The sequence below is a fragment of the Triticum dicoccoides genome, chromosome 6A (assembly GCF_002162155.2).
Source record: "Triticum dicoccoides isolate Atlit2015 ecotype Zavitan chromosome 6A, WEW_v2.0, whole genome shotgun sequence".
In the NCBI taxonomy this organism is placed as follows: domain Eukaryota; kingdom Viridiplantae; phylum Streptophyta; class Magnoliopsida; order Poales; family Poaceae; genus Triticum; species Triticum dicoccoides.
This window is the reverse complement of record NC_041390.1, coordinates 628861539-628932963: the sequence shown is the minus strand read 5'-3', so window position 1 is coordinate 628932963 and position 71425 is coordinate 628861539. Positions and strand designations below refer to the sequence as shown.

The window sequence follows — 71425 nt, the reverse complement described above, 5'->3', positions numbered from 1 at the left end:
TCTGTTTGAGCAAAAATAGTGCTATAATAAGGCAACTAAGTATATGTCTGCACAAAACTTTGAAAACTTATGCCATGGCAAAAACATGAACACTTTTGAAACTTATAAGACAATGAATACTGACATCAATGTGGTTTATTGGAGCAACTTACAAATATAGGATTAAGCAAAAAAGCATAATGATGTCGAGGCAACTCTTGAAGAAACTAGAAAAAAGATTCCTCTTGGACATTTGTTTCCATTATTCCTCGGTTACGATAGTGAAAACACACTAGAAGAAATAAATGTAACTGAAATTGCAACTAAAAAACAAGAGACAGTTGCGTAGTACAATTTACCTTTGTTGTATCATATCCTTCACCATGATCCAAAAAAAGTTGGAAAAGTTGCCAGTATACAGTTGCAAAATTATTAGTATTTCATCCTGCAACAAAAGAAGGAAAAAGCCAACAAAAAAATCCATATACCAACAACTACCTCAACTGCGAAACATTACTTCAAAAGCATACTGAGCATAACCAAAGACACATAAACTTGCTGCTGTAAAAGATGAAACCTAAAAATGTCAACTTAAGTTCTTTCGAACACACAAACGTAAGTACTGAAAGCAGAAATAGTCTGAATATAAAAGAGCAATCATGCCCATAATTCTAGCTTAAGTTTTTCCTAACACTAAACATGCTCTGATCTTTCTGAATTGGGAGTGAATTCCATCCTGAAGACACTTCAAAGTAGCACTTCTATGGCGGTATGCTTGCTTCCCCAAAAATCAAATGTTGCCTGCATTTAAAGAAAAACAAAAAAAGAAAATATATTATGAAACACAAAAAACAAAAAGCCTATGTTATGTTTATATGTACAAACATGGTTCATTCAGGCAAGCTCTATGCATATCCTGCAAATAATATATTGCCTGACATATATAGTTTGACTTGCCTGATTATATGGTTTGGGTTGCCTGATAGTGCACTTTGAATTGCCTGGTTATGTTCAACTGCTATCTTGTGAATCTGGTGTGCTTGCGTTGTTGTGTTGTTTGCTTGCCTGATTTTAGTGTGGTACTAGCTTGCCTCAACAACGTAAAAATTGCTTTGGTTGGTGGGTGAGCTATCGGCTTGCCTGTATTTACTGTGCTACTTGCTTCCATCCCTCTGCTGACTTGCTTTACTTTTTCCCATATTCTCAATGAATAAAACAGGTTGACAATGATTGATCTGAATGAAGAACCAGCTGAAAATAATGATGATCCATTGTACTGTACACAACATGGTGCTGGAAATGCAGAATTTGTGGCGGAATCACCTAATCCCCCTATCATCCAAAGAGTCGATGGTGCTGCTACAGAAGCAATGGAGGCAGATGGGCAGTCAAGTCATGGGGGCCGTGCTCCGGGCAGTACACAAGTACCTACAGCTATAGCAACTGGGAGTGATGCTCATACCCTGGATGGCACAGGTGCTGCAGGTGATACCGGTGGCACTGTTGGTAATGGTTTGGGTGCTGAAAATGATGATGAAGCTTGGTCACAGCCCAAGGAGCCTTACGTGGGCATGAGGTTCGACACTTTGGAAGATGTCAAGGTGCATTACAATGCATATTCCTTGCAAATGGGGTTTTCAATCAAAATGAATAGTTCAAGGAAGGATCTCAAAACAGGGGAGTTGATAAAACAACAGTTTGTTTGCAACAAGTTTTGGAAGCCTGATGTTGATGACGGAGGGGCAGAAAAGATTCCCGTGCTAGATGACATTGTTGAGCAAGAAAAAAATGATAATGAAGATGAGGCTATTGTCTTTCTTGATGATGATAGTAAAGGCAAAAAGAGGAGCAAGAAACGAAAAAGAGATAAAATTATGCAAACTGGTTGCAAAGCTAAGATGATTGTGAAGGTAATAGATGGCAGATGGGAAGTGATCTACTTTGTTAGCGAGCACAACCACCCGTTGGTTGACAAGCCATGTTTGACTAAATATTTGCGATCACACCAAGGGATCCCGCCGGAAGAAAGGGCCTTCCTTACTCATCTTCATAACTGCAATTTAACTACAGGTATTGAACCACACCAACCTCCCCCCTATCTTCTAACTTTAAGAACCTGCACATGCCTACTGGTTGTGTGTTTCTTAGCCTATCAACAAGTGCCTGTTTTTGCTTGAACCATGTCACTGATTTGCTTCAAACAAATGCCTTAGTTGCTTGATAGTGCCACTAAATTGCTTACAACAGTAGAAAAAAGAAATAAATTGCCTGATTTGTTTCTGGATGCTGGAGTTGCCTAATGTTTACCTATTTGTTGCTCAATGCAAAGTTTCTTGCTTGCCTAGTTTTTTTATAAAACAAATTTGGTGTTGAATGTGAACTTGCCTATGGTTAGTCTCTTTGTAGCTAAAATGTACAATAATACTTGTTTCTGGATAGGGTCAACTTGCCTATGATTGAAATTTGTATTGCTCGCTAAATGCATAGTTACCCGCCTGGTTTGTTTTGTGTATTTTGCTCATGTGTTGCCTGGGGCATATGGTTGTAGTTGCTTGTATAGCTTCATGAATTGCCCAAACTTTGCATTTGAGTTGTCTTGCTGAAAACAGAAAAGAAACTATTTTTGGCACTGTTTTTGTGTAGAAGAAGGATTGACCATCATTGTGACTTCATGTCAACAGGTCGTATGATGCACATCGTGTCAGATTTCTATGGGACAGAACTCATTGTACCTCATGGCACTAAGCACATTACAAACTGAAGGAAATATGCCCTAGAGGCAATAATAAAGTTATTATTTATTTCCTTATAATCATGATAAATGTTTATTATTCATGCTAGAATTGTATTTTCCGGAAACATAATACATGTGTGAATACATAGACAAACAGAGTGTCACTAGTATGCCTCTACTTGACTAGCTCGTTAATCAAAGATGGTTATGTTTCCTAACCATGAACAATGAGTTGTTATTTAATTAACGAGGTCACATCATTAGTAGAATGATCTGATTGACATGACCCATTCCATTAGCTTAGCACCTGATCGTTTAGTATGTTGCTATTGCTTTCTTCATGACTTATACATGTTCCTACGACTATGAGATTATGCAACTCCCGTTTACCGGAGGAACACTTTGGGTACTACCAAACGTCACAACGTAAATGGGTGATTATAAAGGAGTACTACAGGTGTCTCCAATGGTCGATGTTGGGTTGGCGTATTTCGAGATTAGGATTTGTCACTCCGATTGTCGGAGAGGTATCTCTGGGCCCTCTCGGTAATACACATCACATAAGCCTTGCAAGCATTACAACTAATATGTTAGTTGTGAGATGATGTATTACGGAACGAGTAAAGAGACTTGCCGTTAACGAGATTGAACTAGGTATTGGATACCGACGGTCGAATCTCGGGCAAGTAACATACCGATGACAAAGGGAACAACGTATGTTGTTATGCGGTCTGACCGATAAAGATCTTCGTAGAATATGTAGGAGCCAATATGGGCATCCAGGTCCCGCTATTGGTTATTGACCAGAGACATGTCTCGGTCATGTCTACATTGTTCTCGAACCCGTAGGGTCCGCACGCTTAAGGTTACGATGACAGTTATATTATGAGTTTATGCATTTTGATGTACCGAAGGTTGTTCGGAGTCCCGGATGTGATCACGGACATGACGAGGAGTCTCGAAATGGTCGAGACGTAAAGATTGATATATTGGAAGCCTATGTTTGGACATCGGAAGTGTTCCGGGTGAAATCGGGATTTTACCGGGTTACCGGGAGGTTACCGGAACCCCCCGGGAGCCATATGGGCCAGCATGGGCCTTAGTGGAAAGGAGAAAGGGGCAGCCCAAGGTGGCTGCGCCTCTTTCCCCTCCCCTAGTCCTATTAGGACTAGGAGAAGGTGGCCGGCCCCCCTCTCTCCCTTCCCCTCCGAGGAATCCTAGTTGGACTAGGATTGGGGGGAGGAATCCTACTCCCAGAGGGAGTAGGACTCTCCTGCGCCTCCCTCTTTGGCCGGCCAGCCTCCCCTCCTCTCCTCCTTTATATATGGAGGCAGGGGCACCTCTAAACACACAAGTTGACACAAGTTGATCCACGTGATCGATTCCTTAGCCGTGTGCGGTGCCCCCTGCCACCATATTCCTCGATAATACTGTAGCGGAGTTTAGGCGAAGCCCTGCTGCTGTAGTTCATCAAGATCGTCACCACGCCGTCGTGCTGACGAAACTCTTCCCCGACACTTTGCTGGATCGGAGTCCGGGGATCGTCATCGAGCTGAACGTGTGCTCGAACTCGGAGGTGCCGTAGTTTCGGTGCTTGATCGGTTGGATCGTGAAGACGTACGACTACTTCCTCTACGTCGTGTCATTGCTTCCGCAGTCGGTCTGCGCTGGGTACGTAGACAACACTCTCCTCTCGTTGCTATGCATCACATGATCCTGTGTGCGCGTAGGAAAATTTTTGAAATTACTACGAAACCCAACACGACCCGCATCTCCATAACACTCGACCCAAAATAGGAAGAAGCGCTCATCCAGTTCCTCCGTGAGAACTGGGACATTTTTGCATGGAAGCCCGCTGACATGCCAGGTGTTCCCAGGGGACTGGCTGAGCATCGCCTAAGAGTCGACTCGTCTGCAAAACCAGTCAAAGAGCATCTTCGGCGGTCCGCCGTCCAGAAGAGAAAGGCCATCGGTGAAGAAGTGGCTCGACTGTTGGCGGCAGGATTTATCCGAGAGATATACCACTCCGAGTGGCTCGCTAATGTCGTCATGGTTCCTAAGAAGGACAAGTCGCTCCGAATGTGCATTGATTTCAAGCACATCAACCGGGCCTGCCCGAAAGATCACTTTCCTCTCCCTCGCATAGATCAAATTGTTGACTCGACCGCGGGATGCGAGAGGTTGTCTTTTTTAGATGCTTACTCCGGGTACCACCAGATCCGTCTGTACGGGCCCGATGAGGTAAAAACAGCTTTCATCACTCCATTCGGGTGCTTCTGCTATATCACCATGCCATTCGGCCTCAAGAATGCCGGAGCCACTTTTATGCGAATGATTCAGAAGTGTCTACTCACCCAAATCAGTCGGAATGTGGAAGCTTATATGGATGATATGAAGGAAATATGCCCTAGAGGCAATAATAAAGTTATTATTTATTTCCTTATAATCATGATAAATGTTTATTATTCATGCTAGAATTGTATTTTCCGGAAACATAATACATGTGTGAATACATAGACAAACAGAGTGTCACTAGTATGCCTCTACTTGACTAGCTCGTTAATCAAAGATGGTTATGTTTCCTAACCATGAACAATGAGTTGTTATTTGATTAACGAGGTCACATCATTAGTAGAATGATCTGATTGACATGACCCATTCCATTAGCTTAGCACCTGATCGTTTAGTATGTTGCTATTGCTTTCTTCATGACTTATACATGTTCCTACGACTATGAGATTATGCAACTCCCGTTTACCGGAGGAACACTTTGGGTACTACCAAACGTCACAACGTAAATGGGTGATTATAAAGGAGTACTACAGGTGTCTCCAATGGTCGATGTTGGGTTGGCGTATTTCGAGATTAGGATTTGTCACTCCTATTGTCGGAGAGGTATCTCTGGGCCCTCTCGGTAATACACATCACATAAGCCTTGCAAGCATTACAACTAATATGTTAGTTGTGAGATGATGTATTACGGAACGAGTAAAGAGACTTGCCGTTAACGAGATTGAACTAGGTATTGGATACCGACGATCGAATCTCGGGCAAGTAACATACCGATGACAAAGGGAACAACGTATGTTGTTATGCGGTCTGACCGATAAAGATCTTCGTAGAATATGTAGGAGCCAATATGGGCATCCAGGTCCCGCTATTGGTTATTGACCAGAGACATGTCTCGGTCATGTCTACATTGTTCTCGAACCCGTAGGGTCCGCACGCTTAAGGTTACGATGACAGTTATATTATGAGTTTATGCATTTTGATGTAACGAAGGTTGTTCGGAGTCCCGGATGTGATCACGGACATGACGAGGAGTCTCGAAATGGTCGAGACGTAAAGATTGATATATTGGAAGCCTATGTTTGGACATCGGAAGTGTTCCGGGTGAAATCGGGATTTTACCGGGTTACCGGGAGGTTACCGGAACCCCCCGGGAGCCATATGGGCCATCATGGGCCTTAGTGGAAAGGAGAAAGGGGCAGCCCAAGGTGGCTGCGCCTCTTTCCCCTCCCCTAGTCCTATTAGGACTAGGAGAAGGTGGCCGGCCCCCCTCTCTCCCTTCCCCTCCGAGGAATCCTAGTTGGACTAGGATTGGGGGAGGAATCCTACTCCCAGAGGGAGTAGGACTCTCCTGCGCCTCCCTCTTTGGCCGGCCAGCCTCCCCTCCTCTCCTCCTTTATATACGGAGGCAGGGGCACCTCTAAACACACAAGTTGACACAAGTTGATCCACGTGATCGATTCCTTAGCCGTGTGCGGTGCCCCCTGCCATCATATTCCTCGATAATACTGTAGCGGAGTTTAGGCGAAGCCCTGCTGCTGTAGTTCATCAAGATCGTCACCACGCTGTCGTGATGACGAAACTCTTCCCCGACACTTTGCTGGATCGGAGTCCGGGGATCGTCATCGAGCTGAACGTGTGCTCGAACTCGGAGGTGCCGTAGTTTCGGTGCTTGATCGGTTGGATCGTGAAGACGTACGACTACTTCCTCTACGTCGTGTCATTGCTTCCGCAGTCGGTCTGCGTTGGGTACGTAGACAACACTCTCCTCTCGTTGCTATGCATCACATGATCCTGTGTGCGCGTAGGAAATTTTTTGAAATTACTACGAAACCCAACAGTGGTATCAGAGCCTAGGTTAATGATGTTGATGTTATATGCACGAGTAGAACACAAGTGAGTTGTGGACGATACAAGTCATACTGCCTACCAGCATGTCATATTTTGGTTCAGCGGTATTGTTGGACGAGACGACCCGGACCAACCTTACGCGTACGCTTACGCGAGATCGGTTCCCTCGACGTGCTTTGCACAGAGATGGCTTGCGGGCGACTGCCTCTCCAACTTTAGTTGAACCAAGTATGGCTACGCCCGGTCCTTGCGAAGGTTAAAACGGAGTCTATTTGACAAACTATCGTTGTGGTTTTGATGCGTAGGTGAGATTGGTTCTTACTTAAGCCCGTAGCAGCCACGTAAAACATGCAACAACAAAGTAGAGGACGTCTAACTTGTTTTTGCAGGGCATGTTGTGATGTGATATGGTCAAGGCATGATGCTGAATTTTATTGTATGAGATGATCATGTTTTGTAACCAAGTTATCGGCAACTGGCAGGAGCCATATGGTTGTCGCTTTATTGTATGCAATGCAATCGCGATGTAATGCTTTACTTTATTACTAAACGGTAGTGATAGTCGTGGTAGCATAAGATTGGCGAGACGACAACGATGCTACGATGGAGATCAAGGTGTCGCGCCGGTGACGATGGTGATCATGACGGTGCTTCGGAGATGGAGATCACAAGCACAAGATGATGATGGCCATATCATATCACTTATATTGATTGCATGTGATGTTTATCTTTTTATGCATCTTATCTTGCTTTGATTGACGGTAGCATTATAAGATGATCTCTCACTAAATTATCAAGAAGTGTTCTCCCTGAGTATGCACCGTTGCAAAAGTTCTTCGTGCTGAGACACCACGTGATGATCGGGTGTGATAGGCTCTACGTTCAAATACAACGGGTGCAAAACAGTTGCGCACGCAGAATACTCAGGTTAAACTTGACGAGCCTAGCATATGCAGATATGGCCTCGGAACACGGAGACCGAAAGGTCGAGCGTGAATCATATAGTAGATATGATCAACATAATGATGTTCACCGATGAAACTACTCCATCTCACGTGATGATCGGACATGGTTTAGTTGATTTGGATCACGTGATCACTTAGAGGATTAGAGGGATGTCTATCTAAGTGGGAGTTCTTTAATAATATGATTAATTGAACTTAAAATTTATCATGAAATTAGTCCCTGATAGTATCTTGCTTGTTTATGTTGATTGTAGATAGATGGCTCGTGCTGTTGTTCCGTTAAATTTTAATGCGTTCCTTGAGAAAGCAAAGTTGAAAGATGATGGTAGCAATTACACGGACTGGGTCCGTAACTTGAGGATTATCCTCATTGCTGCACAGAAGAATTACGTCCTGGAAGCACCGCTGGGTGCCAGGCCTGCTGCTGGAGCAACGCCAGATGTTATGAACGTCTGGCAGAGCAAAGCTGATGACTACTCGATAGTTCAGTGTGCCATGCTTTACGGCTTAGAATCGGGACTTCAACGACGTTTTGAACGTCAGGGAGCATATGAGATGTTCCAGGAGTTGAAGTTAATATTTCAAGCAAATGCCCGGATTGAGAGATATGAAGTCTCCAATAAGTTCTATAGCTGCAAGATGGAAGAGAACAGTTCTGTCAGTGAGCATATACTCAAAATGTCTGGGTATAATAATCACTTGATTCAATTGGGAGTTAATCTTCCAGATGATTGCGTCATTGACAGAATTCTCCAATCACTGCCACCAAGCTACAAGAGCTTCGTGATGAACTATAATATGCAAGGGATGAACAAGACTATTCCCGAGCTCTTCGCAATGCTAAAAGCTGCGGAGGTAGAAATCAAGAAGGAGCATCAAGTGGTGATGGTTAACAAGACCACTAGTTTCAAGAAAAAGGGCAAAGGGAAGAAAAAGGGGAACTTCAAAAAGAACGGCAAGCAAGTTGCTGCTCAAGAGAAGAAACCCAAGTCTAGACCTAAGCCTGAAACTGAGTGCTTCTACTGCAAGCAGACTGGTCACTGGAAGCGGAACTGCCCCAAGTATTTGGCGGATAAGAAGGATGGCAAGGTGAACAAAGGTATATGTGATATACATGTTATTGATGTGTACCTTACCAATGCTCGCAGTAGCACCTGGGTATTTGATACTGGTTCTGTTGCTAATATTTGCAACTCGAAACAGGGACTACAGAATAAGCGGGCACTGGCAAAGGACGAGGTGACGATGCGCGTGGGAAACGGTTCCAAAGTCGATGTGATCGCGGTCGGCACGCTACCTCTACATCTACCTTCGTGATTAATATTAGACCTAAATAATTGTTATTTGGTGCCAGCGTTGAGCATGAACATTATATCTGGATCTTGTTTAATGCGAGACGGTTATTCATTTAAATCAGAGAATAATGGTTGTTCTATTTATATGAGTAATATCTTTTATGGTCATGCACCCTTGAAGAGTGGTCTATTCTTACTAAATCTCGATAGTAGTAATACACATATTCATAATGTTGAAACCAAAAGATACAGAGTTGATAATGAAAGTGCAACTTATTTGTGGCACTGTCGTTTAGGTCATATCGGTGTAAAACGCATGAAGAAACTCCATACTAATGGACTTTTGGAACCACTTGATTATGAATCACTTGGTACTTGCGAACCGTGCCTCATGGACAAGATGACTAAAACACCGTTCTCCGGTACTATGGAGAGAGCAACAGATTTGTTGGAAATCATACATACCGATGTATGTGGTCCGATGAATATTGAGGCTCGTGGCGGATATCGTTATTTTCTCACCTTCACAGATGATTTGAGCAGATATGGATATATCTACTTAATGAAGCATAAGTCTGAAACATTTGAAAAGTTCAAAGAATTTCAGAGTGAAGTTGAAAATCATCGTAACAAGAAAATAAAGTTTCTACGATCTGATCGTGGAGGAGAATATTTGAGTTACGAGTTTGGTGTACATTTGAAAAACTGTAGAATAGTTTCGCAACTCACGCCCCCCGGAACACCACAGCGTAATGGTGTGTCCGAACGTCGTAATCGTACTTTACTAGATATGGTGCGATCTATGATGTCTCTTACAGATTTACCGCTATCATTTTGGGGATATGCTTTAGAGACGGCCGCATTCACGTTAAATAGGGCACCATCAAAATCCGTTGAGACGACGCCTTATGAACTATGGTTTGGCAAGAAACCAAAGTTGTCGTTTCTTAAAGTTTGGGGCTGCGATGCTTATGTGAAAAAGCTTCAACCTGATAAGCTCGAACCCAAATCGGAGAAATGTGTATTCATAGGATACCCAAAGGAAACTGTTGGGTACACCTTCTATCACAGATCCGAAGGCAAAACATTTGTTGCTAAGAATGGATCATTTCTAGAGAAGGAGTTTCTCTCGAAAGAAGTGAGTGGGAGGAAAGTAGAACTTGACGAGGTAACTGTACCTGCTCCCTTACTGGAAAGTAGTTCATCACAGAAAACTGTTTCAGTGACACCTACACCAGTTAGTGAGGAAGCCTATGATAATGATCATGAAACTTCAGATCAAGATACTACTGAACTTCGTAGATCAACCAGAGTAAGATCCGCACCAGAGTGGTACGGTAATCCTGTTCTGGAGGTCATGCTACTAGATCATGATGAACCTACGAACTATGAAGAAGCGATGGTGAGCCCAGATTCCGCAAAGTGGCTAGAAGCCATGAAATCTGAGATGGGATCCATGTATGAGAACAAAGTATGGACTTTGGTTGACTTGCCCGATGATCGGCAAGCGATTGAGAATAAATGGATCTTTAAGAAGAAGACTGACGCTGATGGTAATGTTACTGTCTACAAAGCTCGACTTGTCGCAAAAAGGTTTTCGGCAAGTTCAAGGAATTGACTACGATGAGACCTTCTCACCCGTAGCGATGCTTAAGTCCGTCCGAATCATGTTAGCAATTGCCGCATTTTATGATTATGAAATTTGGCAAATGGATGTCAAAACTGCATTCCTGAATGGATTCCTGGAAGAAGAGTTGTATATGATGCAACCAGAAGGTTTTGTCGATCCAAAGGGAGCTAACAAAGTGTGCAAGCTCCAGCGATCCATTTATGGACTGGTGCAAGCCTCTCAGAGTTGGAATAAACGTTTTGATAGTGTGATCAAAGCATTTGGTTTTATACAGACTTTTGGAGAAGCCTGTATTTACAAGAAAGTGAGTGGGAGCTCTGTAGCATTTCTGATATTATATGTGAATGACATATTACTGATTGGAAATGATATAGAATTTCTGGATAGCATAAAGGGATACTTGAATAAAAGTTTTTCAATGAAAGACCTCGGTGAAGCTGCTTACATATTAGGCATTAAGATCTATAGAGACAGATCAAGACGCTTAATTGGACTTTCACAAAGCACATACCTTGACAAAATTTTGAAGAAATTCAAAATGGATCAAGCAAAGAAAGGGTTCTTGCCTGTGTTACAAGGTGTGAAATTGAGTAAGACTCAATGCCCGACCACTGCAGAAGATAGAGAGAATATGAAAGATGTTCCCTATGCATCAGCCATAGGCTCTATCATGTATGCAATGCTGTGTACCAGACCTGATGTGTGCCTTGCTATAAGTTTAGCAGGGAGGTACCAAAGTAATCCAGGAATGGATCACTGGACAGCGGTCAAGAACATCCTGAAATACCTAAAAAGGACTAAGGATATGTTTCTCGTATATGGAAGTGACAAAGAGCTCATCGTAAAAGGTTACGTTGATGCAAGCTTTGACACTGATCCGGACGATTCTAAATCCCAAACCGGATACGTGTTTACATTAAACGGTGGAGCTGTCAGTTGGTGCAGTTCTAAACAAAGCGTCGTAGCGGGATCTACATGTGAAGCGGAATACATAGCTGCTTCGGAAGCAGCAAATGAAGGAGTCTGGATGAAGGAGTTCATATCCGATCTAGGTGTCATACCTAGTGCATCGGGTCCAATGAAAATCTTTTGTGACAATACTGGTGCAATTGCCTTGGCAAAGGAATCCAGATTTCACAAAAGGACCAAACACATCAAGAGACGCTTCAACTCCATCCGGGATCTAGTCCAGGTGGGAGACATAGAGATTTGCAAGATACATACGGATCTGAATATTGCAGACCCATTGACTAAGCCTCTTCCACGAGCAAAACATGATCAGCACCAAAGCTCCATGGGTGTTAGATTCATTACAGTGTAATCTAGATTATTGACTCTAGTGCAAGTGGGAGACTGAAGGAAATATGCCCTAGAGGCAATAATAAAGTTATTATTTATTTCCTTATAATCATGATAAATGTTTATTATTCATGCTAGAATTGTATTTTCCGGAAACATAATACATGTGTGAATACATAGACAAACAGAGTGTCACTAGTATGCCTCTACTTGACTAGCTCGTTAATCAAAGATGGTTATGTTTCCTAACCATGAACAATGAGTTGTTATTTGATTAACGAGGTCACATCATTAGTAGAATGATCTGATTGACATGACCCATTCCATTAGCTTAGCACCTGATCGTTTAGTATGTTGCTATTGCTTTCTTCATGACTTATACATGTTCCTACGACTATGAGACTATGCAACTCCCGTTTACCGGAGGAACACTTTGGGTACTACCAAACGTCACAACGTAAATGGGTGATTATAAAGGAGTACTACAGGTGTCTCCAATGGTCGATGTTGGGTTGGCGTATTTCGAGATTAGGATTTGTCACTCCGATTGTCGGAGAGGTATCTCTGGGCCCTCTCGGTAATACACATCACATAAGCCTTGCAAGCATTACAACTAATATGTTAGTTGTGAGATGATGTATTACGGAACGAGTAAAGAGACTTGCCGTTAACGAGATTGAACTAGGTATTGGATACCGACGATCGAATCTCGGGCAAGTAACATGCCGATGACAAAGGGAACAACGTATGTTGTCATGCGGTCTGACCGATAAAGATCTTCGTAGAATATGTAGGAGCCAATATGGGCATCCAGGTCCCGCTATTGGTTATTGACCAGAGACATGTCTCGGTCATGTCTACATTGTTCTCGAACCCGTAGGGTCCGCACGCTTAAGGTTACGATGACAGTTATATTATGAGTTTATGCATTTTGATGTACCGAAGGTTGTTCGGAGTCCCGGATGTGATCACGGACATGACGAGGAGTCTCGAAATGGTCGAGACGTAAAGATTGATATATTGGAAGCCTATGTTTGGACATCGGAAGTGTTCCGGGTGAAATCGGGATTTTACCGGGTTACCGGGAGGTTACCGGAACCCCCCGGGAGCCATATGGGCCATCATGGGCCTTAGTGGAAAGGAGAAAGGGGCAGCCCAAGGTGGCTGCGCCTCTTTCCCCTCCCCTAGTCCTATTAGGACTAGGAGAAGGTGGCCGGCCCCCCTCTCTCCCTTCCCCTCCGAGGAATCCTAGTTGGACTAGGATTGGAGGGAGGAATCCTACTCCCAGAGGGAGTAGGACTCTCCTGCGCCTCCCTCTTTGGCCGACCAGCCTCCCCTCCTCTCCTCCTTTATATACGGAGGCAGGGGCACCTCTAAACACACAAGTTGACACAAGTTGATCCACGTGATCGATTCCTTAGCCGTGTGCGGTGCCCCCTGCCACCATATTCCTCGATAATACTGTAGCGGAGTTTAGGCGAAGCCCTGCTGCTGTAGTTCATCAAGATCGTCACCACGCTGTCGTGCTGACGAAACTCTTCCCCGACACTTTGCTGGATCGGAGTCCGGGGATCGTCATCGAGCTGAACGTGTGCTCGAACTCGGAGGTGCCGTAGTTTCGGTGCTTGATCGGTTGGATCGTGAAGACGTACGACTACTTCCTCTACGTCGTGTCATTGCTTCCGCAGTCGGTCTGCGTTGGGTACGTAGACAACACTCTCCTCTCGTTGCTATGCATCACATGATCCTGTGTGCGCGTAGGAAAATTTTTGAAATTACTACGAAACCCAACACAAACCTCAAGACGCTCTTGAACAAGGATGATACAAAAGAAGGGGATATGATAGAGACAGTTGCTTACTTTAAAGATCGGTAGAGAGAGGATCCAGATTTTTTTTACAAGATAAAATATGATGAGGAAGACAGGGTTGAGAATATTTTCTGGGTCGATGGTGCAGCAAGGAAGGCGTACGTGGAATCTTATCATGATTGTATCTCCTTTGACACAACGTATATGACTAACATGTACAACATGCCCTTTGCACCATTCATTGGGATTAACAGGCATGGGCAGTCGTTCATGTTGGGTTGTGGCTTTGTTAGGCAAGAGTTGGCATCGAGCTTTGATTGGCTATTCCAGACCTTCCTTGAGGCAATGCATAATGTAGCACCCACCAACATCATAACCGACCAAGACATCGCAATGGCACAGTCAATTAAAAAGATCTTTCCTACAAGTATGCACCACTGTTGCCGCTGGCATATTATGAAAAAAGCACAAGAAAAGCTTGGAGCATTGCTGGGGCGAAACCCTGGCTTGTCCAAAGATTTCAACAGCTGTGTTGACTTCAGCTTGACGCCGGAAGAATTTGAGGCAAGGTGGTGTGAGATGATGATGAAGTATGAGGCTATGACCGACTCCCACTTCGAGAATCTATACAAGTACAGAGAGACATGGGTGCCCTGCTACTTCAAGCACCAATTCTTCCCTTTCTTGCAGTCAACTCAACGCAGCGAGGGGTTCAACGCTGTCCTTAAGCGATATGTGAACCCACACAAGTCCATTTTGAACTTTGTGAAGCAATATCAGAAAATCCAAACACACATACTAGTCCGGGAGGGTTCAAAAGACTACAGCACAGGACATTTACAGACTGAAATGTGGTCATCTTACCCAATAGAGAAGCAGGCGTACGGTTCATATACTAGGGACTTGTACGAGAAGTTTCGTGATGAGTTTCAGTTGACTACAAGGTGCAATGTGCGACCACATGGTGAAAACTTGTATGAGGTTTACCCCAATCAAGAGTGGGTTGCCAAATATGGTTCTAGGGGCTATTTTGTCATGGTGGAAGCTAGTGCTGGAGACTACAGATGTGACTGCTGCAAGATTGAGAGGGACGGCATGCTTTGCTGCCATATCTTGAAAGTTTTCAACCACCTTGGTGTTGATGAAATCCCGGCGCAGTACATACTTAGAAGGTAGACACCTATGGCAATTCCCAACGCACCCCCTGCTGTCGAAGAGCAACCTGATGAGATGCCACCACAATCGAAAAAGGAACTCGGGCATGCAAATTTGATGATGGATTTTGGTAGTCTTGCCCGGGTTGCTAGTGCGTCAGATGCTGCGACGGATATTGTAAAGAAACATATGCATGGTGCGCGTCATGAAATCAAAAATCTCAACATGTCAAAGAAGAAGAAACCGGCAGCACCAACAAGTGGGCCCTTTGGTGGTCCTCCACCATCAGCTGATGGTTCTGCACCACAACCGAGTAACTCTCAGGCAACTGGTGGCCCTGCGGTGCGTCCTGGAGGGCCTTCACAAGCCCCTTCTGGACCTGGGCAGCAGAGACCTGCTTCTGCGCCACCACCAAGAAACACTCAGGCAACTAGTGGCCCTGCGGTGCGTCCTAATGAACATGCACAAACCTCTTCTGGACCTAGGCAGCAGCGACCTACTTCTGCAACGCAGAGAAAAAACGCACCAAACCTAACTGGCAACTCTATGAGTGAGGATAGACACTAACAGACAGCATTCGGGGGTGCAGCGATGCAAAAAAGGGTTGTACCACTACCCATGAGCCCTCCCACACAAGGCTGCTGGCCTGTACAGCAACTGTCAGGATATGTGCCACTGAACAGTGGAGCAGCGCCGCAACTTTCAAGGGGCTCAACAATGACAAGGCCTGTGCAAGCGCTAAGAGGAGCTGCGCCACAACTTTTGATGGATACGGCACTAGCAAGAGGGCCTGCGCGACCTCCTATGGGTCCTAGACCAGCAATTTGGCCTGCACCACAGACTATGGTGGCTATACAACTACCGCGGGGGCCTAACGCAGCAAACACAACCTATGTGGCTGGTCCTGGACTGGCACCATTGCCTGCATCAACAGCAACGCTGGATGGCTGGATTGGGCAGCATCCAGAGTCTTCAACAACACAGGAAGAAAATGCCAATGCAATTTCATCTCCTATTGCGCAAGCTCCTGGTGGATATGCGCACCAGCCGCTCAGTATGGCATCTCTACATGCAGCTGTTGCAGCCGCACAAGGTACTACGATGGTTGAACCACAGTTTGGAAGACCTGCTACCACACTTGGCCCTGCAATTCCTAGAGACCCTCCAAAATCAACAACAAAAGGGAGGGCAAAGTCAAAAAGAATTCAATCAGCACTTGAGCTGCATCCGAAAAGAAAGAACAAGTGCAGCTATTGTGGTTCTTTTAACCACAATGGTGCAAGCTGCCCGACCAGATTGGTGTAATGGTCACACAGTGACCAGATGGCTAAAAAAGATGTGTCGAATGGCATTGACGAGTTAAACTATTTGTGGGTCTGTATGTTTGAACATCCTAAACTATTATTTATGGTTTACGGTTTCTTGTGGCTGACTTGCCTGGTTATAAGTTTTGAGTTGCTTGTTGTGTGTTTTGAATTGCCCCGCAAACACCCTTGCCACCCCCCCCCATAATATTCGAAAACTTACATACATAAGATTCTGCAATTCTATAAAATGCAACAATTCCCTGGTTATGTAATGATCATACTATTTGTCTTTCATTTGTCTTTTATGGGTTCTTCTGAATAACTTGCCTCAAAATAAAGCTTAAATTGCCTGTTTATGCAATAGAATTGCCTGGTCCAAGTTGTTATACAGGCAACTCCTCCCCCGGCACTCCAAAATTCACAAAAGAGCAAAAAGAAACAACACATGCATTTTACATGGATGTAGCGCGCGTGGGGGGAGAAAAAACTGACCTATGCTAACTTGAGTATGGTTTTCCATGGAGCAGTGTTGTTGGCGTTGTCAACCCACATGTTAGTCAATTGTTTCCTGATGCTTGGAATGTCCTCGGCTGTGAAATTTGGAACAACCCTTGCCTCCCAACCGTTTGCTATCGTCAGAGCAAAAACACCACAGTCGAACCTAAACAAAAAATTGAAAAAAGAACTGGATGCTTACTCTATGTAGTATTGTGTCGCTTGTAAAAAACTGAACAAGACCATAGTTAATATGTGAAAAAGAAGTGGATGCTTACTCATTATTTTGTTTTGGAACGTCGATGTTGGTAAGCCCAAACTCATCCAGCGAGACGCGGGAACTGGCGTAATGCTCTTCCCATAGAGACTGAAAACTTGCAACCATCTTCCTTGCGCAAACATCTAAAGACTTGTTTTTGAGCGTCCTCCAAGAATCAAGAGTTTCAAAACGTCGATCCCTTATGTTCACATTAAAAATCCAGTAATGATTGCCTGTTTTAGGTTTTGTCTTGTCGATATTCTCTAACACTAGGAACATAATCTGTTAGAAAAAACAAAAATTGGGTTAGTAGAAAAAAATACAAATACTAGAAACTGGACTGAAGAAGCAAACAATGCACATGCTAGTTTTGTGCTAGTGTGAGTAACTTGACAAAAACAGAAAATGCATGATCTGCTTGTGTGAGCAACCAGCCAAAAATGCACAGGCAATTTGTGCAAAAAATGTAAGCAACTTGCCACATAAAAAAGCAATTAAGAAGATGCAAAAATGCACATGCCAGTTTTGTACTAGTGTGAGTAATTTGCCAAAAACAGAAGATGCATAGGCAACTTATCTACTTGGGTAAGCAAAACCAGCCAAAAATTCACAGGCAAGTTGTGCAAAAAATGTAAGCAACTTGGCACATAGAAGCAAATTTTCATGAGTGTAGTCAACTAGCCCACCACACAACACACCACCCACCCCCCCACCCCCACCCTAAGAAATATTTACATTTGTGTGAGCAAAAGGTTTAGCATAAAAAGTCATATATAAAAAATGCATTGGTAAAAAGTAAAGGAACCATTAACTTATCATGTCTTTACAGTCCAAGCGATTCGACTTCTTGAACCGGGAAATGAGCTCCTTGCCGTTCAATTCCATGTTTAGCATCTGAACCTGATGTAAAAAAAATACAGACATGAACATGACCTTTTATGAAAAAAAGAAAAAGAAAAAAACGCAAAACTACACTATTGGTTGCTTCGCGTTTTCTTACCGAGAACCTGACGGGCATCACGAGCTTCTTTGAGTCTGGTGGCAAGTTCATCATTATATTCTGTATACCAACTTCCATTACATGGCTCAAGACAAAACCTTCTTTCTTCATTGAGTTTGCGAGCTCCCTCACCGTAACAAAGTATTTGCCATATTCAATTACCCTTACGCTGCATGGGAAGAAAAAAAAGAGGCATTCATCTCACAAAAATCATTCCATGAATTGCCTACCACCATATCAACTCAGGGAAAACACATAGGGCATGGGCATATCAAAAGGATAAACTACTTCAAAAAATAAGAATTTCACACTAAGCCAAGTTGCCTGATTCTATAAATGGCTTGCTTGTAAACACAGTTTGAATTGCTTGGATAACATGACAGACCTTGCCTGGGGGAAAATGTGATATACTGTCATACCTGGTATCCACATCTGGTGACTCTTCTTCATTAATTCTTCCATGCAAAATAACTGATGCATACAATCTATTTGCTTCGGGTTTGGACATGTAGACTTTCTTCTCATTATAGTCAATGAAAGGTGACCTCTTGCAAGGAGGTGGCTTGATAATCCTTCTCTCGAATTGATGTGGATGCATCTCTCCTGAACTACTACTGCTGTAAACCTTGCTGCCTGACCCCACTTCTCCTTAGTTGCAACTTTTTTCAGGTGTTTGGTACGCATTTTCTTCTGCTTGAACACACGGTTCGTCCATGCCTTCAACCTCCAACAGATAATCATCATCGGTTATATCGATGATTGGCTGGTTATGTACTGGGAGTTCCTTGAACTCATGCTCTGTAAATGTGCTTGACCCAACATGTTGATGTGTTGTGTTGTCTGCAGATCTTGTGTGCAAATCATCTATGCCTAGATCGAAACTTGGTGTTGGGCAGTACTCTCTGAAAAAGTCATTTGATCTTTCGGTGTCCCTTTGCTCAAAATGTTGTTTATCTTTATTCACTGAGTTGTGATTTGTGGAGTTGGATTGGGCATTCTTGCTGTTTGGATCAACACACCTTGCAAACAGCTCACTCACATCTAGAACATTGATTTCTAGTGCATTGGTTGTCTTCCCACTAACACGCATGAATTCATGGTACATCTCTTCCACATGAGAGAAATGGGAAGTGTTCCCCTGGCCAGTTGCTTCTACTGCTTCTGGAACACTTGTGGCCTCAGGTTGGGCAAGTACAGTTGAGCAGACAGGCAATTTCTCTAGGGCTCTTAGCAACTTTTGTTCCGGACTTTTTCCCATGGTTACAGCTTCGGGCAGGTCTTGTATCCTATTCATCTCCGTACATGACACCGGAGGGATGTTCTCTTTCTCCTTTTTATTTCCTGCATGATTTAATGGAGCAGCCTTGGGTGATGCGTTGAAATCTTGCACCTTGGCCCTCTGGATATCATTGGCTGACTGCATCACATTCCCCCGAGACAGAGGAGGCACTTGACCATTTAAGTCACCTAGTGGTTGTGTTCTGCTGTTGTTTCCTGTGCTTACTAGCACTGTGGGTCCCTTCTTGAGTTCAACTGGCCTTACTTTTGTGGGGTCCAGTGTTTCCTCTGTAGAACTTGCCTGAAAAACAGCTGGCCTTGCTTTCTCCTTAGACTGAGTTGTCAGAATATGTGATCCACTTGCTTGACATTGGGAATGAAAATTACCCGACTGCTTTGAATCTACTCTTGTAGGTACTGCCTCATCTCCAACTTTGCTGCATGGGGGTGCTGCCGAGCTTGATGGTGTACTCTTTACCACCTGTGTTTTGGCATTCCCATGGATTGCCTCTTTTGTTTCAGAAAATGCCTCTTGTTGCTGCTGGGGAGGACCGGATTTTTTCATGGCTGACTGCCTTGACTTTCCCCCTTGGCCGTAACCAGGATTTTCAGCACGATATGCCTGCAGATGAATTGCTGTTTCATTCATCACAGATGGCTCCAATACAAAACTAACAGTTTTCTTCATCTTCTTTGATGGCGGGAGTGGTGGTAGTTGGTTTCGACAAGCAGTCTTCTGTTCTGTAGCTTCATTTAGAGCACCAAGTTCTCTCATTATTTTCTGCCGAGTCGCCTTTGGGCATATTTGCTTGGGATTGAATGTGAAGACCATATCCAAATCTTCCCCCCTCAACAACTCTTTGAACACCCTCCTCGCTTCGGTTGCCATGGATATGTCATCAATATCCAACATTTCTTTCACTTCAAAAACAGGGAAGCGTGGTTTTGGGGAAACAGCAGTTTTGAATTCTGTCATCACAAGGCCTCTGATAGATATCCTATCTGCCTCATCCAATCCTTTTGCCTTTCTGTCCCTCTTCTTTTCAATCAGAAATTGCAGCGTGCATTGTTCATCATCATCGCTGCTTGCATTTTCAGCTGCGGGATCCCCGTCCCGATCGGAGCCACCATTGGTACCTGAACCATCGTTGCCACCTCCGCTGTCATCCTCATCATCGTCATCCTGCTTCCCCTGCCCATCATCTTCCTTGTCTTTGTCATCCCCATCACCTTCTTCATCGTCATCGTCCTCCTTTCCTTCGTCACCTTATTTTTCGTCGTCCTCTTATTCTTCATCATCATCATTGTCCTCGTTCCCCTCAGTTCCGTCTTTACCTCCCATCTCAGCACTTGCCCCCTCGTGGTGATCAACCGTTTGTCGTGCTCCCTGGCTACTTGATTTCCCCTGAATTCCACTTGATCCATCATGACCGTCATCGCTGTCTGAACTGCCATCGGTGTCGCTTTCATCACTACCTTCATCCCTGCCATCTCCCTCACTTTCACTGTCGGCTGCCTCGCTGTCGTCGCTGTCAGAATTAAACGACTCCTCCTCACTTGGTAAGCTGTCTCTTCTGGCTGGTACTCGCTTGCCCCTTCTGTTAGACTGCCGCCTGCTTGTCTCCGCAGTAGTAGGATCTGCCTCCTTTGTCCCCCATTCATCATCATCTATCTTCCCAACCCCAGTCACGAGCTTCCCAACTGCATGTGAAATTACAGAACACATGTCGTGCACCAACCCTGTGAGCTTCTTTTGCTTCTGTAAAACATAAAAGTGGATGGTAGAGAACATGATAAGTACATATCTTCTATTGAAGATTCTGAAAAAATGGTTGAATGTACAAATGGCAATAAAAAGGGGAACAACAGTGAGAGGAAAAAACAAAGTGCTAGATAAACTTACTGATTTGTCATATGACTCGAGCAATCTTGCTGCAACAAATTTGGTGATGTGGTCCATACTGCCAAACAAGCTATCATCCGCACACCGGGAAAACTCCGTCTTGAGCTGGTGGTTTTATAGCCAAAAGAAGATTAAAAAAACTATGAGTGACAACAATTCTGGCACTCCCATACCAAAAAAGACCTGAGAAAAATGAAGGAAAATAGTACTACTAATAGTCTGAAAATTCCTGCAACCATTATGCCACTTCCCCCTGTTGCCTACTATTAGTTGATACTGTAATCAACAAAAAATGAGGAACTAGTATGCAAGTTGCCAGTTTCCAGAACATAAGTTGCTTGTGTTGTTGTGTAAATTTGCTACTTTTCAACATGTAAATTGCTCAGACAGAAAAAAGAGCTAAAAAATGTACTACAGAAGCTACTATTAAATACAAGAACAAAACAAATCCTTCCTGTGAACATTATCCAACTGTGTGCATGGCAAACGATAGAAAGTTTGATTAAGTCTGATAACTACTTGGGCATACTTGAAAAAATATGTATGTCGCTTGCCCAAAAAGATACATTGCCTTGCTTGCTCTTTGAAAGTGAATTGCCTACTCTAAAAAAATGGTAGTGTTTCCTAAAAACAATATGACAATGATATGTATACTAAAACAGAAAAATTCAGTTACCCGCAATTGGCCATATTCTCCTGGAGCCTTCCTGTCCTTCTTGATAACTCTGGAGATTAAATCTGAATTCCAAACCGAGACCCTTGGTACCAAGTTCGGGATTGGCTCATCAACATCCAGAGAGTCTAGGTACAACAGCTGCATAGAGACACGGAGAAAGATCAAAAAGTTTAAGTTAGCTAATGATTGCAAAAAGGAAGGAGAAGGTAACTAAACAAAAGGATGCTTGAAAAAACAAAACAGCTTGAAGCACTTACAACAAGGTGGAAAACACAACAACAAACAGCCTTCTTGTTGGCACGCCCCGAAGTGAACGCAAGCTTTAATTGATCAACAACAAACTGGCATATATTGGTTTCCGTTATTCCATTGACATCCATGACTGCCGGAAAGCTCTTTGGGGAAATACTCAAACTAGTTGAAGGGGCAAGGAAGCATGAAAAAACAAGAGCTAGCCAAGTGCGGACAAAATCATCATCATGAGATCCTCCCATGTCAACGATCATCTTGCACCATTCTGTGAGGGTTGGGGAGTTCTTGGATGTGATATTGTAAATAGTGTACATTGCCTTTGTGATTTCAGGCTGATTCTCGAAGCACACCTTCCTGCCCCTGTTGGGCAAACCCCATATCCTACGGACACTTGCAGCATCTACAGGAATCTTCCCCCTTTCTGGAATGACTATCTGCGAAATCTCCGGGTCGTAATGCTTCATTATCCACTGGCTGAGATCTCCGGGCATGCTACTCGCTGCAAGGTCCAGAATGCCACCAAATTCTTTTCCGATGATGACACCCTTTTGGTCAGGAACCAAGTCCTTGTTCAACTTGAAGAGCCTTGCAGGGATGCCCTGTTCCTACGACCCTATTGCGCATAAGGAAAAAACAGAAACAGGGGATTAGCAAAAAAAGAAAAAAGGTTCATCACAACATAGGCAACTTAGGCAGCATTGCTGGGCAACTGCTCAGTGAAACTAAGGCAACTATGCAAAATACCTCAGTTCCTCCCGTCTTCTGGCGTTTTGCTTTTGGAGGCTGTTCGACGTCTGCACCTTCAACATTTTTATTCCCAGCATCTGCAGCTTGGCTCTCATTACTATTCTCAGTACTAATGATATCATCAGGTCGCTTCCCCCGATGGACAACTGCCTTAGTTCTCATACGCTTGTGCCCAGTTATTGGTGCACTGCTCCGTGGCTGGGAGATGGAAACCACATAAATCAATAAAAAAATGAAAAACAAACAAACTCTGTTATGTACAGGAAGAACATAAAACTGCCTGAGCATGTGCACACCTGTGCTTGATGCTCTTCATTCCCATGAGATGCAAGGTCGTCATGACTTGATCCAGCAGGTCCATCCTATTTAGACTTATGACTTGTCCCAGCCATCTATTTTCTGCTGCATATTTAAAAGACAAAACAGTGAGACTCATCATAAAAAGCACATTAGAAAAATGATTCTGAAAGAACTCTATGTCATCCAACGAATTTCGTTTTACTAAATTCTTACTGAACTTAACAAACAGCAACTTACAAAAAGTGGGCAGTGAAAAGGGTTGTAAACTATCTAATTTTCACTATATTACAACTATCCTATAATTGGCCCTATTACCCTCCCTCTACATGTCCTACAAAATCTGAAACAAATAAAGGCGCATAGAACATAAAATCACAAAATGAATCCTCGTGAAATGCTTAAAACTGTCCTACAAATAGCCCTATTAACCTCCCTCTACTGGATTACTTCCTACCTCACACACACACACACAACAAAGTCACATGTGCATTTTCCATTGCTAAATCATTACTTTCCTGCACTGAAAATCAAAACACACCGTCAAACCCACCTTCGTAGGCAACACACGGTCCATATCAAGCAAGTCACTCACAAAAACAAGGGCAACATTAACATGAGAGAGGCATTGCTGTCCTATGCTAAATAAAAACACACTGTCAAAAACACCTGCGCAGGCAACATATCAACCATATCAGGCAAGTCACTCACAAAACAAAGGCAACATTGACATGAGAGAAGCATTATTCGCGTACACTAAATCAAAAACACTGTCAACACTCCTGCGCAGGCAACACATGAACCATATTCAGGCAAGTCAGTCGTTAATCAGGATCGACCTTCACATCTACAACACCAGAAAACTACAGCCCCAAGGCTTGCCTTCGAGACCTACGAATCCCAGTTCACCAGTAGCCTAGGAACACGAAATGCCCCGTGTCGTCGTCCATCTCCAAATTAACAAGTGCTCCAAACAATTTCTACCATCTGCTACTCAATTTCATCAACTTAGTGGAGGGGCGCGTCGACCCGCCGCGATTCGGCACCGTTCCTCCTCTGTCCGCGGCGGAGCGGCAGAGCGCATCGATTTGGTGTTCCTAAACGCGGATGACCGTAAGAGATCGATAGGCATACCAGGGATTCGCCGCGATTTTGCCCTTCTGCGCCAACAGAACAACGGCCGCGCACGCCGTTCCTCCTCTGCCGAGTCTCCGGTGCTGCTCCTTCTGACACGGCCTGCAGCGCGTCGTCTCTCCTTGGTCGCGTCTCCGCCGCTGCACCGCCTTCCTTCACGCCGTGCCCTCTGTCCCGCCCTAGCTCCGGCGGAAGACAAGCGCCGAATCGCCGACACGCCGCCGGCTGCTCTCGCGCTGGATTTGGGGGAGGAGTTGGGGGGATTGGAACGAGATCTGTCGCTGGGCTCGGGGCAGTTTCGAATGGGAGGGGGAGTGGAGAGGAACAGGAGAGGGGATGCGAGAAGCAACCGCACTCGAGAACCAACGGGTCTCGACCACCACGACCAGGGGACACCTGGCGCGCGCATCGACGGTTTCCCCTGAGCCCACTGAAAAACGCGCGTGACCGCAAAATCTCGATCGGACGTCGCACGAGCCCGAGTGTTCTATAAGACAAAGTAGCACTCGACCACTTTTTAGAATTTAGGTATGTTTTGTTCGTACACACGGAGCACAACTGCCACCGCCTCCTCCGCCCGCGCGGCCCTGGCGCGCTGGAGGGGCTCCCCGGGTTCCGGTTCGCCGCCATCCCGGACGGCCTGCCCCCGTCCAAGGCGGACGCGTCACAGGACATGGCTGCCCTGCTGTCCACCACGGAGGCCCTGGTCCCGCCCTTCAGGTGCCTCGTCTCCGGCCTCCTCCCACCAGCGTCCTGCGTCATCTCCGACATTGAGCACATCCTGTACGAGTCCAAGGAGATGGGTCTTCGCTGCGTCACCTTCTGGACGTCCAGCGTGTTCGCCTTCATGGAGTGCCAGCAGTGCCAGCGGCTTGTCGACATGGGCATTGTCCCCCTCAAAGGTATCTGCAGTTCTGCATGCATCAAGTTTTTTACCACACTTCAAGATTTATTCTCATCTTTACAGTTATACACATGCTTGCTATATTTGTACCGCCGCTACATTTTGATGTTACCAATTATTATTCTGCAGTGTATTCTCTAGATGCTTCAGTAGCAGATGATTATTTATGTGATTTTTCTATTCGTGAATGAGTTCAATGAAGATGACGCTGATGGTGATGGGCTTCGAATCACTACAAGGTCTCTCTTGAGGAGACAAGACAATTTTACTCCAATTGATGCTGAAGTAGAAGCCCAGAACATTAGAGTTGCTGCTTGCTGCTTCTGCTCACCCGGTACATCATCTCAAATTTGAACAATATTTTTATGCATATATACATCCCTTTTAATGAAGCCAAGAACATACGGTATTTATGCTGTACAGCATTTTTTCACAACAAGTTGTAGCATTATCCCTTGTTTGGCTTGTGTTGTGAACTGTGTGTGTTTGCACTGTGTGCATCTTCAATACGTCTTTAGTTTTTATTGATCGGCGAAATCCCCCCTTAACAAAAGTAACTCCCCAAACTTCTCTCAAACGCTCGGGGCGGACAGCTGACCGGTCAAAAAACACCGACTCAGATGAGCGCCTCAAGCCGGCCTCAAACGTCCGGGCTGACCGGCACCCCTCATATCTAGTCCAAATATGAGGCGAATATCGGATGGCCCAAATGTGCCCATGCGCGTCCGCCACATCGGACCCGGCCCACACTGGCCCATCCGACCCATATATATTCATCCCCATCCGCTCCCTGGACCAAACCCTTGCTACCCCTCCACTTCCCTCTAGTCCACCCCACAACCGAAGTTTCTGTCCGACAATCTTCTATCTTCTTCAGCATGGCGTGCAGTGGATCTGAGTCCTACACCTCCAGCTCCATTGACCCGGAGCTCGTCCCACATGGCCCCGTGGAGGAGATGACTGCCAATCTTGCGCTCCACCGCTGCCGGTAGGAGGCTGCCCGACGGCAGCACTTGGAGTCCTTCCGTCAGGAATCCATTGCGTCGGCCCAAATGGCACATGGATCTGACGCGAGGTGTGTTGTCTCTGCCTCACCGGAGGCTGTGCGGACCGTTTGGCGTCCAAACGGGGTGGCGGATGCGCAACCGGTGCATGTTGCATTTCATACTCTACCTCACCGGTGACCGGATTAACAATTAAAGGGGCACAGCCTGCCGCCGGACATAAGCACGGCGGAGCTAGACGAGCTCCATTTAGATTATGTTTCACGTTGCATGTAAGAGATTATTTGAGACGTGACCGGTCACTACTGTCAGCGAATGCACGTTCGCGTTCGTTTGAGGGGTCGGATTTGCTATATCCGGATGTAGATGCTCTAAGTGAATGGATGCATGCTGGAGTAGTTGGGTCTTGATGGTCGTGGCAACCGCAATCTTGAGAACGTTCTCCGTCCTCTTTTGGCCGATGCGTGCCTTCCACTCCTTTTCTGCACAATGACGATAGGCTGCACACGACTGGCACTCGGATACCAGCCACAACTCGCGTACGCGTGGTCAGAAAGACAAGCCAAGTCAAGTGCAGCGTCAGGTACGCGTGTGGCTGGCCAATACACACACACCGCACCACACACGCATAGATAACTCCCATCCTCTCCTTGCGGCCCTGCAGTTTGCGTACCCGTTTTGGTGAAGGGGATTACCACACACCGGATCCCTCCACCCCACTCTCATGCTACTGCTCTGCTCTGCCCGCGCGCCCTCGTCTCTCGGTGTCCGAGCTTCACCCCTACTCCTCGATCGCCGGCATGGTGCCCGGGTTACGACGCGGCTAGCCGTCTACTGCTGCAGATAGAATCCCGCCAGGTACGGCCGGCATGGGCTTACTTGGATTAGCGAATCCTCTTTTCAGTGTGTACGTTTAGGTTGGCTACGCTAATTTTCCTCTTCACTGCTCATGAATTCGGTGGCTTCAACGCAGAATTATCGACAGATCAAGCAGGGAGGCCGCGGGTCCGGTGAGAGTGGCGACGGATCCAGCTGCAACCGCACTGCTCCGAGTTGCAACTGGTGAAGAAATTCCAGAGCCCGCTAGGCTAGGTACTCCCTCATATGCCTCTTACAAAAGTGAAGAAAAAAAAAAAGAGCTCCCTCGTATATATGCTTGCTCCCACGTACGCTGTCGATTTGTAACCTCTTCAGCCTCGGGGTGAGTAGCTTAAGTATGACTAATCCATCCTCTTTTCAGGGTCTAGACTTGGCGCAAACTTTCCTGTTCGATCACTGGCCGTGCATTCGAGCTTTTAGGCCATGGAGGCGGCTCTGGTGACTGTGGCCACGGGGGTCCTCAAACCTGTCCTGGGGAAGCTGGCCACCCTGCTCGGCGACGAGTACAAGCGTTTTAAGGGTGTGCGCAAGGAGATCAGGTCTCTCACTCATGAACTCGCCGCCATGGAGGCTTTTCTCCTCAAGATGTCGGAGGAGGAGGAGGATCTCAATGTGCAGGATAAAGTTTGGATGAATGAGGTGCGGGAATTGTCCTATGACATGGAGGATGCCATCGATGACTTTATGCAAAGCGTTGGTGACAAAGAAGAAAAGCCGGATGGCTTCATTGACAAGATCAAGAGCTCGCTAGGAAAGTTGGGAAATATGAAGGCTCGTCATCGAATTGGCAAGGAGATACAGGATCTGAAGAAACAGATCATTGAGGTGGGCGACAGGAATGCAAGGTACAAGGGACGTGAGATCTTCTCCAAGGCCGTTAATGTGACCGTTGACCCTAGAGCTCTTGCTATCTTTGAGCATGCCTCAAAGCTCGTCGGAATTGATGAGCCCAAGGCTGAGCTGATCAAGTTGTTAACTGACGAGGATGGAGTTGCATCAACACAACAACAAGTGAAGATGGTCTCCATTGTTGGATCGGGAGGAATGGGCAAAACAACTCTTGCAAACCAAGTGTATCAAGAGCTGAAAGAGAAATTCAAGTGTAAGGCTTTCATTTCAGTGTCACGAAATCCAGATATGACAAATATCTTGAGAACCCTCCTTAGTGAAGTTGGGTGTCAAGATTATGCTGACACTGAAGCAGGGAGCATACAACAACTAATAAGAAAGATTACCGACTACCTAGCAGAAAAAAGGTACTATTATATTTCTTTAAATTTACTTCTCACCCATAGAAAGTTACATCAAGAATTCTCACATAGAAAAATACACTCCTAATTAAGAATCAAAATAAGTAATTATATACTTTTTAGGAGAAAATTAATTGCCAAATGTATGGAAGCACTTATTTGCATTACTTTACTAGTTAACTAGGTTGTTGCATTTGTAGGGAAAATAAGTCTTATATAAGTAAGAACATATGATTAGTATAGGTATTCGGCACGTCCATGCATCTCAGTATGCATATAGACTAAAAGACAGCCTTTTCCGCAATAAAGAAATAGCATCAATCTTCAATCAAGCAAGTATGCTACACGATATGTACCACTCCAAGTGCTTAGAGCTCTTTTGCTCTTATATAGCTTATCTAGGAAAACATATTTATTTAATAAGCACATGTTTATATGAGTAGAAACACTATATAGGTGTTTTCTGGCCATGTGGCCCTGTTTAAGTTGCATAGTACCCTATTGCCGATCCATTTATCTTTTGCATGTTGCCAATGAGAACACGGAAATTTCTCTTTCTTCTTATTTTGCTTGTACGCTTCGTTTTAACACATCATACTAACTAATACTACTAAAAAAATCATGTGCAGGTATATTATAGTGATTGACGACATATGGGATGTTAAAACATGGAACGTTATTAAGTGCGCATTCCCCATGACCAGATGCAGTGGTGTAATAATCACCACTACACGGCTGAGTGATGTTGCATGTTCGTGTCATTCATCAACCGGTGGCTATATTTATAATATAAGGCCTCTTAATGTGGAGCACTCAAGACAACTATTCCACAGAAGATTATTCAGCTCCGAAGAAGATTGCCCTTCATCACTCGTGAAAGTTTCTAATCAAATCTTGGAAAAATGTGATGGGTTGCCTTTGGCAATCATTGCTATAGCTGGTTTGTTGGCTAACACAGGAAGATCAGAGCATCTATGGAACCAAGTGAAAGATTCAATTGGTCGTGCACTTGAAAGGAATCCTAATGTCGAAGTAATGATAAAGATATTGTCACTTAGTTACTTTGATCTTCCTCCTCATCTAAAAACATGTCTCTTGTATCTCAGTATATTTCCGGAAGATTCTATTATTGAGAAGAAAACACTAATATCAAGATGGATTGCCGAAGGATTCGTTCACAAAGAAGGTAGATATACAGCATATGAGGTAGGAGTGAGGTGTTTTAATGAGCTCGTCAATAGGAGTTTGATCCAACCTGTGAAGGAAGACAATTATATGGGGAAGAGTTGTCGAGTTCACGATATAATTCTTGATTTCATAGTATCCAAATCCATTGAAGAGAACTTTGTTACTTTTGTTGGTGTCCCCAGTTTAACTACCATGACACAAGGCAAAGTCCGCCGTCTCTCCATTCAAGTTGAAGGGAAAGAGGATTCTATTTTGCCAATGAGCCTGATATTGTCTCATGTCCGATCATTTAATTTGTTCTTGAGTACGGTGAATATCCATTCGATGATGGAGTTCCGGCATTTGCGAGTTGTGGACTTTAATGGCAGTCGATTGGAAAACCACCATCTTGTGAATGTAGGGAGGCTGTTTCAGCTAAGGTACCTCAGCATTAGCATGACAGAAGTAAGCGCGCTCCCGGAACAAATCGGACACCTACAATGCTTAGAGATGTTGGACATCAGGTATACAAAGGTGTCCGAGTTGCCAGCCAGTATTGTCAATCTCGGTAAATTGGCACACTTACTTCTTGGCTCAAAAGACACATGTGTTAAGTTTCCCGATGGAATTGCGAAGATGCAAGCACTAGAGACTTTGGATCAGGTTGACGCATGCAAGCAGTCATATAACTTTCTGCAAGGGCTTGGTCGGCTAAAGAATCTGAGGAAGCTGCACATTGATTATCATGATGTTGCCCAGGAAGACAAGGAAGTTATTGCTTCTTCTCTCGGTAAACTATGCACACAAAACCTTTGTTCTCTAACTATGTGGGGGAATGATGATGACGACTTCTTGCTGAATACATGGTGCACTTCTCCGCCGCCTAACCTCCGAAAACTTGTCATATGGGGTTGTCTATTCCCAAAGGTTCCGCATAGGGTAGGATCACTCGTCAACCTACAGAAGTTACACTTGCATGTGGTGAGAGGAATCCGGCATGAAGATATCTGCATCCTTGGAGCCTTACCCGCTCTGCTCACTCTGGGTCTAAACGCAAGGGAAAAACAACCTTCTTGTGAAGATAGAAGGCTGGCAGTTAGTGGTGAAGCTGGGTTCCGATGCCTGAGGAAGTTTAATTACTGGAGGCGGGGAGATTGGATGGATCTTATGTTTACGGCAAAATGTATGCCCAAGCTAGAAAAACTGAAGATTATATTTTACCGGCATGCCGAAGATGAGGCTCCCATCATTCCTGCTTTCGATTTCGGGATGGAAAACCTCTCCAGCCTCACTACTTTCGAATGTCGCCTAGGTCATGGGCCTATGACAAAAAGATCTGCTGACGCCGTGAAGGATTCTCTGGACAGAGTAGTCACCGCACATCCCAACCAACTTACTCTAATCTTCATTTATTGTTGTATTTTTAAGAGAGATGGCTGTAGTGGTCAGTGCCTTCTGTCTAAAAATCTTCAGTCATCCTCGGAATCTACTTGAGTAGAGTCAAGACCGTACCATGATTGCTACAAGCGGTCTCAAGACTAATCAGTTCACTGCTGACGAATGCGCTCAGGTTCTTCTCAAGTCCTGCGGGTACATACACAACTCTGTATTTAGCCTGATTTATTGTTTCTTTTACATTGGCCGCAGCGTCCCTAGATAGATAGCTGCTCTTTCAGAGAGTATGTGAGCTGTGCATATGACTATGTGGCGGTTTATTTAATGGAAATGGACGAGGAGGCTCGTTGTTTCAAAAAAAAAAGTGAGCTGTGCATATATTGATTTTACCCTGCCAAATGTTATTTTAAGTTGGCTATTAGTTGTACCGCCATTGCCTCTCTGCTTTCCGTGTACTGTTCTCCAGCAAGCCAGACAAAGGTGTCACTTTTGTACTCCCTCCTTTCCCAAATATATGTCTTTCTAGAGATTTCAACGAGTGACTACATACGAAACAAAATGAGTGAATCTACACTCTAAAATATGTCTAAATATATTTGTATGTTGTAGTCCATTTGAAATCTTTAAAAAGACATGTATTTAGGAACGGAGGGAGTAGTTTCTTGAACAAAGCACTTATAATTACGCTCTTCTAGTTTTCTCAACGATATTTGGATTGGACGCTGTTATATATGCTTATGGTCTTAACTACACACTAGCTATATAGTAAGGTTGTTGATTTTTGGTGTTACCGATTGACCATTTGCAGCGCTTCATGAAGATGATTATTTCACTGATGTGTTTGGAACTTTGGATGCTCTTTTTGGTGTTACCGATTGATCATTTGCAGTGCTTCATGAAGATGATTATTTCTGTCCTCCGTGTTCTGGCTGATGTGTTTGGATGCTCTCTTTCACTGAAGATGAAGATGATGCTGATGGTGTTAGGCATCGAAATCGCTGAAATCTGATCGACCTCCGAGATCGGCCAAGGGATCCCTGTCAGGCCCTCGGCTGTGACAGCTGACAGGCATCATCATCAACCAGCAGTGCTGGGCCAGACGACGAGCAAGGCCCACAGCCCGGACGACGATCTGTGTGGGGATGAGAGCCCAGCCCATGTAATTGCTACTTTAGATCGGGAGACTGGGAAGGGGAGCAGTGCTGGGCAATTTTTTGGAAACATTTCCTCCTTCTGTTCCTCTTCTTCCCCACCTACTACCAGCTCTTAAGCGCTACTACTCTTATTTCTAATTGTAAGGGTTTCTGTTTCTGAATGACGAGCAATTGCCCGGTCGATCGTCATGCGCTGTGGAGGTGAAGTCTCAAAAGATTTGGGGTGGTGCTTACACGAGTTGGTGCTTACACTGTTGTTTCAGTTGACAGCGTACAATTAAGTCAAACCATGACCCCGGCTGCATAATCCAGGAATTCGGTGACAGACGTTGGTTGCGTGTCGATCTTGTGTTTCCTTCTTCTCCTTTTTTGCTCTTGTGTTTCCGTGCGCTGCTGTTGCCCTCCGTTTTTGTTCAACCAATAATGGCATCAATCTTGTATGTAAGTACCCGATCTTATGTGTCTATTTATACAACTTTCACCAATACAGCTAGCCTGCTGCACGCTTCATAGGAGGGGGGTTTCACCATCTGGCGTGACACCCCTGTTATCCCACTAAAATAGGGGCCAATAGCTCCTGTGCGACGTTTTTGATGTGAATTTGCTTGAGTGCGACGTTGTTCGAGTGAATGGCTGTGATGCGACACACTTGAGCGTGTAAATAGCTCCAATGCGACATGGCTCTGTTTAACCGTGAAATGAAAAACACGAGGGTTAGCGATTTGAGTTATGACACGCGGGACCCACCAGTTACTCGCATGCGGGTGGGACCCACAACTTATCCACACAAGCATGCCCGTGCTCATCAGCGTGCCCCGACCCGAGCCAGCCCGCCCCCCTCCATTGCTTACCCTGCCCCTTTCCTTTCCCACCTTCTTCTTTCTCTACTCCGGCAACGAAGCGCGCCGCCGGCGAGTGATGTCTAGCTCGACTTCAGCCACCTGCCAACCATGGACGCAGTATGGTCCACTGCCGTTGACAAGATGCCCCGATTGCCCACGCATGGAGCCTCTCAAGCGTTTGACTTGTGTGAGGGAAGAAAATGGCAACCGTGGGCGCGAGTTTGTGAAATGTTTGAGCAAGCCACAGCCGGGGCAGGTTAGATCTGTGTTCTTGACCAATTCTATGGTCTAATTTCTCCCGATTTCTTTCTTTTTCCCTCGAATTAGGGCGGTGGATCTGGGTGGTGGATCTAGGATTCATGCGCCGCCGGCCCCCTGTTTTCAGGTTCTGAAGAAATGTGGGCATTTTGAGTGGCTCGATGAATATGTTGAAAGGTTGAAATTGGAGGGATCAACCCCAACCCAAGAGCTCAATTTTGGGGGGCGGCTTGCCGTGGAACAAGCCCCCAATTTGGCGGACAGAGCCGATCCGATGATGCACAGTGCAGAACTGAAGTGTGAATTGAAGAAAATCGGCAAGCAACTAAAGCATCTGATCGATTTGAAGCAACAAGCAAATATGATGGCGGGAGCATTTTATGGTTGTGTCATTGCTATGGGTTTATTTTACTTGATGTTCATCAATCGCTAGAATTTGTTATAGTTTCAGTTAGTTAGTCAGCTAGTTTCAGGGGTGCCCAGTAGTTTGAGTTAGCCAGGGATCATTTGTTAGATGAACTTGAATTCGTGTGAAGCAAAACTTGCTTGAATTATTGTAATGATATTCTCAGGGGCCATATTCAGTGTTGATGCTCTGTTTCCTCTGTTTTTGTTCTTCAGTTAACAGAGTACACACCCAAATTCAGTTTCTAGTAAAAAAAACAAAACTGGGCTGCCGAATAGATGTTGGGCCGTGAGAAAATGGACCCTGAGAAAATAACCATGCCCAAAATAGAGACCAACCCGCCCGCATAGGGGCACCAGCCCACCCGCGTAGCGGCACCAGCGCACCTCTAACTTCGGCAAATAAAATGTTACTTATTTTTACTTTGGCCTTTTTCTTGCACTAAATTTTGTGATGGATCATTTTTTGATGCAATAAAACCAAATGTTAATTGTTTTTATGCATGTCTAGGTTCCATGAACTAAATGAGTTGCATGAAGTAAATTAGTTTGCATTTCCTAGTGGCATGTCCATAGTGGGTTTGCATGGGGCTCCTAGTTGCATGTCCATGGTTTGGCCAATATTTTGAAGATGGTGTGTGTGTGGTGAGATTGAGGTGTAGCAACCTGGGCTCGTAGCAACCCATAGCAATACACAAATAATAAGCAAGAACAATCCATAGCAATATTCAAATAATAGCACGAAACACACAATATATATAGTAGCATAACTATTGCAACCCATAGTTCCACGATAACCTTACAACTCCATGATAGCCTTACAACTTAAAATACTAATACAACTTAAAAAAACTAATACGATAAGCTAGATAGATCGGGGGGCACCAAACGCGGGTTCTTCTTCGGGCTCTTCTTCTCCTTCTCCCGGGGAACAACGCCACCTCGCTCCTCCGGGCGCCGTCCTTCACTCCTCCCCGTTGTTGATGGGGTACGGGAGCGTGTGCATAACGCCGTTGTTGGGGAAGATGCTCTGGAAGTCGGTGAAGATATTGTAGGTGGTGAAAGCTATGAACTCACAACCAACCCAATACGCTCGCCCGAGGAGATGGAAAGCATCGAAAGGGTTAGTGAACGTGGCGAGGAGCCCAACCACAACACCGTTGTGGTTGACCTCCTCAACATGGTACATCCGAGGAGAGCCGCGGGGGAGGTGGCGGAAGCCGGCCGCAAGGAAGAACTCCGTTAACTCCCTTGCGCCCCTCCATCTCGAGATCGCCCAAACCCTAAGGGTTCTCTCTACATACACTCCGGCCGGGTAGAGCCTTTCCGGCACGGTTGGGGGGAAGCGGTAGGTGGGGGCGTTGTACTGCATGGTGGCGGGGTGGCTCGAGTGCTCGGTCGGGTTTGATGGAGAAGAATGAAGAAGAAGGGCAGAGGAGGCAGAGGATGGGGTATGATGGATGAGGAGGGAGAGGACAATAGTGCCCGGCTTAAATAGCCCAAGTGCGACGTCGTTTCACCCCGTCGAAACCCTAGAATTAATGGGCGGGCGGCGTTTGGTGGCGCCCCATGAAAGCATGTACACGAGCGTGGCCGTGGGAAACGGACTGCTACGCTTCTGTGCCACCGGTCGTGGGTCAAGGGGGACGGGCTCACGCATGCGTCTGTGCCGTCGTGGGTCAAGGGGACACGCCTTCCCCGGGTTCTCTGCGTGTGCCGCCCGTGCATGCATGCCGTTGCCCATTAATTTGCTCATCTTGCTAGGGCCTGGCTAGAGGGCAAGGTTCGGTCGATGGGAGACGTGACAATAATGTACGCCTTCTTTTGCCCATCTTGTAACGGGCAGCACGCCATTTGAACTGCATCGATACCCACATCGATACCATGCCAGTATTGCGTCGTCAAAGAGGAGCACGCCATGCACAGCGTGCACACCACGCCATGCAGCGTTGGCTTTTTGGTTGTCTTCATCAGGCTGCTGCATTGTGGCCGGGTGCATGCTTTGATGCGACGCTGCATCGGTTCTAATGGTAGGCATGCGACAGGTTACTGCGTTGATAGGGGTGGCGGAGCAGGGCTACGTCGAGGCATGCATGCAACGCACGGGCGCAGTCCTGCGGGTGGGCATGCATGCTGCGGGTAGGCACGGGCACGCATGCAACGATGGAAAGGGCACTCCGTAGGCTTGGTCCATGCACCGCGTCAACTCTTGCCGCTGGATTCAAATGAACGGTCCTGATGCTCCAACGAGAGAGGCTGATCCAAACCCCACCGCGTCAACCAATCAGCGCGTCTCATGCGGATCGCTGCACACTGTAGCTAACCCTAGCGCCTGATCTCAACCGTCCACGCACAACGATCGACGACCAGGTAGTGTGCGGGGTTTTGAGGGGTTTTGAGAGGGGTTTTGAGGGGTTTTGAGAGGTTTTGACTGATTAGGGTTGAGCATAACTAATTCAAAAAAAATCAAAAAAATATAAAACTTGCGCACATAGTCTTATTATGTCGTATAGTAACGAGAAAAAAATATAAATATGGTTTACATACATTTTTACGAAAAATCCTTCACAAAATTGTTATTCCTCAAACAATGTAGTATGGAGTTGAAGGAAGAGAGTAGTGGGCACCCGAGAGTAGGTGGAGTTTTGAAAATGAAAAGTGTGAAAACCTCACCAAAACTTCATTTTGGATTGACTAAGAAAGATCTGAACTTACTTTTCTCATTTTCATGTTTTAAACTTGTTTTATATATAATTTTCTATTAAACCTTGTTTTTTCAAAAAGAAAAGAAAAAATAGAAAATTAATTCAATAAATAGTGAGACTTTAGATTTACACTATATAGGTAGAATAGATGTGTAGAAAAATTATTTGGCTGGTTTAGACAAGGTGCCAAAAAAACTTGCTTAAATATGAGGCCGTTTACCCTACCTTTGGAGGTCATTTGAAACACACTTTTCATGACTATGAGTTCAACTTACCAAAAGGGCTCGGAATGATCAGCAAGCAAACATATTTCAGTTGAGGTACTTTAGATAGCACTAAAACATCAATAGCCCAAATTTAAATAGCAAGCAAACATAGTGACTACCAGTACGCACCAAGTTACAAATATTATTACATGTCCCAAATTTTCAAACTATTCTCTGTTCTACTTCTTCCTACCACGTCGTGTGCCCTTCTTCGCCTTAGCCCTTCTTATTTTTTGTTCTACTACACACACAAGTTCACTGATCATCTTGGTTTTCTTCACTGGTCTTTTCAACACCTCGCCAATACCCTCGTGATCAGTGTCTTCAGTCTCAATGTTGACAACAGTTTCAGTTTCTTTGGTGTGTACCTCAACATGGGTTTCTTCAGTCTGAACCTCGACACGCTCAGGTTCAGTTTCTTCAGTCTGAACCTCGACACGCTCAAATTCAGTTTCTTCGGTGTGCACCTCCACATCAGTTTCTTCAGTCTGAATGTTGACTGCAGCAGGATTTTCTTCAGTCTGCTCAGGCTCAGGCACACTTCTCTTCTTTCTACCGCCATTGACTCTTGGTTTTTTGGTTGGCCAACACTGTTCAACAACAAGGGGCTGACTTGCTCGCTTCCTACTGTGCAGAAAATGTTATAGATATACTAATTGGAAAAAAGCACCAAATCAAAACACAGACAAATAAACAAGAACATACTTTGGCTTATCAGGAGTGTAACGGCATTTGATAGATCCCACTCTGTGCCCAAGTTCCTGGCACAACTTGCATCTATTTTTGTTACCTTTTTGGGCCCTTTTTGGCTTTTCATCTTTCTTTCCCTTCTTACTACTCCCACCTTTCTCAAACCATGCCTTGAATCTACTCTGTTTAGGCCTGCCAGCCTTTCTTTTCGTCAAGGGAGGACACATGGAAAATTCAATGTCCACTTTAGGCCACTGAGACTGATCTGTAAGTGCTGGAATTGGAGTAGCATATGCAGCTTTGAATCTTGCTACCGAATAATATTCATGCAGATATGGGTGCATGTTTATCTTCGGTTGGGATGCTAAGAAAAGAATGGCATGCTCACATGGTTTACCAGTGTGTTGCCACTCGAGGCAAGTGCAATCATGCAATTCAGTGTTAACAACATGTCTCCTTCCAGTTTTGTTATCTCTAACTTCAGCACCCCAAGGTGAAGATTTTTGAACAAACAAATGTGAAAGACTTCTGCTCCTATTGACCACCTGTTGTACCACTGCTAGAAGCTTATCACCTTGCAGACAATCACCTATCCTTCTTCTCAATTCCCACAACCGCATGAGCATGATCCTAATTTGGTCAACCATGTCATGCACAGGCAAATCTTTTAACTCCTTCACCTTATTGTTGAAACTCTCTGCCAAATTGTTGTTGATGTGGTCACACTTGATGGCAGTGTTGAATGCTGACCTGTACCATAACAAAGAATGGTAGGTGTTCAGCCATGGACCAAACTCATCACATGCTGCCATTATCTTATCAAGATGATATTTGTGTGTCTGTCTAGTGTAAGATCTTGCTGCTGGCCACATGCGCCCAAATTCTTCTCCTCTAAATTTTTTGATCAAATTCATCCACAAATGACCGAAGCACTCCCTCTGCTCAGCATGTGGGAAAACATTTTTCACTGAATTTTCAAGCCCCTTACATGCATCTGTGTGTATAGCCAAAGGTGACACTGGCCCTAGGCATCTTTTCAACTGGATCATGAACCATGTCCATGAAGCCTCTGTTTCTGACTGAAACAAGCCAACAGCAATAGGAAACATCCATTTGTGTCCATCTAGAGCATTGCATGCTGCCAACTGACCATTCCACTTGCCTGTCAAAAATGATGAGTCTATGCTCAAATATGGACGGCACCCTGCTTTGAAGCCATCTATGCAAGGCTTCAAAGCCATAAAAAACTTGGAGAACTTGACTTCACCTTTGGCTGATACCTCTATATCTATCTCCATAACACTACCAGGTGACCTCTTTTCCACCTCTGCTTTGAAGTTGTAAAGCATCCTAAATGTATTTGCCCAATCACCATATAAGTTTTTCATTGTCCTTTGTTTTGCCTTCCACACTGTGGTATATTTCAGTTTAATGGGGTACATCTTTTCCAAGTCTACTTTGAGTTTCTTGGCAGTAGTGTTTGGTGTTTTGGCTAAAATTGGGGTGATCTTTTCTGCAACCCAAAGTTGTGATGTCATGGTTGATACTCTCTGTGAACTTGTAATACAAGTATGTTGATTGGGGATTTGGTTAACCCTGACAGTACTTCCATCAGGTTGCAGTCTAGCAGATATGTACCACTTGCAAGGCTTGACACTACCATCAAATCCTCTGCACCTCGCATAAAACTTCTTTCTATCAGTCCAAACAGTCTTGGCATCAAACTCATGTTTCACTGCATAAGTCTTGAAACACATCCTAAACTCCTTCATGCTTGGGAAGAACTTGCCTACTTCAATGACAGGGTTTTCTTTGTCATACACATGCACCAGCTCATCATCATGTGCATCATCTACTTCATCTGCAGCTTGTTCCATCAATTGTCCATCTACATCTTCATCAACATTAGCAGGCAAACTAGATTCTCCCCTCTCCTGCTTATCTCTGTCATCGACTGGAATGCCAAAAAGTTTGGCCATCTCAATGTCAGGCATTGGTGCAATGACCAAATCAGTAGACTCATCTAATTCAACTACATTCCAATCAACAGTTGCTACAGTTTCAGTTTCAATTCCAGTCACCTGTCCCTCTTCGGCTATTACTGTAAGTTCAGTACACATGGGAATCAATGGCCTCTGTGTAGCCCAATCATCATCTACCATCTGCGCAGCCAATTGTGATGGCACATATCCAACCTTCGAAAAAATATTCAGATCAACCAGCTCAGCAAAAAAATTAGCTCGTTTGCTTGTCCAGCCGTTTTGCCGATCGATTTCATCAACAATCTGTTCACCATCTTCCATTCTCACATACTCTCCTTTCCAATCATCAAACCGCAACAGTGATACTTCTTGCTCTGGACCCCAAACAACATTCTCCCCAATTTTTTCCACCCATTTCTTCACTGCCTTCTCTCCCATGTTCTGTAGAACTTGTGGATCAATCTCTGTAAACTCAACCTCCCATTTAACAATTGTGTCTCTCTCAATGTTCTGAATGCTACCATCAACTAATTTTGCCTTTGATGGAAAGAAATTGACCGTCAATTCGAAGGTCCGAGCGGCAGCATCCCCTCTGTCAGTGGCAGACAGTGTGAGCCCGTGAGGAAGAGCAGACTAGGCCCTAATTGCATGCAAAATTGGATCAGAGAGAGGAGCATTACCTATTCGAAGTTGAATCTGGGGGCTCCATCTCAGTATGCCCACGGGCTCCCCTCACAACCTATCGATTCAACAAGCGAAAATAGAGGAAACGAGCTGAGATCTACGGGGCCGAGAGAGGAACGGGAGGGGGACTAGGGTTTTCACTCACCATTTTTTGAGGACGAAGGCTCCGCCGCCGTTGAGAACGAGGGCTCCGCCGCCGCCGTTGAGAACGCAAGATCCGCCGCCACCGGAGAAGAAGGGGGGAGGGGGCAGAGTGGCGGGTGCGGCACGGTCGGGCGGCAGGGCACGGTCAGCTGTTTTGAGGAGCAATTAAGTTGGACCCACATGTCCTAACATAAACGGGCTTGGTTGACGACCAATTTAACCACATTTAACACCCCATGTGGCCCTGGGCTATTTACCTGCTTAAATGTGTCGCACCACAGCCATTCGCTCGAACAACGTCGCACTCAAGCAAATTCACATCAAACACGTCGCACAGGAGCTATTGGCCCCTAAAATAGGCAACCGGCCTATCATCTGGGTAGTCTGGAGGCTGGGGGATATTCTCCTTTTTGAAAAAAAGAAAAATAATCTGGCTAGTCTCGAGGGAGAGAAACAGTTGGGTCTTCCCTAGCTTGGCACTGAGAATATGGAAGTGATTCACGCTATCACTAAGTATCTGTACACCAATGATGTTATGGTGGATCCATCTCGTATTATTCCTCCTGTGAAACCGCTTGTAAATGATGACTTATGCAGGCCTTTCTTGTATCAAGAAATTAGTGATGCTCTCTTCCAGATTGCACCCCTTAAAGCTCCTGGTCCTGATTTCCAGTTGATTGCACCCCTCCGGATGATGGGTATGATGCGTATGGTGAGGGACAGCACCGGGGATCTTCTTCTACAGGAGGAGGTCGTGGATATGCCTGGCAAAGCGATGGTTTGGCTGAGAGACCGTTTCTCGGCCCGACCGGTGGTTTTGTTGAGGGAGCCTCCGGCCCGGATAACCGCCAGAGAGGAGGCTTTCGTTGCCATCGTGGTGGTCGGGGTGGGGGCCGTGGGAGATTTCGCCGACCGCCCCCGCCCAGGGCAGTTGATCCTGCGACGCCGGCAGTGGAGTCTGACCATACTTCCACTGACCTTCCTTCCCAGGCAATGGAGGTGGTGAACGCCTTGGCCAGTGTCGAGGTCCCTGAGGCTGGGATGGTGGATGAGGCTACTGTCAGGACTGATGCCGACAGGGCGTCCAAATATGCTCGTAAGAAGGAGAGGATGATTTGTTACCGCTGCGGTGAGAAGGGCCACTTCATTGCTGAGTGTGTGGCCCAGCTGTGCGAGTCGTGGGGCAAGCCTGCACATGACTCGGGGGAGTGCCCATTACTACGTGACCTGCCACCGACGCTGAATATGTATGGAGTATATTGTGCTGAGCTCATGTTTTTTGAGTCCCCGGCGGCGAGAGAGGTCCCGGAGGATACCCTCAGCTTGACTACCGGGATTGTGAAAGCAACCCAGGGCGAGGTGACTGAGGCACAGATTGTGAGGAGGCTTCAGGACCTGGCTCCAGGGGACTTTCGATGGGAATTGGTGCTTATTGAGGACAGATCTTTTAAGGTTGAGTTCCCAACTGTGGATGATTTGCAGAGATTGTTGAGCTTTGGCTTGTGTAGAGTACCCGGTACTAAGTGTATCCTAGAGTTCCACGAGTGGAAGCAAGTTGAGCCTAAGGGAAAGCCGCTTACGCAGGTCTGGTTGCGGTTTTCAGGGGCCCCATCTAAGCCTCTGCAGGATGCTCGAGTGGTGGCTAGTATGGGCATCATGGTGGGGAAGACAGAAAAAGTGGATATGGCTTTCACACGTGCCCACGGGGTGGCCCGGCTCCTAGTGAGTGTTCTGGATATTGAGTTCGTGCCCGATAAGGTCAACTGGACCTACAGGGGAGAGGTGTTCCCGCTAGACATTGAGTTTGAGGACACTGCTTTATTTGATGAGGTGGTTAATGGTAACGATGTTCACATGCACGACAGTGATGACAATGCCGGGGCCGAGGGGGAACCGTCAGATCAGCCCCCGCACGAGGGGTCTAATGGTTCTTCTCAGTTGCCCAGGGATGGGACCGGGGTTGAGCCTGCAGCTTCCCCAGCGGTGCCCATGACTACTCTGTGTTTTGGGTCCTTTCAGCCAGCCTCGGCACCTCCCAGACTATGGAGTGACCGGGTAGATTCTGATGATTGTCTTGAGCACACGCTCCCCCCGTTGGAGTTCGAGGGGGATGCTGAATTGTTTGCTGGACAGCCGGCCAAGTCATTGGTCGGAGCTACGGAGAGGAGTCCGGAGGGAGCTTCTCTTGTCCAGGCGCCCCATTTGGACGCGACTCCGGTATCGGCGTCTACGGGCGAGATGGGTCGTGGGGGAGGGCTTTGGAGCAGGTGGCCTCGCCCTCTCCCCACCCCACCACGCTCTCGGCGGCGGCGGTCACGCCGGCCCCGTGTGGGTCGGCCGGTGCGAGGAGCGGGAGCCCGAGGCAGGCGGCCTCTGCTCCTGCTTCCCCGATGGTGGCGGTAACCACCGCGGCAGTAGCGGCGCTGGGGGGGTGCTGGGGCAGGAGGCTTTGGTTCCCCCTTCGCCCTCGACGATCAGGAGGACCGTCTCTCCCTCGCCGATGGTTCATTCGTCTGAGCCGGTGGCTGAGGTCGGAGGAGGGCACGGGCAGGCGGCCCCCGTCATCTCCTCTTCGCTCCTACCCATGACCAGGGTCCCTAGTGTGGGACTCCCGTCTAAGGGGATCGGGAGCCCGCAGACGCCTTCTCTGGTAACCCCGGTAGAGCCTTTGAGGGACTCTGTGCCAGGCGTTACTAGGGAGGAGGTTGTCGCGTTTGGCGGGATCCCGGACCCTCTCGCAGAGGGGAGACGGATGAGTGCTCGCATCCTCGACATCCCCGAGGTAGATGATATGCAGCAGCGGTGCGCTATGAGGGCGGCCAAGCTTCAGGAGGCTGCTTTGTCTGCCGGTATGTCCGTCAACCTATCTAATTCCTTATTGCATTTTTCTAATGAGGACATTATAAATAATGCAAACCAATTAGGAGTTTTACTAGGAGATACGGATAGTGAGATTTCCAATTCGGTGAATGATTTACTAGATTTGGAGGCGGAACGTGCCTTAGAGACTATTCGTAATCTTGCAGCCGTTAAACCAATGAAGGATGATGAGATTGATGCGTTAGGGGTCATAGTGCTAGATAATCTATGTGCGGATTTAGCATCACCCAATCATGACTCTGACGAAGATGATGTACCCCTAGAGATTGATGATAGTAATATTTGTGAACCCGGTTATGAGGACCGGGCGACAGAACCTAGTAAACCTAAGCGTAAGTGGAATCGGAAGATCTATCCCGATTCCGCAGTTCGTAGGAGTGCTAGGATTCGAACCACTAAAAAATTTCATGATGAATTATGAGAGGAATATTTTGGAATAGCAGAGGTCTGAAGGACTTGGCTAAAAGAAGATTCCTTGCTAAGGCAGCTTTAGAGCAGAGGTTAGATTTTGTTGCTCTATCGGAGACGGGTAGAGATAACTTTGCACCCCAGTTTCTCTCTTCTCTGGTGGGTGGTATTGATTTTGATTGGCATTGCCTCCCTCCACGAGGAAGGTCGGGTGGTATCTTACTGGGTGTGAGATGCGATTCGCTTGAAGTCCGCAGTGTAGTGATGGGCGACTTCGCGGTGAAGTTTCGAGTCAGGTCTAGGATAGATGGTTTCAACTGGGCTTTGGTGGCGGTGTATGGTGCCGCACAGCCCGAGCTTAAAGCGGAGTTTTTGGTGGACCTGGTTCATATCTGTGGGTCAGAACAGCTTCCAATTTTAGTTGGAGGTGATTTCAATATCATCAGGAGGAGAGAGGAGAAGAACAATGATAATTTTGACGGCAGATGGTCGTTCATGTTTAATACCATCATTGAAAGCTTGGATCTGAGAGAGATAGAGCTTTCTGGTAGAAAGTTCACCTGGGCTAATGCTCTACCACACCCAACCTATGAAAAACTTGATTGAGTTCTTGCGAGCGTGGAGTGGGAACAAAAGTTCCCTCTGGTGACGGTGCAAGCTCTTTCAAGGGGAATATCTGATCATACTCCATTGTTCGTGGACTCAGGTGAGCCGAACCATGTGGGTAACAAGAACACCTTCTCCTTCGAGATGTCATGGTTTGAACGTGAGGGGTTTTTGGATTTGATTGCCCGGGAGTGGGATAGAGTTCTTGGAGGCAAGACTGCGTTAGAGTGTTGGCAGAATAAAATTAGGCATTTAAGGAGTTTCTTACGGGGCTGGGCTAAGAACCTCAGTGGTGTGTATAAGATGGAAAAGGATAGACTCCTTGCTCTTATACAGGCCCTAGACATACAGGCCGAATCCACTATCCTAACGCCAACTGAGCTTCAGGCTAAAAATGAGGCGGAGAAGAGGTTGAAAGAACTGCTCCACGAAGAAGAATTGAAGTGGGCTTTGCGTGCTAAAGTTTGCAAAGTAGTCCAAGGGGACGCGGATACTCAGTTCTTCCATTTGATAGCCAATGGCAAGCACAGAAAGAAGCGTATCTTTCAGCTTGAGCAAGACGAGGGTACTATTTTAGGCCAGGACAACCTAAAAACATATATTACCGACTATTATAAGCAGTTGTTTGGACCTCCGAAGGATAATTGTGTGTCCCTCGATGAGTCCAGGACTGAGGATGTGCCTCAGCTATCGGCTGGCGATAATGATATTCTGGTTTCCCCGTTCTCGGAGAAGGAGGTGTTTGATGCTATTGCACAGATGAAAAACAATAAGGCTCCCGTGCCGGATGGATTCCCGGCAGAGTTTTATAAAAAGTGCTGGCACATTATTAAGGGGGATTTATTACCTATGTTCCATGACCTGTTCTGTGGCCAGCTTCAATTATTTCACTTGAATTTTGGGACTATCACATTGCTTCCCAAGAAGATGGATGCGGTGAGGATTGAGCAATTCAGGCCGATCTGTCTCCTCAATGTTAGTTTCAAAATTTTCACCAAGGTCGGGACAAACAGACTTACACAGATTGCGCATTCTGTGGTGCAGTAGTCTCAAACTGCTTTCATGCCGGACAGAAATATCCTTGAAGGGGTGGTCGTCCTGCATGAGACGCTCCATGAAATCCATTCCAAAAAATTAGATGGAGTAATTTTTAAGGTGGATTTCGAGAAAGCGTACGATAAGGTCAAATGGCCATTCCTCCAACAGTCATTGCGTATGAAAGGTTTTGATGAAGCCTGGCGCCGACAGGTTGAATCATTTACGCAAAAAGATAGTGTAGGAATTAAAGTTAATGATGACATAGGTCATTACTTCCAGACACATAAAGGCCTAAGACAAGGAGATCCGATGTCCCCTATCTTGTTTAACATTGTGGTGGACATGTTAGCAATTTTGGTCGGAAGGGCTAAGGAGAATGGTCAAGTAGGTGGATTGGTACCTCATCTAATTGATGGAGGTGTATCCATCCTTCAGTACGCTGATGATACAATCATCTTTATGGAGCATGACTTAGCCAAGGCGAGAAATATGAAGCTGGTGCTATGCCTATTTGAACAATTGACCGGGTTAAAGATTAACTTTCATAAGAGCGAGCTGTTCTGCTTTGGTAGGGCCAAAGATGAACAGGAGGCTTACAGGCAATTGTTTGGGTGTGAGTTGGGCGAGTTACCCTTCTCTTACCTGGGGATTCCAATCCATCATCGTAGGCTGACTAACAGAGAGTGGAAGTGCATCGAGGATCGGTTTGAGAAAAAAATGAGTTGTTGGAAGGGTAAGCTCATGTCATACGGAGGCCGATTAATCCTGATTAACTCGGTGCTCACGAGTATACCAATGTTTCTCCTATCGTTCTTTGAGGTCCCAGTTGGGGTTAGGAAGAGACTGGACTTCTATCGATCGCGCTTCTTTTGGCAGGGTGATGAGCTTAAAAGAAAATATCGGCTTGCTAAATGGGACATCATCTGTAGACCGAAAGACCAAGGGGGTCTAGGTATTGAGAATCTAAAAGTTAAGAATAAATGCCTTCTTAGCAAGTGGCTGTGGAAGCTCTCATTGGAGAATGACGCCATGTGGGCTCAAATCCTTCGCAGCAAGTACCTCCAGACAAAAACTTTGTCCCAGGTCACTGTTAGGCCGACCGATTCGCCTTTCTGGAAAGGCTTGATGAAAGTAAAACAGTTGTTATTTAATAGGACGAAGTTTGTTATTGGAAATGGCACGAGTACACGTTTCTGGGAGGATACTTGGCTCGGCGAAACACCCCTGGCCATCCAATATCCGTCGTTATACCGTATTGTGCAACGACGTGAGGTGTTCGTTGCGTCGGTCTTTCAATCGACCCCCCTTAATATTCAGTTCCGACGAACGCTAGCGGGCAATCGTTGGGAACAATGGCTCCATCTAGTTAGGAGACTGATGGACGTCCAGCTTTCACAACAACCCGATGAATTACGCTGGAAACTGACTAAATCTGGAGTATTTACGGTTAAATCAATGTATATTGATGTTATTAACTCAAACTCCATCCCTACGTCCAAGCATGTTTGGGATGTCAAAGTTCCTTTGAAAATAAAAGTGTTTATGTGGTTTGTCCATAAACAAGTTATTTTAACTAAGGACAACCTTTTGAAGCGTAATTGGACAGGACCTACTAGGTGTAGTTTCTGTGATCGGGATGAGACTATCAAACATCTCTTTTTTGATTGCCCGTTAGCCAAGGTACTTTGGCAGACGACCCACATTGCTTTTAGTATCAATCCACCGAATTCTGTTTATGCGTTATTTGGGACATGGCTTAATGGGATTGAGCCTAACTTAGCGAGACACATTCGGGTTGGAGTTTGTGCTTTGCTGTGGACTATCTGGACTTGCAGAAATGATTTGGTTTTTAACAGAATATCATGTATACATTTTTTGCAGGTCATATTCCGAACTACGGCACTGATCCGTTCGTGGTCGCTACTCACCCAGACGGAGGCCAGGGAGCATTTGGTTACTGGGTCTTTCCGATGGAAGATGGTAGCCCGGGATATTTTCAACCGGTTTGGATGGCGGTCATGTAATAGGATTGCTTAGATTCCCTATCTATTTTTTTAGCCAGCCGGTTGTGGCGTCTTTTCTTGGCTAGTTGGTGTTTCTAGCCCCTTTTTTTTGCTTTGTGTGAGTTGTCTGTGCTTTTATTTTGAGACCTTTGGAACCATGTTGACACTACTTTTTTTGGTTAATAAGAGGGTCGTATGCATCTTTCTGATGCAGAGGCCGGGGAATCACCCCTTTTTCAAAAAAAAAATTTGCCTATGACTGCCTTCTATTTTTTAGGGGGTCAATTGATCAAGCGTTGACTATTAAAAATATTCTTTCAACATATGAAAAGGGGATTCACCGGTTACCGAGCCGAGATAAGTGTTATGCAATGTTTGGGCTGAAGTGTAGTATGGAAGATCAAATGTCTGACATGGTAATCTTGAGTATTACCGCTGAAGGTTTTGAGGATTAAAATAGAGGGTTGCCAGTGCCACAAGGTAGAATGAAAGCTGGTAAATTCCAACCTACTAAAGAAAAGGCCCTTAAAATATTTTTGGATTGGATAGAAAAATATGTGTCTAGTGGGGCCAAGGAAACATTGATCACACCCTTCATGCCCTTCCGATTTATGCCATGGGTATATTTAAATTTCTGGCATGGCTTTGTGAGGAACTATCTCAAATTATAAGGAATTTTTGGTGGGGCGACGAGGATGGATAGGAGCAAAGCTCATTGGTTGCCCTGGGATAAATTGACAAGGCCTAAAGGTGATGGATGTATGGATTTTCATGATCTCAGATTATTTAACGAATCTCTACCGGCTAAGCAGATTTGGAGATTACTGGTTAACCTTGAGTCGTTCTGTGCCAAAGATCTCCGGATTTGGATATTATCGCCACGGGCATATCATTGACACTGTTTTTCCACAGTCAGCGTCACTCACTTGGCAAGGCATTTTGTATGGACTGGATCTTCTCAAATCCAGAGTTATTTAGAGACTGTGTAATGGATCTAATATCTATATTTGAAGAGATAATTGGCTTCCAAGGACCCCTAGCCTTAAAATTAATGCAAAGAAGAATAGGACCAGGGTCTAATGGGTGTCTGATTTGATATTGAGTGAACCAAGGAGATGGGAGAAGAATTTGATTAGACACTTGTTTTTATCCACATGATGCGGAGGAAATTTTAAGGTTGCGTCTTCTGTCATGAGGGGATGGTGACTTTATCGCTTGGCACTTTGAGAAGAATAGTTTGTTCTCAGTTAAATGCGCATACAAGCTTTGCGCTTAATCTAAATGCTCATAAAGAAGATGAAGGGCAATATAGTGATGTTGTGTTGAGGGAAAGGAAAATTTGGGATGTTATTTTAAAGGAAAATGTTCCTCAGAAGAATCGGATTTCCGTGTGACGTGTTGCCACCAATAGTTTGGTTATCAAAATAAACATAGTATTAGACCACCAACCCACTTTTAGCACCCGCTCTATTTATGGAGTGAAATATGGAAGTAGTTTTCATGCGCTCATCATTTGTCCAAAGGCATATGCGTTGCGGATGGCTATTAGGGACATATGGGATTAACGTGGGCAGAAGGTTTTTAAGCAGACCGGGGCTGATTGGTTTTTATTCTTTCAGATCGGCTTAGCTCTACACTGCATGAACAAATTGTATTTATTTTCTGGAGTGAGAGGAATGACTTAAATTTTTTTATGATAGAGGAAAGGAATCTGTCTCGGCCTCTGCTAGATTTATGGATAATTATTGGTCCTCATTTGTCTCCTGACATTCCTACCCAGTAGTGTACTCGAAAAATAAAGGTAAAAGAGTGTTTTCTGGTTTAAGAAATGCTCATAATCTTACGGAGACTCAGGTGAAATGGCAACCCCCTAGCATATTGAGATCGACATTCATTTTGTTCGAGAGAAGGTGGCTCTCGGTCAAGTTCGCGTTCTCCACGTGCCTACTTCTGCTCAGTTTGTTGATATCTTTACTAAAGGCCTGGCGACTACTTCGTTTCAAGACATTCGTTTCAGTCTCAACGTCGTCGAGCCTACCGTTGACACTACGGGGGGATGTTAGAATACAACTTGTATTAGAATTAAGACTCCTACTCGGTTTGTAATAAGGCTAGGTCAGGTGTGGCTTGGCTCTTATATATACTTCTTATACCGGCACAATATTGCATCAACAATTATTCAATACTCCCTCCGTAAACTAATATAAGAGCGTTTAGAATACTAAAATAGTGATCTAAACGCTCTTATATTAGTTTACAGAGGGAGTACAATTCTACATACATCATCAGGATATCTGCCTGATAATGGACACCGAAGACTCTTTTGTTGGATTGGCTCAAGAGGCGCTGCTGCACTGCATGATGGTGCTGCTGGACACTGCATAACAGGGACTTCTATTAATTGTTCACATGAGTAGATCACCAATCCAAAAACAGGAACATCACCAAACATGAGAATTGCTGCTCACCAAACAGGAGAATTGCTGCTCTGCATCCGGTTCTGAAAACAAGTTTCAGAGTTTTCAGCTACACGCTTTTCAGTTGACTTGCCGTTTCTGCTTGTTTCCACGAGGAGTGGTACGTGGGAGGGGATCAACTATGCCTTGCCCTGCTCTGCAGGTTCTTATTCAGTTCTACCATGTTCATTGTTGCTGAGATGCAAGCACTGCTGCTGTTTTGAAACCGGCTATTACCCTACTGCCCATTTGAGAAAGCTATTTAACATGCGAAGTGTAATAGCATCCGGAATGTTATTTTCCTTCCTCCCTTTTTAAGTGATATATCTTGGTGATGTTGGAAATGGATGAAGATGCCGCCGATGGATTTGGGCATCGAAACTGCCACCAGATGTCCTCGAAGACCGCCAAGGTGTTGTGCATCGAAATAGCCACAACCTGTCCTGGAACATCGACAAGGACGAGTAGGCAGTTAATGCCTCGCCAAATCTCTCCCGTGGACAATTTTACCCTGATTAATTTGGAAGTAGAAGCCAAGAACATCAGAGTTGTTGGTTGCTGCTCCTGCTCCTTTTACATGCACACACCAATATGCTGCACCGTATGTCTTCAGCAGAAGTTGTAGCGTTCTGCCTTGTTTCAGACAGTCTTTCGCTGTGATGTGTGAACTACGTGTTTTTGCGCTCAGTTGGTCTTCAGCTGTTATTGATCCACAAAATTCTCTCCCCTTTTTAACGGAAAAAACAGAACATTACGAAATTAATGAATTTAAACAGGGGCTCTTCTCGTTTTCTCAACGATCTGTATAAAGTTATGCTTATGGTGTTTTACAGTTACGTTTATGTTTGCTATATGCCTATATATCACTGTTGAAACTTGATGTTTCCCAGATGCTTCAGCACAGGATGAAATTTTTTGTGTTCTGGCTGACATATCCAGACACACACTCTCTCTCTCTCCATGATGATGATGATGCTGTTGGTCTTGGAAATAACTAGCAATCATCAAGAACTCGGTGAAGGGTGTAATCACTCTGTACACATGATGAAGTAATGCAGTGCTGCGCCAGGTTTTGATTTATATCCCTAGGAGACCGAGCATTTGTACAAAAGTTTCACTGTAGATTCAGTTTAACTACATGCACTGTACTCGCAGTTGATATATGTACGTGAATCAGAATCAGCTACTTCCGAAGTAGCTGTAGCACGCTTCATCCTCCAGTTAGAGATTGTTCAAACTGGATGAAGCCATTTAGTTCTTGGTTAGTTATTTCCTTGAGCGAGTTCTTCCGCAAACTAGGCATCAAGGAAGCTCAGTTGCAGTACCCTGAACTTAAAACAATCCATTCATGAGATCTTCTCGTTTTCTCGACGACTTCCATGATGTTATATATGCTTGCAGTTTTTCTCCTTGAGTATAAGATTGCTATATAGTATAAGATTGTCGTTAGCTAGCTACTCTCTGCAATGGATGTCCATTTTTCAGTGTTAAGAGGACAGCAGTCTGCAACGGATGTCCATTTTTCAGTGTTTCAGTTGGCATGCCCCTTCTGCTCGTTTCCACGCATGTGCTTATTCAGTTCTACTCATTTAACTACATATACAATATATAATAGAGTACTCATTTAACTTTCAGCCAACAACTATTGGCACCCAAAGGATCCATACTCATATATACCAAAGATAAGCAATTCTGTCATGTGCATATACGAGCTGCATGCAACGATAAACAAAACTACATAATATATAATTCTGCAAGTAGCAGTACGTGCATAGAAGTTCCGAGTTAACAAGTAGAGCTCATCAATGGGGAGTCTCTCAATCATCCCATACACAGCTAGCACTTGAAGCATTACACGGCTGCAAATCGTTTGTTTACAAGACCGAGGAGCAACTAGCTACTCAGGGGAACACTCGAATCGCTGAACAGCGGAACATAGGGAAAACATGATATCAAATCGCCTCGCCCAAAAGTGCAGAGAACGCGAGCCTCCTCGCGATCAGTGTCATACGCCATCAATGTCTTGTCTCGATGATTAGCGTAGCAAATCAAACTACGATCTGGATGACACGAGATGATATAGTATTCATAGTAGTAGACTTTACCTCTCGCGTTCAGCAACTTGTTATTGCTCACACGGTGCTTCAGCGTCCATTCATCCGAATCATGCTTCTCAAGACACCAGATGGAAACTTCTTGACGAATCCCTGTGTGCACCATGTAATGCAAGTGCCCTTGGGACCGAGCAAGAAAACCAAGCTCAGACCTTTCCACTCCTTCTGGCACTGAAATTGCCCTCCATTTCTTCCCCTCCACATCTACCGACACTACTGTAGACTGAGCGCTGACAAAATGCAGCATCCCTTGATGAAACACACATCTGCCACAAATTGTGGAATCAGAGTCCCACCCACTTTCCATGAAGTTCCATGACCCAGTTCCCGAGGAGTATATATTTATGCCCGCCACCCGCCGCCAATCTTTCAACACAATCTGAAACACATGGAAATGGGAGGAAACATCACGGTCGAAAACCAAATGAAAGGTGTCTTCCTGAGCTACACAACTGGAGTCAGCTGGCAACGTGGGTAACACGACCCATCTCTCTGTAGCAGGATTGCAAACTAAACGGCGGAACGGATGCTGAGAAGAGCAGCACAGGAGAAGGCCATCACAACAGTTTTCCAGCCTGACAAGCTCAAACTCAGGCGGCAAGAAGGGGAAACTGGGATCAATCTGAGGTGGTTCACCGATATTGGCAAAGTGCCGAGCTACTTTGGGACAGCGCCCTATGTCTTCAGTGTCAAAGAAGAAGCCGGAGAGGGTCTGTGGGAGCTTCTTGAGGTGTTCAGGATGGGAGATGAGGCAGTACCAGTGCGTGTCGACACACTTGCAGCAGCACAGCGACTTAAGTGGCAGCCGTGACAGGATCTCGACGATGAGTGCGTCAGGGAGGTCGGTGAGAACAGTCTGCTGTTTTGTCTTCCTGCTAGATCTCCTCGCCATCGCAAAAGAAGCTCAATCTGAGATCGATTAGTACTTGAAATGTCAGATGATCCCTACAGTAACATAAAAATGAAAATTTTCACTTGGTGGTCAGGTTCAAAGCTTGTCACCTTGTGATAAAATAATTACAATGCATATAACAAGCAACTATTCCCTCCGTCCCAAAATATGTGTCTCAACTTTGTACTAACTTAAGTACAAAGTTGTACTAAGTTTAAGACACTTATTTTGGGATGAAGGGAGTACTTATGAACATAATGCAAAATAGGTGGTTCAAAAGAACAGCACAATCTTGAGAAGGTAAGGGCTAAGCCAGGTCCATTGAGTTGGGGCCTATTTCAAACACAGATCAGAAATAGATTTATTATTAACAATCTTCATGTGCAAGTACTTAATCAGAGTAGTAGCTGCGCATCTGTGACGTATGTTCAGTTCCAAAGATTTAAGGAACTACTGTAGTAACAAGAAACTCAAAATCAGGTTATGCATACAGCTACAGCCACACCATGTCTTGGAGATGCTTAGAGAAAAACTCTGAATTGCCTTGCTGCTTGCACCACTATCAACAACAACGACGGTGCCTGTGCTTCCTTCTGGAATTACAATTGGTTGATAACTGGCGCGCACAAAAACCTTGAGCCAGAGCTATACTATACAAGCTATCTGCCCACAAAAACCTCTCAGTCCGAATGGGATGACGAATAACAGATGGATGAGAGGCCATCAGAGAATAAATTCTGAGGCGCAATTTAACAACTCTTTCATGAGGATAAGAGTGTTTGTTCTCACCACTCACCTGGGTCTCACAGCTAATAACTGCTACTCTCCTGGTTCTGCCTACAACACCCAATTCCTGGGGAAGATGAAGGATCCTAGACTAGGTCTGTGAAAACTAAGGAAAAGTGTGCTTTTCATTTGGCTGCATCTCCAAAAGAGGCTTTGGACGGCAGACAGATTAAGGGACAGGGGGTGGCCACACGCTGCGTTGTGTCCTATGTGCGATCAGGTTGGTGAAAGTGCAGTTCACTTGACGCTGCTCTGCGCTTTTGCCAAGCAGGTTTGGTGTGCTCTCGCTACCTAGCACGCGGATGCTGCTACGACTGCTACCTCTATCTCCAACTGGTGTTGCAAAACCTCAAGATACACCAAGAATCGCACAACGAGATCTCAGGTCATGACTGTCATGTACATTGCCTGGAATCTCTGGAAAGAGAGAAACAGATGCATCTTCAAAAATGAGGCTATCTCGGTTGAGGGGGTAATAGCCCTGATTAAAGCTGACATAGAGGCCTTTGGGCAGGCATACCGCAAGTAGTCCGCTACAGCCCTACTTTTTAAACAGTGCGTAGTAAATTGCCAGCCAAAAACCCAAGTTAATCAGTGAGTAGTAAGTTGCCCGTCAAATATTTATTGTTTACTTGATCGATTAAAATGGAAGTACAATGAGCTGAAGAATGCTTTGTAATGAAGGAAGGAAGGAGAATATGTCCTGGTATAGCATCTAGGGCAACATGATAGAGTAGAAAGAAGGCTAACCCCAAAGTGTCAATGCTTGGCCTCTGACTGCTCCAGGGAAGTGAAGAGATTTTGGATATCACAAGCTCATGAAGAATCTTTACTGCATCTGCAGGGAAGATATCAATATTCACAGCTCATTAAATATTTTTTGACCTGGATAATGATACAAGAGGTTACTTGTATTGGTAGGCTATAAAATCATGCAAGGCTCAACAGAGAATTTTTATTGTTATTAAGAGACCAAAGGACTGAATTTAGATACCAAACATACATTGCAGATTTGAGTAAAGGAATCACCCTAGTTAATGAATGGGCAGCAATGACATCTCAATAGTAGCAAACAGAAAAATCATGCAAGACCATGGTAACTAGTAACCTATACAGGTTAAGTTGACAAAACCATGATACTTCAGTAGAACAATAATGCACCATTAAATAAACTGGCTGGTGCTATAATTCTTTTCTTAGCAACTATCCTACAAAAGTTATTAAGCTGGTCCAGAAAATTCAAAGTCCAAGCACTCAATCTCGTCAAGTAAACAACATTTGTTTGCTTCTTTATAAGAAAAGAAAAGAGTCAGGACTCTGACGAAACATTCTGCAAACAATTATAACTCAGACAGAAAGCAAGCAGAGAAACATGGCCTGAAGCAGACTCAAGTAATTAGGAGACCAAACACCCACTGAGAATTTACATGGCAACAAAGAATTAATTGATCAGCAAACACGACTTAGTTTTGGAGTGGTGATGACATATATAGATACATGGATGATGGCTAACATAGATAGATAACTTGGTATGTAATACATGGATGATGCATAGTTCAATGGCATGGATAACATAAATGGGCATAACTTAGGTGCAACCAACACAAGAGAGTTGATACAGACAGACAGATAGCTAGCAAGAATAAGATAGATACATAGATAGGGATATGAATCAAATTGGGGATCCCAGGCACATACTCTGCAACGCTACCTATATACAGCAACATGATATAGCAGCTAGGGCAGGACGACACTAACAACTCCATGGATATATGCAACCAAATAAGCATACGAATCACTAGGACAAAACAGTGCGCCAACCACTTTACTACCTAGTATGCCACGTACGGTGCAACATGAAAACGAAATTTTGCATTTCTGATGAAGAGGAATTACCACAAACACTTGGCGTGCACGGTGCCGATGCAACCTGTAGGCGATGGCGATGCGACTTGGGCGCGCTCGGTGGCGAAGATCAAGGCCAACGTGGCCGAGCTTCCAGAGGCAGGAGTCCGCGGTGCGCCCGGTGGCGGGGGTCGAGGGAGGAGGAAGCTGGCGGGCGGGCGGCCGGCGGCGGGGCTCGAGGGAGGATGAAGCTGGCGCGCGACCGGTGGGTACAGCACACGCGTTGCCAGCGGAGGTGCCAGGTGAGTACGGACGGGTCAGCCACAGCCGGCCGTGGATCCCGGCCACCGGCGGCGGAGCTCGAGGGGTGATGAGCCGGCGGAGTTTGAGCGGTGATGTATATGGCCTACGGGAGGAGATGCGCCGGCCCACTACACTGTGTACACCATTAGTTTGGTTCTGTGCATTTTTTTCCTCAAAAATGTTTCCAGGTTATTATTACTGGTTTTTTTAAATTAGTTTCCACTAGTTTTTTTTAGTTTCATGAAATTTGGCAAATAATATTCATACATTTAGAAAATATTATTATCATTGAAACTGTTGGCACGTTAAAAAAAATGTTTTTCCATTTCAAAAAGGATCATGATATATTTACAGAATTGTACATTATGGACTTAAAAAATGGTCATCGTGCATGAGAAAATGATCATCATTTACATTAAAATATTCGCCCTGCATTTGAAAAGTTCAACGTGTTCAAAACAATGTTGAGCGCGTATTAGATAAATGTCCAACATGTATCTCAAAATGATTCAGTGTGTCTTTTAAAAAAATCATTGTGTTTCAAAAAATGTTCATCATGTATTTAAAAAATTCAACATGTGTCAAAATAATATTAAGCATGTAATTGAAAATTTTGTCATGTATCTAAAAAAATTAACATATATTAAAAAGGGGACTGCTACGCGTCGACCAATGGATCTTATTAAAGGATCTGCCGCCTCACGAGCCATTGGATTTGACACAATGAATTAGCCAAACATCTCTCACTTTGCAACAAATGTATTGGTTGTGGAGACATTTCCAATAGAGGTTATGTTGCTGGGGTTTTTTCCAATATAGATTGTGTTGCCGGATTTATTTTTTTACAATACGAGTCGTGTTGTGATTTTTTTTTTGCAACATGGGTCTTGTTGCGGGATTTTTTATGTAACATAGATTGTGCTACGGGATCTAGTCCTTGGTCGGTTTGCAGCAAGGGGCTAGTTGCAGAACCTCTTTCTGAAATAATAGACCAGTTGCAGAACGTAGACACAGAGGGGTTGGCTCCCGACCATCTGATTAAGAGCCCATCTGAAAGACATGTAGGCGGCAGGTGCTTGCACAGGAACGGTCGGTTGAAGCAAATCATTTCGACATGAATCTAAAAAAGTTAACATGTATAAGAAAATCTTTGACATGTATTTGTAAAAATATATACATATATTAAAAAAATAGAAAGGGGAAGAAGAAGAAGAGGAGTGAAAGAAACATACATAAAAATAAAAATAAATAAAAACTGACAAATACAGAAAAACAGAGAAAAGGAAACGGAACCTTCCCAACCGCATGGAATGTTACTGGGCCACGACCCATAATTGACCACCCTTTGCTTTTGCGTCAGTACACGCTAAACCTCCGACTGGGTGGGCCCGGTATCGTGTTAGGTTGGGTTCTGTAGCGATTATTTTTGTTTTATTCATTTTCCTTTTTTCATTTTTTGGAAATAATTGGATTTCTGAAATACTAAAAAAATATATGTATTTTTATAATGTTTCCTGTATTTAAAACAATTGCAGCATGTATTATAAAAAGTTTGCCATGTTAAAAAAGTTCATCATGTAGGAAAAAATGCTCATCATGTTTCATAAAAATGTTCATAGTGTATAAAAAAGATGTTCACCTGTTTAGTAAATTGTTCATTCTGTAGTTTAAAAAGGAAAAATAAAAAAGCAAAACTATACAATAATAAAGGAAAAGGAAAGAAATTAAAAACCGGAGCAAAAAACTACAGTAGAAACGAAAAAGAACACTGCAGCAGTGCATCGAACTAAACAGCAGAAAACATTTCATATACGACTTTTTCTGATTGCCGCTCGTCGCGGTGTCCACATTCAAACGGACCTCGCCGGCACCACCCCTGCTCAGTGTCATGGGTAGCCGCCGGCATCTGTAGCTGCATCCGGTGTGCTGGTTGAATCACTCGGAGACACCATTTCCAGCAACAACAAAAAAACATGCCGCGGCTCGCAGTCACCGTCATAGCTTCCCTCGCTGATTAGTTGCACCTCTTCGCCATTGTCGCTTGAAGCAAAAGTCGTCGTGTCGGCTGCAGCAAAAAAATGTCGAGGCACACGGTCATCATCGTCGTAGGTCGTGGGTACCCGCAGATGCAGCAAACCAGATCGCCGGATCCAATAAAATGTACAGCCGGTCCCAGCAAAAAGAGGTTTGGTCACCAGTACCAACAAATCCGGCTTCTGGATCCAGCAAAATTTGCAGTCGGTTGCAGCAGCTTTCCAGCCTGGCAACCCCCTTGGTCACAGCAAACTCGGGCACCGATTGTAGCACGACGTGCTCACCGGTTGCAGCACGCAACCCTAAAAAGCTGACGGTGAGCACACACGTCCGACTTCCCTCGTGTGGGCATGGCCGGTGAGGGGAATTGGTCGAGGAGGTGGTGCGGGGGCGGCAGCCAGCTCACTAGAGAGGAACCAGGGGGCAATGGAGAGGGAATGTGTGCTGTGTTGCCCGGCGGTGGCTCGAGACTCTCGCCCCTGTAATAACTCCAGCTCCCTGGGGAAGAAAACGAGATGGGACGAAAACATGCAGGCGAGGTCACGAGGAGGTGAGTGTGGGGTCAGCATGGTTGCGCTGGGAGAAGAAGAAAATACTGCAGTTATGCAGGACACGTGTCGCGTGTGCGTGCGACCGGCAAGCGCTTAGCCGGCCAGGCGGCTGGAAACATTTGCTACATTGCCTCGGTCTGGGAGGAGGAGGAGGAGGAGGGTAACACTACGGTGCCTCGGTCGATGCCTACAATGCAGTGCATTATTGCCCGGTCGGTTCGCTGTGCTGCTAATGGACCGGCCTACTCAAGGTGTTCCATATAAGGTAGCCATATAAGGTAGCCATGCATGCTTACAAAAACACTAGAGTTATGGTCGATCTTTGTCCCGAGGCCGCCATACAAGGTAGACATGCACGCTTACATAGCAAACTTGAAGATCTACAGTATTGAGTAATTCAAGAGGAACCCAATGAAGAGAAGCATAGCTGACATAGCAAAGCAAATGACTGCCGAGAACTCAAGGATCCTTATGGAAATGATCGCACTAACGCTCGGCCAGTCAAGGGACACATCAGCAGAGATATCCGGCCGCCACTGCAGGATCATCCACACGCACAAGCAGGATAGAAGCCCTGACAAGGTACAGGAGTACAGGATTCTTCTGCACCAGTAACTAGCAAGTACCATCTCGTTCTCAAATGCAAACATGAACGCTAACAGAGCCACTGCTGCAGTGAGAAAGGTGACTGTTGAATTGCGTGATGTTACCTTGTCGATGAGCACCATACATCTGGCGTGATCAAAATCACCAGTGAGCCACACAAGTGATGCAATAAACTCCGGCATGCAAACCAGTGGCATGACCTCCACCATCATCCATTCTGTAGCCATCATGTGCACTGCTATCATAAAAACCACAATGAAGATCCTGTGAATCAGCTGCTGCCCCTGCGCCACACATTGATTGGCTCTGATGGGCAGCGCAGCGATCATCACGGCCAGGGCACTCAGGAAGTAGGAGAACAGGAAAGAGGAGGGAGTGAGAGAACAGGAAATTGTCACTCTGTTGTCCGCTGGTCGCTTGTGCACAGGCGAGCTGGATTAGCTGCAAACAATACGACAGTAGTACCGTGGGTAGCAGCATCCTCCCCTCGTTAGCAGCAGTTCCATTAATATTGTTGTTGTTTCTATGCTGAAGTCTTCCCTTGACCCAGAAATTGCCCCACAAAACACCGATGAAAACGAGTATGATAGCCGGGATCGCAGCTATTTGGATGTAGTTTCTACTGATCATAAGCAACAGCGCATAAGCTGCCATTACTGCAAAAGCGGTGCCGACGTAGATCTGAAGATCCGGTTTGTGGGGCGGCGGCTGCAGATTAACCAAGCAAATTCAAATTTGAATCTAATGAATGAATTAAATTATGGGCGATGATGGCTGAGACTTTTGTAGCTGGATTAGTACCAAAACTTAAGGACAAAATTTACGGAGTTGTCGTAAGTTACCGTGACGGTGGCATCGGAGGCGACAACAAGCTGATCTTGGCTTCCATGACGGCGGCTGGAAAATTGGGCAATCTCCTGCGCCGCCATGGAAGCTGTTGGCAAAGCTTCCCGACTCGACGCGTTTTTTCTCGAGATCGATTAAATAGCTATGTACTACACATGAAGCTGGCCACGTACGTACGGCGATTTGATGGATCTGGAGTTTCCACGGGGTACATAGCTATTTATATTAGTGTAATAGGAAAAGAAAACTACCCTGATACTATGAAACGTACTCGGTATTTGCCTTCCTAATAAAAGCAGGCACGAGCGATCGATCGAGGGCATTGTCTTTCCTTTTTTTACCGACCGTATACTACTGTACTCGCTAGCCTAGGCGCTGAACGATTGCACGAACGTTTTTTTTTTTGTGTGTGTGTGTGGAAAAACGTACATCTCCATCCATCGAGAGACACGCACGCTGTATCGATCTCCGCTACTGTATTAGACTAAACATTATCTTCTCTAACCGCACTTCATCAAAGTATACATAATAAACCGAAGCAATTAAAGCCTCATGATCAGACTCACTTATTTGCATCTAACCATCAAGATAACGACTAACCATTACCAAAAGTACGTTTACCAATTTGAGGGGCGGACAATTACCAAAAGTACGTTTACTTGGTGGACTAAAAGGTTCATTCGGCAACCATGTAATCCCGCAAAAATGTAAACTGCTATACCTCCCCTCACACGCACACCTCTCACGGACAATCTCACGAACGTCCTCCCTGCCGCGTCAGTTCTCCACGCCGCCAGCGCCCCTGCTCTTCTGGCTGCCGCCTCGTGTTCCTCCCTGTCGGACCACCGTCGTAGCAGCTCTCTCAGATCCAACACCAAGCTAGCGACGAAGGGCTTGGTGCTGGTCGTGAGTGCTCGAGGTCGGCTCCTTCTCCACAGCCATGCCCCGCCTCCGCATGCTCCTGCTCTTGTGACGACGCGGTCATTCTTCCACTGGACCACTACAACCCCACCACCTATGCGTTGGAAAATGCCCTAGAGGCAATAATTAGTATATTATTTATTTTCATGTTTATAATTAAATGTTTATACTTTATGCTATAACTGACATGGTTCTTGAATATGTGATTCAGAGGAAAACTCATATGCACATGTAGAGTTATAAATTATAAAAATTGATTCCTGGTCTTGTCTCTAGAACTAGCTCAAGTGCTGCATGATGCTTATTAACAAAGCAAAAAACGTCAGATTCCTCAGTAGGGTGCCTTGCATGGCCGGAAGTACCAGGACAGAGCCTGCACGCACAAGTTAGTCCGATTCAGGCCTACAAAAAGTAATACCCTACATCCTACTTCCTGTTGTTATTCATGGTGGGGCCCATGCTAGGGATTACAATGATATGGATGAGATGGCTACCGGGAGTAGTTATACGGGAGAGTAGATGGGATTGAGAGCCCCCATTAATTAGCCTCCTCTTATATACACGGTGGAGGCTAGGGTTTTATAAAGGGAGATGCGATAAAGGACTGTCGTAAACAGTCAGGAAGTAGTCATTCTAAGGCTCCGTAGGACTAACACACTAGAACGACAACCATCGCCGATGAAGAGAAGTGTAGATCGAAAGGATCCAACTTAAAGACACTCTGACGTAGATGAACGAAGATTTGATTCGAGATCCACCAAAGACAACCACCAACCGAATCATGTGGGATCGGCCGGAGACACACCTCCACCCGCCGTCCAACAAATGCAAGACACATCACCAGAATGGGCCTAGGCGGGAGAGAACCTTATTCCATCTTCAGGGAGCCGCCGTCGTCTCGTACTTTTGTGAAGGACACAAACACGAGCAAATCTCAAAGAAACATATAACAATTGAGCCCTCTCGTTGGTAAGGGCCGAGATCCACCATGCCCATGGCCACACAAGACGAGGCAGTCGGTGGTGTCGCTGATGAAAGGCAGAAGCCCTAGTCGCCTGCAGCTAGCTGGTAGTAAGCCTCTCCAATTACAACATGGTCTCCTTACGCTAACGTCACACATATTTTTGTATTTTGTTTATATATTTTTAAGAAGATACATATATTATGAAAAAAATAGTAAATGCAATGTAAAATGTTCATCCCGTTTTTAGAAAATGTTTCTCCAAATAACAAATGTACGAACATTTAAAAAAAGTTCAGATATGTACATGACAATTAAATTAAATGTTATACAATGAAACAAAAAAATGTAATTCAAAATATTGTTTCGTACCATTCAAACAAAGTATGGTATATTTAGGAAAAAAAGTTCAGGTGTAATATTCGCATAGTTCATAAAAATGTTTTGTATCATACAGAAGAAAGTGTCAACATGTATTTGAAAATATGTTTAACTCCTATTCGAAAAAATGTTCCAAACAAGTATTTAAGAGATTGTGAAATCATGTATTTAAAAATGTGAAACATATATAAAAAATGTTTAGATGTATACGAATTCAATGTGTATGAAAAAAGTAGACATGAAAACATATATTTTTCAAGAACATTAGGCGATGATGGCAGCGCGCCTTCGACTCGCTTCAGTCCTAGTAGTTGTACCTAGGTGGACTACAGATCTGGATGTAATTTTTATTATTTCTATTCTTTGTTATACTATCATGATTGAAAATGAATAGATTGGAAGTTTTTTTTACAAAAAAATCATGTATTTGATAAGATTAAATGAGTACGACAAAAATGCACTTATGAAAATATAGACATTTCAGGAAATAAATAAGAAAAAAGAAACAAACAAAGAAAAAGATCCAAATAAATCCGAAAAAACAATGACAGTAAAAAAAACTGGAAAATGAAAAGAAGGAAACCGAGGAAAACAATAGACCCGGCGAAACCACATAGACCGGACACGGCGACCGAGAGAAAAACACGCTAATTGAGCCGGACCATACGTGTAGAGGCTAGAGGCGAGCCCTTCTTCCATGTCGCATTAAGCGACATATAGCTCAAGTAAAAGTTGCGCCCTCTGGCGAGCACTCTACTAGGCCGACCGATTTCTGTAACACCGTTTTTCTGCTCCCACCTATTTCATGGTTTGCTTCGTGTTTTCTTCATTTTTTATCTTTCCTTTTTTCCTTCGTTTTTTCGGTATACATTTTTTATTTTTCTCGGTTTTCTTTGTTTCATTCACGTTTTCTCTACCATTTTCTTTATCGATTTTTTATTTTTTTTCCTTTTATGTTGTTTCATTACAATTCTAATTTTTACATATACACCATGCATTTTTTTTGTATACAATAGGAACATTTTAATACACTTTTAACATTTTTAAATAGATGACTAACAATTTTTATATTATATGTATTGATGTCTACTTTTTTTCCATACAATCTGGGAATTTTTTTATACATATTTAACATGTTTTAATAATATTTTTTTACACTGCATTAACATTTTTAAAACTCACTGATTTTGAAATTTTTAAATTTTTTTATGTTCTTGGAATATATGCATTGTGGAATATTTTCAACAATATGGACAAAAAAAATAAAAATGAACAAATGAAAAAAACAGAGAAGATAACAAACTGACCTAGACCAGCCCATAGTGACGGGAAGGCCGCGAATTGCTTCAGGTGAGACCTCCTTCCGGATCATTATAAGCGACATATAGCCGCGCTCCCTAGAAGAAACCCATCACACAGAAGGCCAGAAGGCTGGAAGAGGGGCACAACCCTTGTGTGGGGCCAACTATTAGGCTTCTCCGGGTGGCCTGTCCAACAATCTAAGATTGGTGACATGCCCGACATCGCCTGCACACACACATGCAGTTGCATCACGAGGAGAATATGGCGTGTACCAAGGTGCATCAGCAATGGTCTACAACACCATCGCCCACCCGAGAACCCTTGAAGCATTGGCACACAGAGAAGCCCTCTAGCACCCAATCTTTCCCTGTGGAACAAAATGATAGCTTCAGATTGTCTTAAGGTCGTTCAAAGCATGCAGGGCCGTGCAAGAGCTTGCATAGTCATATTAGCTTTGATATTCAAGCTAAAGTACACAATGATGGATTGGTGTTCCATTATAAACGAAGAACATCAAATTCGGAAGCTTATAGTCTATCCTGCCTTTTAGTTTCTCTTCTAGTGGACGTCATGTATGGCTCATTCGACCTTCGAATGGATTTTGTATGCCTGTAAACATTGTTAATCAGTACGAGGGCCATGAAAAATGAATTGTGATGGCGAAACAAGCCAATGACCTTAGAGTTGCTAAGCAGCTCAGCTCCTGCTTACCCAGTAGTAGATACCAACTTTTAACAGACAATCTCTTTTTATATGCATACATATATCTCTTTTTATGACACATCATTTTTCCAAAATACTCCAAATTTTCAAACAAATTCATAGGCCTTGTATTTCGACGAGTTCTGCATCTCAATCCTAACTAGCCCAATCTGTTGTCCCAGTAAATCCCTCTACTTTCGCAGATCTTTTTTATCTGCCATGCTATTTGTTTATAGTTGTGTGTGATATGATGAAAATTCTCTCTTTTTCGTAGGAAACGAAAATTCTCCTTAACATTTTGCTCAAATGTAGTAGGTAGTGTCAGAAATGCAAATTTTGCATCTACCAAAGAACTTGCAATCTTGTTCCAAGAAGATATGGTGATAGTAATACTTTTATTTTACCAGTAGAAAAAGAAAGTTTTGCTGCTTCAGTGGTCAGCACAGCGGACAGGCAGAGGTAGTGGGGAAGCGCAAGCCTGTCCGTCCACCGCTTCTCTCCGCAGCAGCATCCACCACTAGCTCCGAAGCTCTCCGTCCCCTCCCATATCTTCTCCGGCGAGCCCCACGCCTCGCTCGCCGGATGTCGGTGGACCCCGATGCTGACCCCCTCCGCCGGCACCCCGCCGCCTCCTCCTCCCTTCTCCCTCTCTAGCCCCGCGCCAACCCCCACCTCCTCCTTTCTCCCCACCCTCCGCCACCGCCGTCGCCGACGATGCCTCCCCGTCCCCAAAGCCGGCGCCTTTCCGCCCCGGCGCGCGGCAGCCCCGCTCTCCGCCAACAACCTCCCCGCCCCCGAGCAGACCCCATCCCCCTCCCCCTCCACCTCCGCCTCCCCCGCGCGGCCCTCCCCGGCCTTCGCGGCGGGGGGCTACCGCGGCGCCGGGCCGGGCGAGGACCCGCTGGTGTCCAAGCTGCGGACCCAGCTGGGCGTCATCCACCCGCTGCCGGCCCCGCCCCCTCTCCCCTCCCTCCCGCGCTCCGTCCTCGGCCTCTTCGCGCTCTTCTTCTTCGTGGGCGCGGCCTTCGACAAGCTGCTCACGCTGCGCCGGCGCCGGCGCGCCGAGCGGGAGGTGAGGGTGAACGGGTCGTGGCCGCAGGTGCCCACCTCCGGCTTCTCGCTCTTCCTGGAGGAGAAGGACCTGCAGCGGAAGGAGTCCGTGGAGTGGGTCAACATGGTGCTCGGCAAGCTCTGGAAGGTGTACCGCCCCGGCATCGAGGGCTGGATCGTCGGCCTGCTCCAGCCCGTCATCGACAACCTCCAGAAGCCCGATTATGTCAACCGCGTCGAGATCAGGCAGTTCCACCTCGGCGAGGAGCCGCTCTCCGTCAGGAACGTCGAGCGCCGGACCTCACGCCGAGCCAACGACCTGCAGTGAGTCTCCTCTTGCTAGTATCTCCGAGAGTGCTTAAGCATAATTCAATCTGTAGTACTTGATTTGGGTGGAAAAATTACTGTCACTAGAGCAATGGTAAGTAGGTTCATGCAGACATTGCTGTTACAAACTATCCATTCAGTTTCAGACTTTCAGCGTGATTGACAATACGATTTGGAGCAGAATGATTAAATCTGTGGATTTGTGATAATGAATTAATGATCATAATTTTAGTTTTTTTTTTAGGGAAACAGGGTGTATATTAGTCTGAGAATAATTAATCTTTGTGCAATATATTAGTACTATCAGTCAAGATCAATAAGCAACTGTGATAGTTGTACAGATGTGGAAGCAGACTACTTCATGTACTTGATTCATATTACTACGATGTGGGTGTTTCTGTTAGTCATTGCTGCGAGAATTGTGTTTATCTTAGTGTTACCCATTGGTAGAGAAAATAAGTTAGAATTGGTTAACTCATTGTGTATTTCAGGTACCAGATTGGCATTCGTTATGCTGGTGATGCACGCATGGCATTGGCCCTCTCCTTGAAGTTCAGTGCCGTGCCAATCGTCGTGCCGGTCTGGGTTCGAGATTTTGATATCGATGGGGAGCTGTGGGTTAAGTTGAGGCTTATTCCGACCGAACCATGGGTGGGAGCTGTGTCTTGGGCATTTGTGTCCCTTCCGAAGATTAAGTTTGAGCTGTCGCTGTTCCGGTTGTTCAATCTTATGGGTATGCACTTCCTCTGTCCTGGTTTATTAGTGCCCTCATATTTTGGGTCAATTTTGATCATACATTTGATTCATAAAATATGAATTATGCCTAGTAAAAATATAACATCATTGAAAACTTCTTTCAAATACGAATCCAACACTATAATTATTGTGACATATAACTTATATTTTGCTGGTCATATATGGTCAAACTTTAGCCAAAATCCGAGGGGGGCTAATAAAGCCAGACAGAGGAAGTAATTGCTTATACAACCTTACTGTTCCCATTTGCAACTTATACCTAATTTAGTGATTTTAAGGTCGATTAGCATGGGCTATTGAAAGACAGAATATGGTTGGAACATCTTAACTAATTTAACTTATTGAATGCAATGTATGTGGTAGAATATCATAATTTAGGATTATTCAGTTGCTTCTTAAGATTGGGGTGTGGGGCAGTTCAAGTGAACTGATTTATGGCTGCATGCATCGATTGATGCAGTGGCCGGGGGTTATCCACCTTTTTTTTTAAGTTCAAGTGAACTGAAGATATTTCGTACACATACCTCTCTTCTGCGCTTTAAAGAAATGGAAGTTGTATTACCCCCCTCTCTTCTGCACATATGTCTAGTATTCATTCCAGCTGGCATTGAGATGGTTGAAAGAAAATGAGAGGATAAGCAGTCTCTTAGGACTGTACATTTTCTATGTCTTAATTTAGTGGTTTTCTGCATGCAGAACACTGTCAATATGTTATACTCCCTCCGTCCCAAAATAAGTGTCACAACTTTGTACTAAAGTTGTGCTGAAGTTGAGACACTTATTTTGGGACGGACAACTGCCACTTATGTGTTCTGTTTCCTATTCATAAGCTCTTGTAGTCTTGTTCATACTCTGTTGGGTGATTATGAGCTCATATACTTCTCTGTATCTCTTTGATGGCATGGCCAGCAATTACTTTGATTCTTTGCTAACAATGTGCTAAAAAAATCTCTGCATGTACATGGTGCTCGTCTCCAACAGCAATTCCTGTTCTGTCAATGTAAGCCCTATCATCTAAAATATCTATGCTGAATCATAGTTACATACTGGTGTTGATACATGTGGAAATACCTGTTGATGCATTTATTCATTTTGTAGTTACTGTTTTTTTGTTCTGCTAAGGTGATGTACTCCGTTGTTTTCTTGTTTACTGTGTGGTTCTAGAAGATCAAATACTGATATCCGTGTATTAAACAGTTGCTATAAATTAGTTGAGCTACCAATGTCACTTTTTATCCCAACTTGTACCTTTTTTATGAACCACTTGACTTAATTGCCTACTGTAACTTATTCTCTTCATGAATAATTGAATATGAATAACAACAGATAAAGGATTCTGTTAGTAGTTGTGGTTCAGATTTCCAGAACATAGGTGGTGTTTTGGATTCAGTGGTGAACACATTTAATTGAAGACTTGAAGTCCCATTACATTACTTGTATCATGTTTCAGGACAATTCTATAGTCATGCCAGATTTAATGCCTTCATGCTCAGCTCTTTATAGGAGAAAAATAACATTTTTTATGCTTTGATAGAAAGTTCGCGTACCCTTATCTAGTGACCTAATAAGTTACTTGTGATTTCTGCTACTAGATTTCTCACGAAACTGCTGACGGAAGATCTGCCACGTCTCTTTGTCCGGCCCAAAAAGATTGTCCTTGATTTTGAGAAGGGGAGAGCTATGGGACCTGTTGCAGGAGATGTTGCAAGCGACATAATACAAAATGTTGCAAGCGGTATAATGCAAGGAGTTGCAAGTGACTTAGTTCAAGATGTTCAAGATGGAAACAAGGACTTTGTTGGAGAGCTATCAGTGACACTAGTTGATGCTAGGACGCTTAGCTTTGTCTTGTTCGGTAAGGACTCTCTGCTTTCAATTGTGTCCGATTTAGCATCTGGTTTATTTAGTTTAGAGCTGACATCCAATTCATTTCTGTATACCCAATGGTGTACCTTGTTGTGTCAAGCAAGAAAGTGCTCTAACAAATTTCCGCATTTAGAGTATGATAGGCCTCGGCAAACACTTGAGCCGGGTTTGAAAAAGACTCCCCACCTCCCACCCCCTCAAGGGCTGAAACAGTTAGCTCTGGCCCAGCCTATAGTGCTCCTGGGTTTTTTCTGGTTTGGACTTTGTGCTCTGGTCCATTAGTCCATATTAAAGCAGTGGTATACCGATGAAAGGTTCTTCACAGTCGAGTTTGTACTTCTATTGGGTCTATCTGTTTTCAAAAGCCGGCATCAATTTAATTAGACTAAATGCATTTATTCAATCACACATAGGCTAAAAGAGGCATTAAAAACAGTTCATTTTTGTCACAAGACTCTGTTTCGTGTTGACAAAGCTTTGAGACACTTCATTTCACTTGCAGGGAAGACAGATCCATATGTTGCCATGATTCTTGGTGATCAAGTCATAAAGAGCAAGAAGAACAGCCAAACAACTGTGACTGGCCTGCCAGAAGAACCAATTTGGAATCAAGTAAAGCTCCGACGAACTTCTGTTTCACACTCACTTGCTCTAACTGAAATATTTTTCATATCTACTGCCATGCTTATAAACACTCCACATGGACCAGGATTTTCATATGCTGGTCGTAAACCCTCGCAAACAAAAGTTGTGTATTCAAGTGAAAGACACGGTTGGTTTCACCGACATCACTATTGGCACTGGAGAGGTATGATTTGAACGTGTACAGTTTGTTTCTCCATTCTCACTGTTTTGTTGCATATACTCTGCCTATTTATTTGCTTTCTGGTTCAACACACAGAGATTGGGATGATTTCAGTTAGATGGTTTTATAACTGAAAGTGAGATGAACTTCACTACAAATATTCTTTTCAGGTTGATCTAAGCTCACTCAAAGACACAGTACCCACCGACAAGATCGTCACGTTATACGGCGGGTGGGGCTTCTTCGGAAAGCGGTCATCTGGCGAGGTCCTCCTCCGGCTCACATACAAAGCATATGTCGAGGACGAAGAAGACGAGACGGTCAAAACCGAGTACGCCACGGGCTACATTTCGGACGAGGACACGCTAGACTTTGTCCAGCTCGACGGCACCAGGCGGGGCGATTTTAACGGCAACGAGAGGGAGACCTTCATGGACCTGCTGGCCGCGCTGCTCGTGAGCGAGGAGTTCCAGGGCATCGTGTCATCAGCTGAAACCAGAAGCTCGAGAGACGCCGAGCAGGCCGAGGAGCCGAAACCCGGTGATGTTGTCACGGCCGCCGGTGCCGACGTAGATGCGGGCCCAGTGTCCAGTAACCCCGAAGGTAAACAATTTTTTTTTTGTGGATCCATGAGGCTTGCTTGTTTACTGTGTGGGTCTATGTATGTTTATGTTGGTCATGAGCTAATTTGGAAGGCTTTTCTTGTCTGCCTTTGGTGTCTCAGATAGGGCCCTGGTCTGGCTTGCTGCCATAACCAGCGTGATGCTGCTCGTCTCCTCCAACATTGGTGGCTCGGGTTACTTTAACCCATAGAATGGTTATCTTCTGATCACACTTGATCCACCGAAGATGCGTCTACACGTTTTGCGATTTTCGAATTCGGAACCTTTCCGATGTTCGAATATAGTCGTCCAATATATCGATCTTTACGTCTCGACCATTTCGAGACTCCTCGTCATGTTCCCGATCTCATCCGGGACTCCGAACTCCTTCGGTACATCAAAACTCATAAACTCATAATATAATTGTCATCGAAACCTTAAGCGTGCGGATCCTACGGGTTCGAGAACAATGTAGACATGACCGAGACACGTCTTCGGTCAATAACCAATAGCAGAACCTGGATGCTCATATTGGCTCCTACATATTCTACGAAGATCTTTATCGGTCAGACTGCATAACAACATACGTTGTTCCCTTTGTCATCGGTATGTTACTTGCCCGAGATTCGATCGTCGGTATCTCAATACCTAGTTCAATCTCGTTACCGGCAAGTCTCTTTACTTGTTTCGTAATACATCATCTCGCAACTAACTCATTAGTATGTGATGTGCATTACCGAGAGGGCCCAGAAATACCTCTCTGACAATCGGAGTGACAAATCTTAATCTCGAAATACGTCAATCCAACATGTACCTTTGGAGACACCTGTAGAGATCCTTTATAATCACCCAGTTACGTTGTGACGTTTGGTAGCACACAAAGTGTTCCTCCGGTAAACGGGAGTTGCATAATTTCATAGTCATAGGAACATGTATAAGTCATGAAGAAATCAATAGCAACATACTAAACGATCGGGTGCTAAGTTAACGGAATGGGTCAAGTCAATGACATCATTCTCCTAATGATGTGATCCCGTTAATCAAATAACAACTCTTTGTCTATGGTTAGGAAACATAACCATCTTTGATTAACGAGCTAGTCAAGTAGAGGCATACTAGTGATACTCTGTTTGTCTATGTATTCACACATGTATTATGTTCCCGGTTAATACAATTCTAGTATGAATAATAAACATTTATCATGAAATAAGGAAATAAATAATAACTTTATTATTGCCTCTAGGGCATATTTCCTTCAGTATGGATGTAGCTAAAGGCAAGGGATACTTGTCTTTTGATCACACTAGAGAAGTGAGGGAGATTCAGAGTGCAGGCCCAGTGTGTAAGTGGCAACCCCCCGACGTGGGCTGGGTTAAACTAAACACGGGCGGGTCCTTTGTTGACAGTGATCATGCGGGTACTGGTATGATTCTCTGAGACTCCAGTGGAGGGATTATTTTTTCGGCATGCAGATCGCTATTTTCTTGCAGAGATGTGGTTGAAGCAGAATTAGGTGCAATCATGGAAGGTTTATCGCTGGCTATACAACGCTTCAATTTGCCTGTTGTTATCGAAACGGATTCTAGCTTGGCAGTGTCTATGGTATCCTCTGGCGAAGTTGATCGTTCAGTTTATGCTGCTTTGGTAAATGAAATTAGACTGCTGATGCGTCTTAGACAAACTTGTATTACTCGTATTATGAGAGTTTAGAATACAGCTAGTGATAGTTTGGCTAGGTTTGCTAGAATTGAGGAGCGAACTATGACCTGGCTGGGATCTGGGCCAGATGAGGTCTTGGGTATATCCCTTGACGATTGTAAAGACATTAATATTTGAGTAATACAAGTGTTCTCGCAAAAAAAATAACTTATGCAAGAAAATAAAGAATGCCTGTGCAAAAAATGCAAGAAAACCAGGCGGAGACCCATGTGGGGGCCATGCACCTATTTTAATAACTAGAAATTTGAGAACTCATATGCAGTTCTATCGATTTCATTTTAAAAACACGTTGATCCGTCAAAAATGTTTTTGAATCCTTACCAAAAAATTAGGACACCAATATTACTCCCTTTTTTCCTATTATATACTCCATTCGTTCCGAATTACTTGTCTTAGATTTGTCTAGATACGGAGGTATCTAGTACTAAAATAAAGTCTAGATACATTCGTATTTAAACAAATCCAAAACAAATAATTTGGAACGGAGGAAGTACACTCTTAAATAAAAGTCCTGGTCAGTTGCCATTACCTTCCTTGCCCGCGATTGGATTCAATTCAGATTAAACTAAGTTACACCGGTG

General features: G+C 44.7%; 4 protein-coding genes across 8 annotated transcripts; 2 read left to right on the top strand and 2 right to left on the bottom strand.

The window, feature by feature from the left end:
* Positions 1-26899: 26899 nt before the first annotated feature.
* On the top strand, positions 26900-32446 carry LOC119318688 (disease resistance protein RGA5-like). 4 transcript variants are annotated; one of them, XR_005154207.1, is made up of 5 exons: positions 26900-27121; positions 27237-27355; positions 27504-28398; positions 29022-31149; positions 31916-32446. XR_005154207.1 is itself a non-coding variant. In XM_037593271.1 (4 exons), the coding sequence occupies exons 3-4, from the start codon at positions 27566-27568 to the stop codon at positions 31051-31053; spliced, it is 2865 nt and encodes a 954-aa protein (XP_037449168.1). In that variant the 5' UTR covers positions 26900-27121; positions 27237-27355; positions 27504-27565; the 3' UTR covers positions 31054-31375. The 4 variants fall into 4 exon arrangements, 1 of the variants encoding a protein (XP_037449168.1); XR_005154206.1 differs by having other exon boundaries at positions 31844-32446; XR_005154205.1 differs by having other exon boundaries at positions 31763-32446.
* A 2131-nt stretch (positions 32447-34577) lies between these two features.
* Positions 34578-40432, bottom strand: LOC119316187. Its single transcript, XM_037590516.1, has 4 exons — positions 40086-40432; positions 39937-39995; positions 39281-39848; positions 34578-34643 (listed from the first exon to the last, which is right to left on the bottom strand). Exons 1-4 carry the CDS (start codon positions 40086-40088, stop codon positions 34578-34580), a joined length of 696 nt encoding a protein of 231 aa, XP_037446413.1. The 5' UTR covers positions 40089-40432.
* A 10768-nt stretch (positions 40433-51200) lies between these two features.
* LOC119318687 (F-box protein At1g52495-like) lies at positions 51201-55490 on the bottom strand. 2 transcript variants are annotated; one of them, XM_037593269.1, is made up of 3 exons: positions 55164-55490; positions 54018-54105; positions 51201-52534 (listed from the first exon to the last, which is right to left on the bottom strand). In XM_037593269.1, exon 3 carries the CDS (start codon positions 52479-52481, stop codon positions 51369-51371), a length of 1113 nt encoding a protein of 370 aa, XP_037449166.1. In that variant the 5' UTR covers positions 52482-52534; positions 54018-54105; positions 55164-55490; the 3' UTR covers positions 51201-51368. The 2 variants fall into 2 exon arrangements, with proteins under 2 accessions (XP_037449166.1, XP_037449167.1); XM_037593270.1 differs by having other exon boundaries at positions 51201-52498.
* An 8694-nt stretch (positions 55491-64184) lies between these two features.
* On the top strand, positions 64185-69481 carry LOC119318686 (extended synaptotagmin-1-like). The gene is made up of 8 exons (XM_037593268.1): positions 64185-65093; positions 65588-65829; positions 66834-66852; positions 67445-67707; positions 68221-68330; positions 68428-68526; positions 68694-69126; positions 69248-69481. The coding sequence occupies exons 1-8, from the start codon at positions 64318-64320 to the stop codon at positions 69334-69336; spliced, it is 2031 nt and encodes a 676-aa protein (XP_037449165.1). The 5' UTR covers positions 64185-64317; the 3' UTR covers positions 69337-69481.
* Positions 69482-71425: the final 1944 nt, after the last annotated feature.

What these genes read in the sequence shown, in the direction of transcription:
- LOC119318688 (XM_037593271.1), top strand. Translation starts at nt 27,566, where the DNA reads ATGGAGGCGGCTCTGGTGACTGTGGCCACGGGGGTCCTCAAACCTGTC. An exon ending in GACTACCTAGCAGAAAAAAG is followed by an intron (nt 28,399 to 29,021) that starts GTACTATTATAT and finishes AATCATGTGCAG; the next exon opens with GTATATTATAGTGATTGACG.
- LOC119316187 (XM_037590516.1), bottom strand. An exon ending in CCAGATTCAACTTCGAATAG is followed by an intron (nt 39,849 to 39,936) that starts GTAATGCTCCTC and finishes TGCCACTGACAG; the next exon opens with AGGGGATGCTGCCGCTCGGA. An exon ending in TAGATGAGTCTACTGATTTG is followed by an intron (nt 34,644 to 39,280) that starts GTCATTGCACCA and finishes ACCGACTTCCAG; the next exon opens with AGCATCTTCCCCAACAACGG.
- LOC119318687 (XM_037593269.1), bottom strand. Translation starts at nt 52,481, where the DNA reads ATGGCGAGGAGATCTAGCAGGAAGACAAAACAGCAGACTGTTCTCACC.
- LOC119318686 (XM_037593268.1), top strand. Translation starts at nt 64,318, where the DNA reads ATGCTGACCCCCTCCGCCGGCACCCCGCCGCCTCCTCCTCCCTTCTCC. An exon ending in CGCCGAGCCAACGACCTGCA is followed by an intron (nt 65,094 to 65,587) that starts GTGAGTCTCCTC and finishes TGTGTATTTCAG; the next exon opens with GTACCAGATTGGCATTCGTT. An exon ending in GCTTAGCTTTGTCTTGTTCG is followed by an intron (nt 67,708 to 68,220) that starts GTAAGGACTCTC and finishes TTTCACTTGCAG; the next exon opens with GGAAGACAGATCCATATGTT.